The 62,733-nt window shown below is 39.7% G+C and overlaps 1 protein-coding gene across 2 annotated transcripts; it reads left to right on the top strand.

The window, feature by feature from the left end:
• The first annotated feature begins 8,808 nt into the window (after positions 1 to 8,808).
• PPP4R3A (protein phosphatase 4 regulatory subunit 3A) lies at positions 8,809 to 47,478 on the top strand. 2 transcript variants are annotated; one of them, XM_077910383.1, is made up of 15 exons: positions 8,809 to 8,951; positions 21,180 to 21,235; positions 24,546 to 24,644; positions 28,637 to 29,254; positions 32,941 to 33,018; positions 33,102 to 33,218; positions 33,833 to 33,949; positions 35,768 to 35,899; positions 36,000 to 36,102; positions 37,574 to 37,732; positions 42,843 to 43,012; positions 43,817 to 43,959; positions 44,690 to 44,880; positions 45,280 to 45,506; positions 46,626 to 47,478. In XM_077910383.1, the coding sequence occupies exons 1-15, from the start codon at positions 8,810 to 8,812 to the stop codon at positions 46,734 to 46,736; spliced, it is 2,463 nt and encodes an 820-aa protein (XP_077766509.1). In that variant the 5' UTR covers position 8,809; the 3' UTR covers positions 46,737 to 47,478. The 2 variants fall into 2 exon arrangements, with proteins under 2 accessions (XP_077766509.1, XP_077766508.1); XM_077910382.1 differs by having other exon boundaries at positions 33,833 to 33,988.
• Positions 47,479 to 62,733: the final 15,255 nt, after the last annotated feature.

Here is a 62,733-nt window from a genome sequence, read left to right as displayed (position 1 = left end):
CCAGATCTCAATTTAAATAATATTAAATGTGTTATACAAAATTCCATTATTTATTTTATGGATAAAGCTGTGGATAGAGAGCTTTGCTCTCTGTGGATTTAAACTTCTTCATAGCTCAAAAAGGAATTAGCTAATTATACCCGTAATCAGAATCTGGTTGGTATAATACAGATGGTTAAATATATGCCTAAGTAAGTATTCTCACTGACCAAAACATCTTTCCAACCCATTTACAATAGCCATTTCTTAGAATATAAAAAGTTTTTTTCTGATTTTCAGAGGTGGGGGGGGAGTTATTTTTCAGCAGAAAAGCTTCAATCTACCCAATGGGTTTTAGACAAATAGGTATCCTTACCATTATGTATAGTTAGTTATAGGTTTCACCATAGCTGTGTATATATAAAAATGTATTTTAAAAATAACTCTTGATATTTAAAAAGTGAATATTAAGTACTTACATGGTCAATAAAGGTGAAAGCAAGATTTTTGGACTGGATTCCCATGGGTGCAACCCAATGGCCTCACCACAGCTGTGTATCAGGTGCTTCTCCCTTCCTTCCCCAGGGCTTCTCTGGTGCAGCAGCTGGGGGGTCCTGAGAAACTGCCCCACATCCCGTCACACCCAGCCCAGACGTGCAGGGGAAGTAATGCTGTAAGGGGCAAACTTTTGACTGCAGGACATGGGAGCTAGGGATAAATGCTTTCCTCTTCCCCTCCCAGGTTAATGGTCTCGTGGAACAGAGACTAGTTCACATCCGGCAGTGGCATTGGGGGTGAGGAACACTTCTCTCTTTGTATTGGTTGCTCCTCCTTCTCTGCCTCCTACCCCCTCTTCCTTGCTTTTCTCCAGAAGCTCCCATTCCCCAGCCAAGATACTCCTTACCAGGTCTTCGTCTCAGGCTCTGCTTTCTCGGATACGCCTGAGCTTCAACCATGCTTCCATTCTCTCTCTCCTTTCTCACACCCATCTTGCAAGCCCACCATCCTGGTTTCAATCGGTCCTGCATAGAACCTGAGAAAGTTAATGCTGACCTTTCACCGCCTCTTGGAGAAAATACAGTGTTTCCAGCATCACCCATAGAGAGAAGGTCCTACCTCCACTTTTTATCATCCTCTCCCCCTTCCATTGTTTTCTACTTTGATCCAACTTCAGATAGAAATAATAATGTAAGTAAACGTTAAGTTTAATGAAATAAAAATTGCAAGGCCACCTACATGTAAAAAAAGAAAAAAAAAAAAAAAAAGGAACAACAACAAAACACAAAGCTACGGAATTTCAGTATTACAAAATATCCATACAGTTCCTGTAAGGTTGATTTAAGATCTGTTATCTATTTCCCAAATTAAATTTTAGAACCAGAGTCAGCTATTAGAGATCTCAAATGTGCCCAACATTCCACTTTATCTAGTCATTGTATCTAATTAAGAGTTTTCTTTCTTTCTTTCTTTCTTTCTTTCTTTCTTTCTTTCTTTCTTTCTTTCTTTCTTTCTTTCTTTCTTTCTTTCTTTCTTTCTTTCTTTCTTTCTTTCTTCTTTCTTTCTTTCTTTCTTCTTTCCTTTCTTTTTTTCTTTCTTCTGTCCTTCTTTCTTTTTTTAAAGATTTTATTTATTCATGAGAGACACACACACAGTGAGAGGCAGAGACACAGGCAGAGTGAGAAGCAGGCTGCATGGAGGGAGCCTGACATGGGACTTGATTCCGGGACTCCAGGATCACGCCCTGGGCCAAAGGCAGGCACTAAGCCACTGAGCCACCCAGGAATCCTAAGAGTTCTTTCTATGAGAGATAAGGAACCTATCAGAGGAGACTTGTTTAAAATACAAAACTATTTACATCACCATCTATTCCACCCTGGGAAAATGACTACATCTCTTTGAGGTTAGAACAAATGACCCAAGCAAACCTATGTTCTAGTTACTGTTACTATGTGACAAATGACCTCAAAGTTGAGTGGTTTTAAAGTAGCCATTTTACTTTGCTCTCAGTTTTATAAGATCAGGAATTGGGGAATGGCTTGGCTGGGCAGTTCCCATTTGAAGGTTGTCGCACAGTTGCAGTTGGAGGGTTGTGCTGCTGTCCTCCAAGAGTTCCCCTTGTCTACAATGAAACATTTATAGGCTGTGAGCCTTTTCAATATCAACTGTCTATAGGAGCAGCTACATGTGGCCTAATAAGGGTGTTAAGGGTGTTGAGTTTCTTACCTGGCGGCTCAGGAAGCCTTCTAAGAAAACCAGGCTGGGGTGCCTGAGTGGAACAGTTGGTCACGCATCTGATTCTTGGCTTCAGCTCTGGTAATGATCCAACCCCACATCAGAATCTGCACTTAAAGCAGAGTCGGCTGAGATTCCCTCTGCCTCTGCCTCTCCTGCTCATGCTCTTGCTCAATCTCTCTCTCTCTCTCTCTCCAATGAGTAAATAAATCTTAACCAAAACCAAACAAACAGGTAGATGTTGTCTAGCTTCCAGTGTCACTTTTTCTTCATTTTATTGATTACAAACATGTTATCAAGGCCAGCTCAGATTTAAAAGAAAGAGGCAGAGATTCTATTTTTAGTGGGGAAAAATGTCAAAGACCTTGAGAGTAAGTTTTTAAACCATGTTAGATGATGTTTACTCATGGAACTCTAAGGAAAGAGCTTGCATTCATGACGAGTAATACAAGATTAAGTTTCAGAGGCCAAGGTAGGGTATAGATGAAAGGACAACTTCATCTCGCTTTAATTTTTTTTTTTTTTTTTTAGAGAGACGGAGAGAGAGAGAGAGAGAGAGAGAATGGGCAGTGGTCAGAGGGAGAGGGAGAGAGAGAATCTCCAGCAGGCTCCCTGCTAAGCAGAGAGCCCAACTCACCATCCTGAGATCATGACCTGAGCTAAAAGAATTGGAGGTTTAACTGACTGAGCCATCTAGGTGGCCCATGTTCATTTCCCTTCTTACCAGACCTCAGAACCCCAACAGCACTGGTCTGGTTTGGGAGATAACTGGACTCCCAAGAGAATGTTCTGCTATTTTCCCTGATGCAGACATAGTTGCCCACATTGGGGGTGGGGTAGGGCAGCAGGGAGCACCAAGGGTGGGCAGTCCTATACCACACCCTTCCAGCTGTCATGGTCAGGAGGTAAGAACGTTTTCACCCAGTGATAGCCTGAAAAATCCAGGCAACATTTTGATTGTCCTGGCTTATGTCAAGTACTAACTGACCTAACTGCTGTGGCCGAGGGGTAAGGGACAGAATTTTTGCTGTGGCCAAAGGGGTAAGGGACAGAATTTTTGGTTATACTTAAGTATAACTATCTAATTCTCAAATACAAGGTTAGAATATTTGGAATGGCAAAAACAAAGTCACAAGCATTTCATTTCTGATTTAGGTATAGCTAAATAAATTTCATGCTTTCATGTTGATACCATCATCCTTGGCCACATATGCTTTCTGGTTATCAAATTGTGGAAAAACAAATTTTGTTTTTGTTTTGGAATAATGAATGTGTGGATGCATTTTTACATTCAGATTATACTTATTTATTCTATGCCAAAAATTATCTGAAAAAAATTATCTACCACAAAGCACTCCCTACAAATAGGAAACCCTTGTGATCTGGTCACCAAAGATATTACTCAGTCCCTTTGGGGATGAGTAAAGTGTCAGACAGTTAAAAAAAAATCCAGATTTGACATGATTTAAAAGGAATCTGGTCTACTCAGATGAGAGCAGGGAGGATATACATGTTCTTTTCATTCTGAAGTCCTTCTCAAAACTCAGAAAGATATAAATTTGAAAAAAGAATATCTTTTTGTATTGCAAACCTTTCATATTTGAGAGAAATCAGAATTATTAGGAAAAATCTGAGAAAGAACAAAGTGATAGTTGTATAAGAAAAATTGTTCTTATTCTGTAGAACTTTAGGAAACATAAAAATCAAATTCATTAAGAACATACATATTAGCTCTCAGTATATAATTCAGCAGGCCTCAACATAGGGGTAGCTGTAAGTAAATTTTAGTTTTCTCATTTCTAGTTAAAATCTTATATTATGGATAAATCAAGATTTAGCTCTTTTTACATTTGAAGATTTACTGGACCTTAGAGCTGAATTTAGCACTAGTCTGAGCTCTCCAAAGAGCACACACCGAGTTGAGATTAAGCACATAAGGAATTTACTGGAGGAAACCCTTATATAAAAGGAAATAGCCAGAATGATTGGGAGAGGCATGAGTCCAACTCTGAGCGAAGAAAGAGGAAAAGAGGGTTGGGTGAAAGCATCCTAGAATGCAGGGCACTCTAAGGAAGGTTTGACAAAGCTGGTAAAGGGGTTGTTGAGCCAAAGTCAGCCTATAGAAGAGACGCTTCCCAGGACTATCTGCCTTAGGATCCTGCTGCATTGTCCTTGGAGGGGAGCAGCCTATGACAGACAGGTTTCCTTTACAAAAGCAGTGATGCATTTCAGAGTGTAGCAACTCGGGGCTCAGGTGAATTATGCTCCTTGGAAAATGAGGTCTGTAAAGGGGGGCGCCTTGGTGGCTCAGTCAGTTAAGGGTCTGACTTCAGCTCAGGCCAAGATCTCAGGGTCTTGGGATGGAGCCCTATATGGAGCCCTACATCAGTGGGGAGTCTGCTTCTCCTTCTGTCACTCCCCCCACCCATGCCTTCTCTAATAAATAAAATCTTAAACAAAAGTCAGTGAGGCATGTTCTCATGACTGCCACATTTGCCATCCCTTGAATAATATGCAGAGCTAGAGCTACTTGGACACCTAGGGAGATGCTGATGGGGGCTGTGTATTTTAAGTACCCATCCCTGAGGGAAGTACGAAATTGAGAAAGCATGTGTAGGTTGAAATTCCCCATGGATAATTCCAATACCCATCTCCCCTTTCTCTTATTGCTATAATGACTTCCTTTGGCTGGCCTACAGGAACACTTGGTTTTACTTCTGGGTGCATGGGAATTCCTTCATGGGGGGGGTCTTGGGAGACAGGCAGGGGACTCTCTGGGTTCCTCACGGCCCTGCAAACTAACATAAATGCTGATGTTAATGCTGCTATTTTCTGCCAGTGCCTGGTTGTGTTCTTTGCAGGGCTCTGAGCCCTGCCATTTCAGAGTACCAGACTCCAGTTTCTGGAGTCACCTTCTGTAACTGAGTCGGAGAACTTCAGTTACAACAAATCCTAAGATGATGACCAAAGAAATAAAATAGCAGAATCAAATCAGGGGATAGGAAAGAGAAGAAAGTTAGTAGGCCTTGGGGAGGGGCCAAGTACAAAGGTGGGGGCAAAAGTGAAAATGACTCAAATTTTTATCTGAAGTCTTAGAAAATGTCTGTGGACTAGCTTGTCTTGCAGATACCTCATTTCAAATCTTCATTAACCACGTGTGCATGTCAACCAACTAAGCAATCTTTGACACCCATCTCAAAAAAGGGTGAGAGAGGAGACTTGTCAGCTGTGGCAGAGAACAAGGAAAGCATATACTGGCCCAACCTGATTTCCCTCCCCTAGATAGAAAGCAGTCTCAGGAGCTGAGTCTTCTTTTTTTTTTTCTCCCTTCCTTCCTTCCTTCCTTCCTTCCTTCCTTCCTTCCTTCCTTCCTTCCTTCCTTCCTTCCTTCCTTCTTCATTCCTTCCTTCCTTCCAAGATTTTATTTACTTATTCATGAGAGACACAGAGACACAGGCAGAGGGAGAAGCAGGTTTCCGGCAGAGAGTCCAATGTAGGACTTGATTCCCGCACCCGGGATCACACCCTGAGCCAAAGGCAGACAACACGCAACAGCTGAGTCACCCAGGCATCCTCTGGATCTTCTTTTTCAAGACAGAAGTGCAAAGGTGAGTGACAGGCCTTTTTCAAGGAACTGTGATATAGTTCATTCTAGATCTCTTTTTTCAAGTGTGTGGTTGTTCTTACCTGGGAAGTTGGCTTGGCTCTGAAGGAATCCACTCAAGGAGCACACTATACATCAGAGCAGCACCTGCCTCCTGAGTAGACACCAAGTTTCATAGTGCTCCACTCCCCAGGTCCCCTCCTACCAATACCTGCCATCACGGCAAGATCTGATTTTCACTGGTGGCCTCAGAAGGGAGAGTGGCTTTTTTTCTTTCAGTGGCTCAAGTTCTTTCTCTTACTTTGAGTAGGGAAAAAAAGCACCACCAGCTTTATAGAGAGTTTTAGAAGGGAGATAAGAGTGATAGGAGTGAGTCCAGTTGATTTTTTTTCCACAAATTATTTCATGTTTGGTTTGCGGTTCAAGTAAGTAGGAACAATAAATTTAATGATGTCTTACTGGATCAAAAGTGGACAAAATTGCTGTCACCCCCTGATGCTTGACATTACTGTGTTTTATTTTTTAGACAACAGCTTTATTTTTTATAATTTTCCCCTTTTGTTGGCAAAAGAGGAAAGTCTCCGACTGTTCTTTGTAAGCACCTCTTTGTATTTGTCAGTGGGGGAGGACGGTCCCAACTTCTGATTTATCTATTTATTTTTAAATTTTTTTTAAAGATCTTATTTATTTATTCATGAGAGACACACACAGAGACAGAGAGAGGCAGAGACACAGGCAGAGGGGGAGAAGCAGGCTCCACGCAGGGAGCCCGACACGGGACTCCATCCTGGGTCTCCAAGATCAGGCCCTGGGCTGAAGGCGGCGCTAAACCGCTGAGCCACCCGGGCTGCCCCAACTTCTGATTTAAAACAGAAAAATCCCATATCCTGGGCAACCCGTTTCTCAGTACTGGTGTTGCTGTCAGGGCCTCTTCCTGATAGATGCATTTGCAGGTTTGATGGGAGATTCCTGGTGATGTCAAGCACCTGGACCTGCCATAACGGTGGCCACTAGACAGGGGCTTACTGAGCCCTTGAAATGGGGCTAGTGCGAATGAATAAGGAACTGAATTTTAAACTTTTACATTTTAAAAATGGATACTTTTGGAAGAAAATAACTTGAATATGCGAATATCCTTTTCCCACTGTAAGCTTAATACACTCTAAGTACAGATTAGGTTATTTGCAAAGGAGATTTAGCTTCCAAGGAGAAGCTAAGGGGGAAAACGCCGAGGGGCAAAACACACATCGCGTCTTGAACTCAGGTACGAAGGAAAAAAAAAAAAAAAAAAAAAAAAGGAATGGAAAAAAATCATTGACGTCATACTGAGGATTAAAACTTTGAAGATACCGCATCCAATAAAATACATTATGAAGATACATTTCAGCGGCTTCTTTGTACTTTCTCGGAGAGCGGCTACTGTAAAATTCTGAATTACACGTGGCTCGTGTCACGTCTAGTGGACACAAGGAAAGCCCCCAAACGGCGGCTCTTGCTTGCACGAGGGTGAGAATCTGGGGGGGGGTTCGATTCCTTTGTGAGGATCTTCAGGCCCTCACAGCTCCCGTTGAGAACTGCTCAGCGCGGCTGCACAGCATCGCACGGCGACCGGGCTTCGTGCGTCCCTCGGGTCTTGCTTTCCTTTTGCAACACGGAGGAGCGGGAGAGCGCGCCGGCGGTCGGCGGGCGCGGCGGGGCGGGTGTAGCCGCGCCCCCGGGCCTGCGGCCGTCCGTCCGTCCGTCCGTCCGTCCGCTCTGCAGACGCGCCCCACGGCGGCTCCCGGGCGGGCGGCCGCCCTCGCCGCGCAAACCCGGGGCCGTCCCCGGAAGCCTTTCCGTTTCTCCCCGAGGAAGGCGCCTGACATCGCCTGGGCTCCGGCGCCTCCCCGACGGTGCGCTCCCGGCGCGCGGCACAGGACGCCGGTGGAGGGGGAGGCGGGGGGGCCCGGCGCCCGCAGCCCGACAGGCCGAGGCCGCGGCGGCCCCCGCACCCCGAGACGCCGGGCGCGCGGCCGGCGGGCGCGCCGAGGCCGGACGCGGGCTCCACGCCCCTTCCGAGTCCCCGAGCGGGGCTGATGACGAACACAGGGCGCGACGGCGCACACGCCGCCCCGCGCTCGCACGACAGTGCGTGCAGGGAGCGCGAGGGAGCCCCGGGCCGTCAGCGGCGCGACCAGCGTTCCGCCTCCTCCGCTCCCTGCGCTCCCGCCACCTCGGCAGCTCGGCGCCCGCCTCCCGCCTCCGTCCGAGGCCTCCGCCGCAGCGAGGCTCCCGGCCTCGCTCCTGTCTCTTTAAATGGTGGGGCCAACGGGCCGCCCCTGCAGCTGCTGCCTGGGTGGCCCCGCGCGCCGCTATTGAGGGGCGAACCAAGATGGCGGCGGCTTTGGCTCCGTGAGGAAGACGGAAGAGGCGGCGGCAGCGGCGAGGGGAAAGGGACTTCCAGGAGGCAGGAGCGCTCGCGCGCCGGGGGGGCTCTCGCAGGCTCCGGCGCAGCGGTAGCAGTTGCAGCAGGAGGAGGTGCCCCTCGGCTTGGGACGTTTGAAGCCGGGGAGCGGAGCGCGGAGCCGCTGGCGGCCGCGGCAGGGCCAGGTAGAAGGAAGGAAAACATGGCGGCGGCGGCCTGAGGAGGCGGCGGCGGCGCGGGAAGCGGCTTCGCGGAGATCATGGCGGAGGCGGCGGCGGGGCAGTGAGCGGCGCCCCGAGGTCCTACCGCATCGGCCCGGGAGGCTGCGAAGCGCTGCGCGCCCCTCTCGGGGCGGCCGGGCTCCCCGCGCGCGGACAATAGCGCCCAGAAGTGGGAGTCGGAGGCGAGGAGCACCGGGGCCCAGAGCTCGGGCCGGGGAGCGGGCCATGCGGGCGGCCCCGCGGCCCCGCGGCGGCCAGCGGCGGCAGTGAGCCCGGGAGCGCCCCGCCTGCAGGCGTCCTCCCGCCGGCGCCGGCCCCCGTTCCTGGGCGACTGCAGCGGGGCCTGTGCCCCGGCCCGCGGGCGGCACGATGACCGACACCCGGCGGCGGGTGAAGGTCTACACGCTCAACGAGGACCGGCAGTGGGACGACCGGGGCACCGGGCATGTGTCGTCCGGCTACGTGGAGCGGCTGAAGGGCATGTCCCTGCTTGTCAGGGCCGAGAGCGACGGTAAGCGAGGCCCCTGGCGGCGGGACCCTCGCCGGCGCCGGCGGCCCCGGGCCACATCGCTGGGTGTTGGGGGCCAGAGGCTTCCCTGCGAGGTCGGAGGGGGCGGCCGCCGCCCCGGGGGAGGGCGGACCGCCGGCGCCCGGGTCCTCCCGGAGCTCGCTGCAGCGCCACCGCCACCGCCACCGCCACCGCCAGCGCTCGGAGGGTCTCGTTTTCTTCCCCGCGCCCGGTAGCGTTTGGGCGACGAGGGGAGCCCGGCTCGTTGGAGCGGAGCCCCCCGGGCGTGTGCCGAGGGCGGGGGCCTAGATCGGCGGCCTGGACGGTGCTGTTCTGTTGCACCAGAGTGACCTTGAGAAAGGCACTGATTAATCCGATCTTCTGCCTTAGTTCACTCATCTGTGAAGCAGGCGTGAAACTTTCTGGGAGCGAAGAAAGTTCTTAGGTGTCACTCTTTGGAGAACGTTGTGCTTGCTGTGCCGCCACCCCCCCTTCCCCCGCACTCCCCCCTTTAAACTATTTTTCTGCTGTATCTCTTTGATCCTGTTGCAGCAGGTTGGCAACTCCGGTTCATGGATGGCAGAGAAATGCTTCTTTGCCTCGAGAAAGAAGATGGATTTGTGTTACCTGGTGTTGTCTCCCCCCCCCCCCCCAGTAATGCAGAATTCTGTGTATAGTTTGTGTAGGCGTCTTGCAAGGGTGGAACCATTTTATTCGCGGGTTTTTTTTTTTTTTTTTTTGGACCGCTTAAATGTGTGATCACAATTTGGTTCAGTTAACAGGTGGGGAGAAGTTGGCAGATAAGTTTGAAACCTTTGGTATCTGCCATAGTGCTTGTGGTTCCCATTATTTTGAAACGGCCCTCGAGTTTCAGAGACCTAGTTTGAAAATGAGTGTTGCACATTTTTCAAGGTTCAGTGTTTGCCGCCTCCCTCTGTGACGTATTTCGGAGTTTCGCTTAAAATGTCCACATCAGGTGAAAGTATTTCCAAATTGTTACTTTTGAAGTGGAAAACCTGTCTTGTTACATTAGTCTGTAATTTCACTTTAGGCGCTTCAGTTTATTAGGATTGTAGTTGTTCTGTATCTGAATTATTGCAGCGGGTCTCAAGGAATTTTAATTGGACTTTCAACCCAGAACTCTCCGTTCCATGAAAAACAAACAAGACTCACCCCTCTGTGATTAAAGACTCTAGGGACATTGATTTTCAATTTGAATTGAAAAATTGTACTTTAGAGCTATATTGCCCACAGGTTAACTTCATAAGGCTGCTGAAAATAACTTAGAAAATATTTCGTTTAGAGGCGTTTAAAGGATTTTGAATACCTTGAGTTTATTTTTCTGAGGCCTATTTATTTGCCTCTTAAAAATACAAGTTTGAATGTGTTAGTGTGCTTTTGTGTCTCTCACATAGTCACCAGTTACTCTCACATATCCTCTTTTCCTTTGCCTGTTTGGAAAACTTTTTACATAATGAGTTGAAAAGCGTGGGCTTTGTAGGTTCAGTTAACTTCCAGATGAAAGTGTGTGTAGATGTGAGACCAATTCTTTGAAATTTCCTAACTTCAAAGAACATGTATAACTGTCACATCACATATTTAATTGGACTCATTCTATGAATGGATCCTTTGTTTAAAAAGTATTTTTAAGCATTACGTTTCAATGTCATACTATCCTGGGGAATCCTTGTCCACCTACTTGTGTTGGGATCTGTTTTTTTTCCCCATTTTTATTGTTACCACTTTGGAAAATAGCCCCTAAACTCGTTTCCTCCCTTGGGAATTTTTGGGAACCTGCAATGAAACAGGTTGAATGGCAAAAACAAAAAGGCCGTAAGTTTTATCTATTTTATTTATTTTTATTTTATTTATTTTTTATTGATAGAGAAAGAAAGCTGAAATAAACGTAACTGATTTGTCCTTGTTAATTTAAGATGTAAGGAAAACTAAATCAAAGGAGTGGGCTTAGAAGATTGCAGCATACTTACGAAATATTGTCAGAAATAATCTCGTTTGATGATTAGTACTGTCTTCTGACAGGAAAACTCTAAATAGGAATAATAAAAATTTATCCAGTCCCTACTATGTGCCAGAGACTCTACTTGTTATCTGCTGGTATAGGTACTATTATTAGCCATATTTTGCAGATGGGGAAACTGAGGCTCAGACAGCCTTTGACTTGAGACTATTATTATCATTAACTGTTTATAGCGTAAACTCCCTTACTGCTGTCTACTTGTGTTTGCTACTTTATACTTAAAAGCTCAAAGTTTATTTCAAAGAACATGAAAAGAATTTTTAGCCTAAAGATATTTAAAACTATAGTTTATCTCCAAGCTACATGGGAGTTTTTGTACAGATTGCTAGTTTCGGTCATCCATTATTGTATGCTTTTCCCATTCTCCATTATGGGATAATTGAGAATTTTCTTTTTATTGTGGTGAGCAAAGTGGAAAGTATTTCTGATTTTCCATAAAATGAGTCATTTATCTTGTTAGAGGTGCTTATACACTAAACTGAAAATCAGGAAGGCAATTTCTGATTTCTGAATGGAAGTACTTGTGGCCTCCTTGTTAACAGGGCACAACTTTCTGAGTAAGTATGCCTTTCCCTTCTGAACTGAATGATTTGGCAAATCTGTAGGAGAGAGAGGTCCTGCCAAGCTACTGAGCCCGCTCTCTAGGTTTTATCCTTGTTCAGTAGGTTCCTACTGGCAAAGGGTATTGTGGGAACATAGCCTTTTCTCCAATGAAGATAGATTACCGCATTTCTAAGGTTTTTGTCATAGCCAGGTACCAACAAAGTTCCATCTAACAAACAAACAAAAACTTTACTTTTTTTCTTCTTTCAGTTTATGCTATACCTTTTAAGTTGCATTAAGGGTAATAATGTAATCCCTAACTTGCCCTCTCACTTTATATTTAAATCAGTCTACTGCATTATGGTTTTTACTATTTCCACCTTCTAATTTTAGAATTGATAAAGACTTTGGAATTTCTCCACACACTGAAGGATGTCTATTTAACATGAAAAATCATATCCATGCTCTTTATTCTGGATTACTTGCCAAGCATCAAGAATAGTGTTCTTATATTTTGATTTTTACCTTAAGTTGAATAAAGTAATTTTTATATTTCAAAATAGTTTTATCTATTATCTGAGTTACCTTTTTCGGAGTTTAAAAGGTTAAATTTTCAGTGTCATTTGAGGCACGAAGAAAATGAGACACGGGGAAATGTTTTTGTTCAAGTTAGCACTAGTAGCTAATGGTAAAAACCAGAATCTTGTACCTCTCTGCCTGTTGTAGAACTTGGTTGTAAGTAGTGCCTCACCTCCACTATAATTAGAAAAGGAGGTCAGAACACTTAAGGTGGAAAGCCTTTTTTGTTTTGTTTGGGCTGTTGTGGTGAAAGAAATGAACAGAGATAAGTATCAGCAAATTTTTTTTCTCATAAATTAGTAAGCGTTGTAGAATATTGCATACAGTAAGCATTCCAGATTTAGCTACTGAGAAGAGCTCAGTGTCAGTACTGCAAGAAATCCTTCACTTTGAACAATTCATTTAAACTCTTTTTTTTTTCTTCTCATGTAGACCTATTTTGTAAAAAATTATTAGGCCTTACTAGGTAAGCAAACCCTGTTTGTCACTTTGTGTGTGGTAACTTCTCACAGTTTGAAGTCCATCAGCCACTCTGGGTATAGGTAGTAGGGCCAGAGTGTAGTAAAGGCCTGATGCAGGTATTGGACCTTTTAATATAAGGCTACCCTTTCCTCCTCCTCCACTGAACCTTCATTTGTTTTTATTTATTTTTTATTTTTTTTAAAGATTTTATTTATTCATGACAGACACACACACACACACACACACACACACACACACACAGGCAGAGAGGCAGAGGGAGAAAGCAGGCTCCATGCAGGGAGCCCGAAATGGGACTCGATCCCGGGTTTCCAGAATCACACCCTAGGCCAAAGGCAGCGCTAAACCGCTGAGTCCCCCCGGCTGCCCCATTTCAGTTTTTAAATGCTGTATGTAATCTTGAGCCACAATCAGGAGAAAGGGACTGGGAACACACACTAGGTTTAAAGCCTACACTGGTGTCCTGTCCAGATGATATTTTGAACTTCCATTAATTTCATTTTTGATGATGTTTTCTTCCTACTAATGAAGCATAGTACCTAAGCTCCTGCCCTTAGTTTTGAGCATTGATACGGAGTATATGCCAGCAATGCTTTAGATGTTAAATTGCTTACTGTGGAGTGACAGAACTGGACTTAGTAGTTCTGAAATCCATAAGTTTTTATCCAAATCTAAACTAAGACCAGGACCTATGTTTCTTTACCTACCTGAATCTGATTGGTTGGTTGATACTGAAAATAAAACCATAAAAGTTACAGAAACTCTATATCTCATTTCTCCAGTGAAAGGAAATGATATCTTCTGAACAAGTGAAATTTCTCACTGGGTAACACTGTATCAAAATCTTAGCAGTTTTCTTGGAATGTTTCCTAAATATTGTATGCTAAAATGTTTTTCTTTTTCTTTTTTTTTCTAAAATGTTTTTCTTAAGCAGTGTAATAAACCTGTTTAAGCTTTTGTTATATAATGTTTCTGGATCATTGTTGTCATTACTAATTTTTGTATTTTTCAACAGCACAATGATGCCTGTGAAATGGTATTTTGTCTACGCTCTAAGAAAAAATAATGAATGCTGATTTTGTAGTAGATGTCTGGATAGCCACTTTAATATGAATTTTTAGTTAATACAGTATCCCTATGGGGTATTATTTTTTTTTCTAAACCTAAGTCTTCCTGATTGATTATTTGATTGGACAGTTTAGTTTTGTGATCCTTTTTTCTAGCACTCAGCCAGAAATCTAGATTTTTAAAAATGTACAGTCTTGCCATTTAAAAATACTTGCATGAATTCATCATATGAGTGTGTGTGTTAGACTACGACTCAAGCTGTCTGCTGGCTAGATCCAGGCTGCAGGCCCTAGTTGTAGTTGTCTGATTTAAACACTACTGGAATGATACTTCACTCTCTACGCTACCAGCTACTTATCACCCTGCTCCCTGGAGGTGTTTGTTTTGATAGAGGTGTTGGGGATTGGCAACAGAATACAAGAAAAGCTCTCACATTTCATTTTACATGGAAGAACAAAGATGTGGTGAAGCAGAGAGGGAATATTTTTAATGACCTAAAATCATGTATACTTGTACTAAATCTTTTATTGTCCATCTTTCTTGCTTATCTATGTTTGACAGCTTCTACTTGCAATTGTCTTGGTGATGTCTTGGTGATGTTCTGAGTGGCATTTTCCCTCCAATACTATTGCTCGCCCATTTCCTGACTGTACAGACTTCCTTTTTGTCTGTATACTTGGGGCATCTATTTATGTCAGGATACACAGATGTGTCATCTAAGAGTAGCACAGTATTTTACTGTATATATTCACATAGTACACTGGTGGCATTAGAGTAGCATTTCTGAAACTTTCCTCAGGATATCTTTATACTCTTACAATTGGGGATTCCCAAAAGCTTTTGTTCATATGAGTTGTATCTACTGGTATTTGCCACATTACAATTTAAAACTAAGCCTTCAAAAAGCTTTTGATAAGTCAGGATTTAGTGAGAAGGGTGTCACTGTTTTACAATTTTACAAATCTCTTTAATGTTGGGTTTAATTTTTTAAAAAGGATTCTTAATCTTATGCATTCAAAATTTTGCAGTAACAGTGTAGACACTGAAAAAATAAGGGTGAAAAAGGCAAACAGCTTCTTAGTAGTAATACTATGAAAACAGTTTTGATTTTCCAGACTCCCTGAGGTCCCATACATTAACAGCTGCCATAGAGATTGTTTCTAGATTTTTACCATTACAAACAGTGCTAGTAACTTACTTGTTCATATCCTTGGCACTGTGTGAAGATGTAGTCTAATTTCCTAGAACTGTTGGATCAAAGAGGGCAAAACAATGTTTTGTTTTATTTTTTTAAGATTTTACTTATTCATGAGAGACCCAGAGAGAGAGAGAGGCAGAGACACAGGCAGAAGGAGAAGCAGGCTCCATGCAGGGAGCCTGACATGGGACTTGATCCTGAGACTCCAGGATCACACCTTGGGCTGAAGGCGGTGCTAAACCGCTGAGCCACCCGGGCTGCCCAGAGGCCTATGTTTTGTTTTTTTATTTTTATTTTTTTAAAGATTTTATTTATTTATTAGAGAGAGAGGCAGAGACATAGGCAGAAAGGAGGAGCAGGCTCCATGCAGGGAACCTGATGTGGGACTCGATCCCGTGACTCAGGATCACGCCCTGGGCCAAAGGGAGATGCTCAACCACTGAGCCACCCAGGCGTCCCTGAGGCCTATGTTTTAAAAGCTTGATAGATAAAGATAAAATGACCCTCCTCAAAAGTTGTGGTGATTGTAGTCTTGTTATTAGTAAACAAAAGCCTCTTTATTTTTTGAAAAATACCTGTGCAAATATGGACTTGTAGGCCTATCAATCAGAACTTCTGTGGAACAGACTTACATGCACTTGTGCAGGAATACTTTTTAGTTCATCTGAAGATGGTTGATTTTGCTAGTGGTCTGATTGAATAGATTCTGCAGTGACCAAGTGAATTACATGTATTGATCATTCCCTTTAGTTTGATCAGTGTCTTGATATTTCTTTGTGTCTCTTATTTCCTATCCAAGTGTTTAGGTTGAAAGTGGGAAGGCCTTTCTCAAGTGTTGATATTGGGGTTTACTGTGTAGGCTTGTCTCTTTGGTCTGTGTGATAGAGTGTCTTTGTCAGTTGGTGAAGAGGAGGTGTCATGGAGAGGGTGAGAGTGAATTGTTCCTGGGGGATGTTTTATTGGAGAGGATGGGTATGTTTCTTAAATAAGTTTGGGTGGGGGCTGTTGTGTACCTGTACTTCAGGTATTAAGATAAACTGCAGGTATTAAGATAAACTGAACCTGTCCCATATCTAAAGCATGTGTTCTCCTTAATGAGAACCATCTCTACCTTCCATGATGTTGGGTAAGGTCTGCTACTAAGGATCATCTTCCTCATTTCTCCCCTGTTGTCTCTGTTACCATGATAAATGCCTCTCACCTACAGTTGAACTCTACATCCCCAGATACCCATATATTACTAGAATGGAATTGTTGTTCCTAGTACTGTAGCTATAGCAACTGATACAAGTAAACTTGTTGGGAGAAAGGATTGTGTTAATGCATGATAAAACTTGACTGGGTAATGTCTTAAACCAAAGCCATGGGATATGGCTGCGATGTGTTTCAGCAGAGATACTTCACTTTAACATCTTGAATGGTCCAGTAAAGAAAAAGTTGCCAATACCAGAAGCATTCAGTTCTATACTTCTTCTCTTTTAGCTAGGGCTTTGGGAGGGATCACTTCAAGCTTTCAGTTTATGACTTTTTCCTTTCTAATTACCCTGACCCTGTAACTTTATGGACAGTTTTGAAGCAAATGCAAATTTTCATTTTGTTTTAGTAACAGCCAAGTCAAGTGTGTTTTTTCTTTCCTTTTTTTCTTTTTCTTTTCTTTTCTTTTTTTTTAAGTGCCCAACACCCCGTGTGGAGCCCAACCTGGGGCTAGAACTCATGACCCTGAAATTAAGACCTGAGCTGAGATCAAGTCAGATGCTTAACGGACTGAGCCACCTAGATGCCTTGTCCTTTTTCCTTTTTTTAATTATAATTGACAGTGTTACAGCTGTGTTTCTTGGAAGCACAATTTGAAATGATAACTCCACCGCTCTGTGCCATATGTTTAACCCCTACTCTTAAACTTTTTTTAAAAAACTTTTGAAGTGTAATGGGTCAAAAAGTTACACAAATGGTAATTATTCATCTTGGTGAATTTTCACAAAATAACCAACACTCTAGAACCCTGCTTCATGTCCCTTCACAGTCACTATCTCTCCCTGCCTACTAGCACCATAGATTAGTTTTTGCTACTTTTTGACTTTATGTAAGTAGAATTATATGGTATATATTTTTCTCTGAGGTTTCTTTCATTCATGTTTGTAAGATTCGTATATGTTGCATTCACATATTTGGTTCATTAACATTTCTATGTGGTATTTGCCTCTATGAATACTTAACACCTTTTTTTTTTTTTTTTTAAAGATTTTATTTATTTATTCATGAGAGACACGGGGGTAGGGGGGAGAGAGAGAGAGGCAGAGATACAGGCAGAGGGAGAAGCAGGTTCCATGCAGGGAGCCCGATGTGAGTCTGGATCCAGGGACTCCACGATCATGCCCTGGGCTGAAGGCAGGCTCTTAACCGCTGAGCTACCCAGGGATCCCCTATTTACACCTTTTTAAACAGGGTTTACATGCAGTATAATTCACCCATTCAAAGCATATAGTTCTTTTTTTTTTTTTTTAAGCATATTCACAGGATCTTGCAACTCACCACATTTTTTTTTTTTTAATTTTTAAAGTAATCTCTACATCCAACGTGGGGCTTGAACTTAACAACCCGAAGGTCAAGAGTTGCATGGTCTACTGCCTGAGCTAGCCAGGCACCCCACCACAATCTAATTTTAGAATATTTTGTTCTCTCTGAAAGGAATCATGTACCTGTTAACAATTACTACCCCATTCACTGCCCTTCCTCCCTAAACCACCACTAATCTACACATCTTTCTCTAATTTGCACACTGTACATTTCATATAAAGTCAGTCATATATAGACTTCTTGTGACTGGCTTCTTTCACATGAAATGTTTTCAAGGTTCACCCATGTTATAGCATGTATTTTTCTCTGTGTAGTTGAATAGTATTTTATTCATTAGGTTTTGGACATTTGGATTATTTGTATTTTTTTGCTATTATGAAATAGGCTGCTAAGGACATGTACGTACATATGTCTCCCATCCAAGTACTAACCAGGCCCGACCCTGCTTAGCTTCCGAGATCAGATGAGATCGGGCGCGTTCAGGGTGGTATGGCCGTAGACTCTGTACGTACATATGTTTGAATGAACATGTTTTCATTTCTCTTGGGTATAAACCTAGGTTTGGAATTGCTAGAATTACTAGCAATTGAGTAACTGCCAAACTTTTACAAAGTGAATGCCTTTTTACCTACAAGCAAAATGTATGAGGATTCCAGTTTCTCCATGTGGTTACCAACACTGTAATTGGCAACACTGTCTTTGATTATAGGCATCTCAGTAGGTGTATTAAATGGTATCTTATGTGGGTTTTTTTTTTTTTTTAAGATTTTATTTATTCATGAGAGAGAGACAGAGACACAGGCAGAGGGAGAAGTAGGCTCCACTCAGGGAGCCTGATGTAGGACTTGATCTTGGGACTCCAGGGTCACAACCTGAGCCGAAGGCAAAACGCTCAACCACTAAGCCACCTGGGTGCGTGCCCCTTATTTGTGGTTTTGATTTGCATTTCCTTAAGGGCTAATGATGTTGAACATCTTTTCATATGTTTGTTGTCCATTTGTATATCTTCTTTGGAGAAATACCTATTCAGATCTATTGCTCGTTTTTATTTTATTTTTATTTTTATTTTTATTTTTATTTATTTTATTTTTTAAAGTTATTTATTTATTTATTTATTCATGATGGGGGGGGCCAGAGACACAAGCAGAGGGAGAAGTAGGCTCCATGCCGGAGCCCGACGCGGGACTCGATCCCGGGACTCCAGGATCATGCCCTGGGCCAAAGGCAGGCGCTAAACTGCTGAGCCACCCAGGGATCCCCACCCATTTTTTTTTTTTTTTAATTTATCTACGATAGTCATACAGAGAGAGAGAGAGAGAGGCAGAGACACAGGCAGAGGGAGAAGCAGGCTCCATGCACCGGGAGCCCAACGTGGGATTCGATCCCGGGTCTCCAGGATCGCGCCCCGGGCCAAAGGCAGGCGCCAAACCGCTGCGCCACCCAGGGATCCCCCCCCCAGCCCATTTTTAAATACAGATTCCTGTATATAAATTCCTTATCAGATAAATGATTTATAAATATTTTCTTCCATTTTCATGGATTGTCTTTTTACATTCTTTTTAAAGATTTTATTTATTTATTCATGAGAGACATACACAGAGAGAGAGAGGCATAGACACAGGCACAGAAGCAGGTCACACGCAGGGAGCTTGATGCAGGACTCAGTCCCAGGACTCCAGGATTATGCCCCGGGCTGAAGGCAGATGCTAAACTGCTAAGGCACCCAGGGATCCCCCTCTTTTTTTTTTTTAAGATTTTATTTATTCTTTTAAAAAATATTTCATTTATTCAGGAGAGAGAGGAGAGACGTGGGCAGAAAGAGAAGCAGGCTGCATGTAGGGAGCCTGATGTGGGACTCGATCCTGGGACTCCAGGATCACACCCTTTAGTTATAGGACATTAGACCTCTTACATCTTCTGAATGTTACAAAGTAATTCAGTTTCATTCTATTATGTAGTTTTCTAGAAATCGATGGTTTTTTAGGATATATATTTCAAAGTAGATTTTTTTGGAATGTATTTTCTCCTAGAAACCACATTTTGAGTATAATTATATGCCACAAAAAGTAAATTTGATCCATAATGTTCCTGACATACTCTCATTTCATTGAGAAATGATAGTTTGTGATTTTTGTTCTTATATTTACAAGAAACAATGGAAGAATATTTATTTTTTAAGATTTTATTATTTATTTATTTGTTTGTTTGTTTATTTATTTATTTATTATTTGTTCTTAGAGACACAGGCAGAGGGAGAAGCAGGCTCCATGTAGGGAGCCTGACGTGGGACTCGATCCCGGGTCTCCAGGATCACACCCTGGGCTGCAGGCGGTGCTAAATTGCTGCACCACCAGGGTTGCCCCTGGAAGAATATTTATAAAGATAGTTGGAGACTTTTAGTACTTTTGAGAGACTCTCAACATCAAGTTCATTTGCTTGCTGCTTTTTCTTGTTATGAATGCATCACTAAACAACTCTTAATAATTACCAAAATAAAAAATCCAGTAATTGCACATAAAGAAAATTGAAGTACTAGAAATTTATTTTAATTAATAATATGACAAAAGTAGGGAGAAGAGGAGGAAGATTAAAACAGATTTCCTCTAGAATCTGAGAATACTTGTCTGAACCTCAGTGAGCCAGAAATCGAAATAAATAAGAGAACCTAAAGAAATAGGGTGTTGGGTACAGGTGGGAAAAATATGGAGACTGTTTAGTTATTTTCAGTACAGAAAGAATAAGAAATACATTTGGAGTTAACTTCACCTGTACTGGACACAGTAGGAAGATTCGAGTGAAGCAGGAGGCTGTTTGTGTGTACAGGGTGTTCGCAAATTAACTCATCACATCTTGGTAAATGCTGGTATTTTACCGTATTCAGTATCACTTAGCACTGTTCTGAGCACAGACAAGTGAACAGTCAGTAAATCACTAAATGGGGCAGTATCATAAGATTAGTAGATGAATTTTAACATAGAAGCAAACTAATTAAACCTGGAAATGTTAAAAAGGACCCTTTTCTCAGCTGCCTAGCCACTATTTGGAATTGGAAGTAATGGTTAAACGTAATAGGAGAAGAAATGAAAATTTCAGATGGACTGCTGCTTAAGCATTTTGGGCCAGAATTTGCCTTTAGATAGTATATAGGGGATAAACTGGAACTTACGGAGGGGAGAGGCATATAGGTGGTCTTAAAATTTGCTCTTTGCTATAAAGTAATAGTTAATTTTGTAGTATGATGAGCCTTATATGGCCAGGGAAAAAATGAAAATTAGTTTACTATAAGAAAAATTGATCATTTGAAGATGAAATATGATAATTCTGAAGTAAGACTTTCTGAGGTGAAGTGTAATGTGGGGATGTACTGGGGCAATGGATTAGATCTAAGTCATAATGTATGTCAGAGATTGAAACCCAGATCATTGGGCTTCATGCTGTGCTGTTTCAATACTTTATGCTGCTCATAAGTTGTTAGGTTTCTATTCCTATCCAGCCCTTTACTCTATTCCTATCTAGCCCTTTACTCTTCAGATAATTGTGTCCTTCTTGTTAAAAGTAAATATGCATAAAATAAACATTTCTTGGGTTACAAGTTTTATTATATTTAAACTTGTTTTTAAAATATTTCCTTAACTGAAGTTACATGTGTATCAAGTGTTCAGGAAAGGAAGTGTGTGTGTATGTGATGGAACGTAATTGTGCTGCTTTGCAATGACATAATGGAATGTTTTGTTTTTCTGTTTCCTAGGTTCTCTACTTTTAGAGTCCAAAATAAATCCTAACACTGCATATCAGAAACAACAGGTAAAATTTTGAAAATGTTGTGTTTTACCTTGTATACTATCCTCTCAATTTGGTGATTAAATGAAAATTTACCATCAATCCCTTACAGTGAAAAGTTCAAAACAGGTTACAACATACTTTCCTACCCTAATTCTAAAATATGCTTTCAGCCAATCTCTATAGTGTATAAAGCAATCATTTTAAATTTTAAAAAATCACTCCAAGTTTTGTTCCACATATTCTTACAACAAAGACTTAATTCTCAAAAGTTAAAACTAAATACAGTTTTGTTTCTACCTAGAGGAAAAAAAAAATGACCAGCTGATAAAATAATCAGCTATTAACACAACAGAATGGTAGAAATTACTTCTTTTGCTATTGTAGATGCTTGTGTAGAAGGGGCATTTCTGTCCCTATACAGCAGCCTGGTGTAGGAAAATCTGATTTCTTACCTGGCCTGAATAGGACCTTATAATAACACGATAATAACGATGCACTTTGTTAAGGCAACATTCAGGTTTGGTACACTCTTTCTTTGTACCCTTCGGGTGAATAAGCGATACCTGAGAGTAAATCTTTATCTACCTGCTAGACCTACTAGCACTATCATCAGAAGGTATATTTATTCAGAACACATACACACACAGTTACTGAGTGCTGTACAAGGTCAGTGAAGACAACATCAGATCCCTCAGTGCCCTGAAGGTACAGATATAAAGTAATTTAGAATCAAGAATGCTACCAACACATTCATATGTATATATTACTTTATAAGTATATTACTCTATAAATAAAATTATAACTTCATCATTGACCATTAAACTATTACTAGAAGTTAGTGTCTGCTTTATTTTGTACATTAGACGATCCCTAAAGATTGTGACTTGCTTGAGGTCACACAGTGTATAGGAAAGCTGATAAGAACTTCTAAATCTATTTAATGGTGATTATTTGTCCAAAAAACATTTGGTACAATATGAAATATTTTGATAGTCTAATGGTCTGCTAATACTTTGTTGCATTTAGTGTTCTTAAAAAAACTGTTAGGTTTGATTGGAGTGGCTGGAGACTAGAGTATTTGCCTTTGATATTCTATATGTGAATATATACATTTGTGTTTTGAGGTTTAAGTCAGTGGAAGAGTAAAGACAGAAGAAAAAGAAGATCATCTGTTTTAAAATCCCTGTCTTAAGCTGTAGGTTGTTGGATGATAAATAAGATGATTTGGTGAAAATTAGACTTTTCCAAGGAAACAGAACAGCAATTTCTAAAAATTTTCAAACTTCTAAGTTTGTCAAATGGGCAATTAAGAACATAGGTCTAGTTGTGCCCCATTTTAAGCCTGCAGATGATTCTGAATTTACATTGCACTAAAGTGATTGCTTACAGTTGTATTAAATCTGTCTTGTTACTAATATGATACTGGTTTCAGGCTTGTTTCCGTGGGTCTTTATCACCATTTCTCATAACTATAGGATACCCATTTTAAAGATGAAGACCCTGACTTAGGGAGTCTACACAGCGGACTAATTTGCGGTGTGTTGATCTTACAATGTTAATGTAAATTATTTTGAGTTTGAACAGCTACTTAACTCACTGTGGAACAATGTCTGCCTGGTTTCTATGATCTCTAGAAATTCAAGAAAATAGTAAAGTGTCTTTGAGGTCTTTTTAAAAATCCTGAGTGAAAGTTGTAGATTCATTTTATTAGTAATGCTGTGCAGCCAAATCAAATTATCATTTATTTACTTCTGGCTGCCATCTCTTTAGTTCAGAGAGAGACTACTGGTCCTTGTGATTGACAGTTACAGAATTGACTGAAAAGAATTAATATACAGTTTAGCAGACAAAACCGGGACTGTTTGTGTATAATAAGATTTATCTCTGATAGTGAAAAGTATTAGAAACTGCCTCCAAGTAAACATATCTTTTAAGGTACCTTAAAGATGGTCTAGTCCTGTTTCCTTCTTCATATAGGAACATTTATCATCCCTGTAAATGCTCACCTAGCTTTTGCTTGGCTCCATTCAGTTATTTACTAGATTGAATTATTTTTTCTGTATATTGTACTCATGTCTTTCTCTCACTTCTCCTAATTCTTCTCTTTGGACCAGCCTGAAAAACTGCTACATGATAGCTGTTATGTTAGGCTCCTTTAAAAAAAGAATTATTTATTAGAGAAGGAGTGGGTGCTCATGAGCCAGGAGGGCCAAAGGAAGAGGAATAAGAATCTCTGGCAGACTCTGCACTGAGCCCAGAGCCTGATGAGAGAGGGGCTCAATCTCACCACCCTGAGACCATGTCCTGAGCCAAAACCAAGAGTCAGACACCTAACTGACTGAGCCACCCAGGTGCCCCAGCCTTCTTTTTAAGTGTAACTCTCCCTAGTACCATTCAGTATTTCATATATAAGAAGATTCACAAAGCTCTTACAGTGAGAGGGCTCTTTTTTGAAATGGTTAATGGCTCTGTAATAGTGTATATTTGCTGTAGTGCAGTAAATAGTGCTTATTTACTGTAGTACAGTAAATAGTGTTTATTTACTATAAGTTTGAAAGGATATCTTCGACTATAAATATTTTTACTATATTATATATATTGTAGAATACAGACTTTTATTATACTATGTAGATTATACAATTATACTATTGAGGAATACAGACTATACTATAGGGAATATAAAATGGTGTCAATATTTTAAGTGTAGTGTCTTGCAGAGATGACATCTTAACAAAAACCTGAATTGTTCATTAAACTTACTGTCATTAAACAAAAGTCTGCCTGAATAGGAGTGAAGGGGCTGTGGGTTGTAGGAGCATCTTCTTGAACCACAGCACTTTGGTGAAAGTTTAAAACAAAAATCTATCCAGATAAAATTTCCCATATTACAAATTTAGCCGATAATTTCATGGGCCTCGTGTGTCTCTGGTCAAGATCATCCAATGCTGACAATAGAGATGAGAGAAAGGGTTATTAATTATATTCTCTTGACATCCCCTAGGTATTAAATGCTACTTTCTCTGGGCAATTTGATTAGAGCATAAAATATAACCTAATATGTAAGCAAAAGATTGATATAATGTTTAGTTTGTATCTTTTAGTACATTTAGATTGCTCACTTTGTGGTGCTTTTCATATACTGGTTAACTTCTCCTTAAGGAAAATATTGTTTTCTTTTTATAGATTGAACAGAGCTAGGTGTGAAAAGGCACTGGCAATTACAATATCAGTGTTGCTCAGTACTGTCCTCAGTTCCTTATTGCTTTGTTCATTTGCCTTATACTTTGAAGTAATCAATGGATGTTAATCAGACTTTTTCTTTTCTCTCAAGGACACTTTGATTGTGTGGTCTGAAGCAGAAAATTATGACTTGGCCCTTAGCTTTCAAGAAAAAGCTGGATGTGATGAAATTTGGGAGAAAATATGTCAGGTAATTTTAAAAAACTAGAAATCAACATGCTAAGTATTTTGTTTTTTGCTGAGCTTTTTGCTAATGCCCAAGATTTTAAATAAATGGCATTTTATACTGATCTCTTAAATTCACTGTTGTCTGTAAAAAGCTTGATTTATAGGAAAGTGCAATTTATTGACACCAAACTGTCCAGCCAAGACCTTTGCTAAACTCCATGCTTTATATCCAGCTGCCTATGAGAGCTCCTTCACAAGTGCTCACTGGTATTTCAAATTTAGTAGTCCAGAACCAAACATAATCTCCTCTAGATCTGTTCATTCTCCCATCTCCCTCATCTCAGTAAACGTCATCAGAAACTTGAGGGTTATATTTATCCTTCCTTCATTACTTACATCCATTCACTCCTTTAGTTATAAATCTTTTTTTTTTTTTAGTTATAAATCTTATATTCATTTACATATTGTTGTTTTCACTGCTATCACTGTTAGTTGCCTAACCACCATCATTTCTTGCATGATTTATCGCTTTCATCTTGACTGGTCTTTCCAAATCCCTACCATAGCTAAAATGATCTTTTTAAGAATGCCAACCTGATCATATATACCACTATGTTCAGTAATTTCTTGTGACTCTTGACTATCTCTTCAGACTTATCTTGCATTTTTTCAGTTGATTCTGGAGTTTCCTAGTGACTAGTACCTCAGTCTAGTGACATAATCTCCACATAATCTCCATGTATCTTAGGCGTATACATTTATTATGTATTCTATTTTGCATTTATCATATACTGAAGCCATAGGCTCTTGTTATAGACTCATTTAAACCATGGCATCCTAAGGACAGTTTCTCTATCTCCACATTTACTTTAAAATTTTTTTTATTTTTATTTATTTATGATAGTCACAGAGAGAGAGAGAGAGGCGCAGAGACACAGGCAGAGGGAGAAGCAGGCTCCATGCACCGGGAGCCCGATGTGGGATTCGATCCCGGGTCTCCAGGATCGCGCCCTGGGCCAAAGGCAGGCACCAAACCGCTGCGCCACCCAGGGATCCCCACATTTACTTTAATTAGAGAATAATCTTCCTTTAGTTTTTTTTTTTTTGTCTTTTTTTTTTTTTTTTAAGATTTATTTGAGAGTGAATATGAATGTTAGAGAGATGGGGGAGGGGCGGAGGGAGAGAATTTCAAACCAACTTCTTGCTGAGCTCGGAGTCTGATTCAGGGCCAATCCCACGACCCAAGCTGAAACCCAAGAGTCAGACCCTCAAATGACTGAACTGCCTAGGTGCCCCCTTCAGCAGATTCTTTAATTCATTGGTTTTCAAAGTGTGGTCGTCAGACCAGCAGTGTAACCTGGGAACTGACAAATGCAGATTCTGGGGACTGTATCCCAAATTTACTGAGTCAGAATTTCTTTGAGTAGGTCCCAGTAATTGTATTTGTATTATATTTGAACAAGCCCTCTAGGTCAGATTTTCTCTCTAAAGGGCAAGAATAGTAAATATTGTAGGCCTTGTGGCCCATACAGTTTAACAGCTGTTCATTTTTGCTGTTGTAATAGGAAAGTAGCCGTATGTAACACATAAATAGCCATGGCTCTCTTACAGTAAATTTATACTTATGAAAATTGATGGCAGGCCACGTTTGGCTGTAGTTTGTCAATTTCTGCTTTAGCTGTTTTCATGAACCCTGAAGTTTAAGAGCCACTGCCTTAAAAAGCTACATGTCCTTGGGGCACAGTGTTTCCTTACCCTGTAGAATTTATTTCTGCTAGATAGTCTACTCAGATGTGTTTCTTATATAGTAACCTGTCTATTGAACTGTCCCTTTCCTTCTGCAAGCATGTGAAAGGCTGAAATTTATATCTGAATGCCTCTTTCTTCATACTTGTTCTTTGTTTTCATAGCCTACTTCTAGATTTTGTCCTGTGGAGTTCTCCCATAGAGAGAGGAGATTGAAGAGCTTGGGTATGCTAAAAGCACCAATTGCTCAGATAGATATTGTTCTCCTTCCCTTTTCTGAGTTAACACTCCCACCCTGGACAGAATCTTCTGTTAAGCCAATATTTAACTCAGACCTGGACTCAGTGCATTGCCATCGTGCCTGGCTCTTTTTAGTAAATTGTTGAATCTTTATTATACTTTCACTTAGTCTGTAGTTCTTCATTTACACTTGGGGCATGGGTAGTAGTACTTGTATACTTTCTCTAGAGTAACTCCTCTAGGAAACATTGGCTCTTATTTTCTGATCTTACCCTTCAACTTGTAAGATGTTTTACTAGTCTTTTATGATTCTGTCTGTACATACCAATCTCTGGATCCTGGCTTATTCTAGGGAATTCATTAAATTTTATTCTTTGAGATCTTACATGTCTATTTCTTGAACCCTACTCATTTTTTGATCTAGAAACAACAAAAGGTCTCTCTGTTTTCTAGTATCCTCCTTGATAACAGTTATTAGGTCTGTGTGTATCTATTTTTTCTTCTAGATCTTTCATGGCCTTCACATTCTCATTTTCTTTATATTTGTCCAGACGGACTGCTAAGACTTATCCTTTGTCTTAAGATTCTTCTAGTTTGTTGTACCTTTCTTTTGTTTTCATTCCTAAAACATTGTCAGTCAAATCATTGCATTTCCGCTGTGATTCACTGAACAGATCAGATTGCAAGAAAAATCCTAACCACAGGCCTTTTTATTTTTTTTAAGATTTTATTTATTTATTCATGAGAGACACAGAGAGAGAGAGAGGCAGAGACACAGGCAGAGGGAGAAGCAGGCTCCATGCAGGGAGCCCTACCTATATGGGACTCGATCCCAGGTCTCCAGGATCATGCCCTGGGCCAAAGGCAGGCACCAAACCACTGAGCCACTCAGGCTGCCCAACCACAGGCCTTTTTGATTACCTTCCTCGCCTTCATATTTGCACATAAACCCAAAAAGATAGCATTTTCATTACAATAAGGGCTCTTGTCCCTTTACATTTGGCTTTTTAATCAAATGCTACTACATGTCTGTAGGTAAAGCCATAGTCTGAGTTCCAGGGATCTAAAGCTATATTGAGAGTTTATGTAGTTAACAAATCCAGAGCCAACTTGAGACCAAGCTGGGTACAGTGTGTGAATGTGCCTAGCTGCCTTTCAGTGTTACTGCCCACTGGGTTAAGGTCAAGACGATATCAACTTGCAGCATATTTCAAGACCTATTCCAGGACTTCTTCCCTTCCAGTATCCATTAAAAGTCTCTAACCATGCTAAGCAATTTAAGTTTCTTGGCCATTTCATATAAGGTCTAATTTTTCCATTTCTTTATAAACCATTGAACTTAGCGTATTTTAGTGATGATGTCTCAAATTATAGGGCCAAGATAGCAAAACTCATTTTATTTCGAAATAAGTCCTTTACTTTGGGTAAAAATATTCTTTTATCTCAAAATGTATCCGTAAAAACTTCTAAATTATGTTTTTATCATTAGAGCCTCTATACCGACATAAAGTTGGGGTTTATGACAAACTTTTAGGGTTCCTGGAGGGATCAAGAGTTTGAATAGAAAGGAAAACTTCCATGGTTTGGTTACTTTTAGTAGATAGTCTTGGGATCTAATGTAGTATACTCTGCTACATGTATGTTGCAGTTACTTTTTATATGGCTTCATTTTTGTGTGAGTACACTTGTTTCCCACAGTTTTTCTTATTCATATTTTTGGGCCACCAGCCACCATTCATAGAACATCAGTGACTTTGGTTCAAAGTCAGTTTGTACATGTTATTTGGCCCTTGCTTTCTGGAATTGATGTTAAAAGTTTTTCTTGTCACTTAGAATTATATGTATTTTCTGTGATCACATGATATTTGGTGTTTATTTGAATTTTACTTCAACTTTGAAGGGTTTTGGTGGTGGCTGTCCTAGAATACAGATACTCGGATTCTTATAACATCTCTTGTATTCATCTAAGAATATAATTTGGATTTGCTTGATTATATATTCTATCAGCTATCATAAATTTTGTTACAGGTTCAAGGAAAGGACCCTTCAGTGGACATCACTCAGGACCTTGTAGATGAATCTGAAGAGGAACGTTTTGATGATATGTCATCACCAGGTTTAGAATTGCCATCTTGTGAATTAAGTCGCCTTGAGGAAATTGCAGAACTTGTGGCATCATCTTTACCTTCCCCCCTGCGTCGTGAAAAACTTGCACTAGCACTGGAAAATGAGGGTTATATAAAAAAGCTCTTAGAGCTTTTTCATGTGTGTGAGGATTTGGAAAATATTGAAGGACTTCACCACTTGTATGAAATTATCAAAGGCATCTTCCTCTTGAATCGAACTGCTCTTTTCGAAGTTATGTTCTCTGAGGAATGTATAATGGACGTCATTGGATGCTTAGAATACGATCCTGCTTTATCACAACCACGAAAACACAGGGAATTTCTAACAAAAACAGCTAAGTTTAAAGAAGTGATTCCCATATCAGATCCTGAGCTGAAACAAAAAATTCATCAGACGTACCGAGTTCAGTATATCCAGGATATGGTTCTACCTACTCCCTCGGTCTTTGAAGAAAATATGTTATCAACACTTCACTCCTTTATCTTTTTCAATAAGGTAGAAATTGTTGGTATGTTACAGGTGAGTTAGATCATCTTTTTCCTACTTACAAAGATACCTTCTTGATCCCATTAACTGTTAGCAGTAATCAGTTAATCTGTTAACTGATTTAGCAGAAGGAATTTCTGTTCCTTTTAAATACCTAAATTGAGTTTTGATTTCTGTCTAAGGGTAAGTTTTTGGTTGATATTAGAAGAGATTATAATATATACTACTGTGGGACCAGAAGGTTGTTAGGTTTCCAGCAGGGAACGTAAATGTGATAAAGAAGTCTAGCTTGGAGAAATTAGAGGGAATGAATGTTCTTAACAAATGAATGTAGAATTTTAGGTATATTGATATGTCAATTATGCATAGAGTGGATTCAAAGAGAAAGGTATAATGAGACAAGAAGTATGTCATTAAATACAGAATATAAATCTGTAGAATTGGTAGCACTGTCAGATCATTAATATTAAAGGTTTAGTTTTAGGGTCAAGGGAATACAGCAGATATTGGAAAATTATAGTTGCAGGTCTCCTTACCAAAAGGCATGCTTTTGTACCAGATGAGAGTATGGGGAAGTTGGATGTGAGTAAGGAGCTATGGCTCTTGTTATTTAATAGCTATGTGACTTGGGCAATTTTCTTAACCTTTTAAGAAGCTTTAGCTTCCTGATCTGAAGGATGGTGATATTAGTATCAACCCTGTAAGTCATCTGAAAATTAAAGAAGATCATGCATGAACACAGTGCAAGACTCTTGAGCATTATTTTGGAGCACCCATGTGTGCAAGTGGAGGTGGGGGGAGGAGTAGAGGGGGAGAGAGACACACACACATGCACACTTTTAAGCAGGCTGCACGCTCAGCATGCAACAACCCTGAGATCATGACTTGAGCCCAAATCAAGAGTCAGAGGCTTAACCCAGCTGAACCATCCAGGCACCCCGAGGATTATTTTAAAGTATCTTTTAGTAATTGCTATATTACTGAGCCTGGGTGACTCAGCGACTGAGCATCTTCCTTTAGCTCAGGGCGTGATCCTGGGATCCAGCATTGAGTCCCACATCAGGCTCCTTGTGGGGAGCCTATTTCTCCCTCTGCCTGTGTCTCTGCCTTTCTGTGTCTCATAAATAAATAAATATTAAAGAAAATAAATAATTGCTATATTAAGCTCCAAATTTTCTTTCTACAATATGCCCAGTCTCTCAGGTCTGGTGTTTTTGTTTTTGTTTTTCTTAGATTCATTCATTCATTCATTCATTTATATTTTATTTTATTTATGAATGATAGGCAGAGACACAGGAGGAGGGAGACTCGGGACTCGATCCCGGGACTCCAGGATCGCGCCCTGGGCCAAAGGCAGGCGCCAAACCGCCGAGCCACCCAGGGATCCCCAGGTCTGGTGTTTTAAGGGTGCTTGTATCAGAATTGCCTAGGGTGTAGTTTCCTGGATTCTGCACAAAACACAGCAATCAAAATCTGTGAGAGCTGGCCAGTGATCTGCATTTGTAACATTCCCAAAGTTAGAAAACCTCTCAGTATATTATCCCATAGTGTAGGAATTAGTCTGTTCTAGCTGAAATGGAACTTTGAAGTTTGCATGGTGCAAAGATTTGTGAGTTGCACACCTCACCTCCTCATGTTGTTTATTTCTTGATGCTAATGATATTGGAAGAATAACAGATGATATGACTTGGAAAGACTTAAGACCTTACCTCAGATCTACAAATAAAGTAATTATTTGAAACCTCGATTTAAATAAAAGAGGCAAATAAATGTCAGAGCTGTTTGGTAGGACATGTTATGAATAAAGCAGTGAGTTTAATTTGTGTGGCTGTTCCTTTTTAGAAAATTGCTGTATTTTCAGAGTCCTTGCCTTTGTCATCTTAGAAAAACCATGAATTCAAATAGAAAAATCAGTTTTACCAATACTGTTGTCCTGGAGCTAGGAATAATTCCTGTTCATTTTGACTAATTTGATGTGGTTCCCATTCATTTAAGACTGACATGTAAATAAGTAATATAGGCAATACAGTCTGGTAAGGACAACAGTGATCTCTATACAGTGTATTATGATTGATAATGGAGGAGAGAGGTGATTCTGGTACTTTCTATTCTTTGAGAAGCATCTAGTTTTTACTGGCTACCTAGTAGAGCCTCTGTTCTGGTCCACTTTTGATTCCTGGTTTCCTTGGATAGTCCTGAGTGCATCTGGTCCTTAAGCTCCACGTGGTTCTCATTTTGTTATGCAGAGATTTGTCACTTGTGTGGTTTCTTGGTCATCATACCTGTTATATGCCAGCTTTACTCATTAAATATGAATAATTTCAAGTTGTTAAGTCTTTGTTTCCCCATATTATGCTTTGTGAATCCTGGCTGTCAATACTGTAGTTGTTTCTCTTGATGCAGGTACTTATATCCAAAGTGCTGCTATGAAGGAAAGAGAATTTTATAAATTTGTGACGATGGGTGATTGAGATAGAATTTAAAGCAGACTCTTAGCCCCCTTGTGTACACAGTCATACCCTCCCTTTAGTTTTAACTGCTCTGTATTTAATACTATTAAAAATTCTTTTTTTAAAAAACATTTTTATTCTCTCAACTTCTGTAGCCCCAAATGCAGCAGTTCAGAGACTCTTTTTCAGTCTTTTGATTTCCAGTTGGTGGGATATATTATATCTGGGATCATCTTGAAATTACATGCCATTTGAGGTATGGCTTATTTGTACATTTTAGAAAAAGTAAAAGTAGGAATAACCAATTTAGTATCACAGAAAATATTTGCTAAGTACCTGCAACAGTGAAGATGGAGTTTATAATCTAGTGGGGGATTACATACACACATAAACATACATTTATATATACATATATATATTTAGACTTAGGCATATCTGTAGGGCTGAACTAGTGTTGAATCTATTACTAGCTGAGATAGTATGGTATTAAAGTATAACACAATCTTAAAAATAGTAATGGAAAAAAATTGAACAGATAGGAAGGTGTCTGCCACCTCCTGTAGTTGGTCTTTGGGTAAATGTCTTAACTGTCTCAGTTATAACATTTGAAGTTCTAAGTTCTGTATTGACTTAACCAGATTAGTATCCTAGGAGAGTACCTCTTTAATCTTTTTCAAAATAATGCATATTGTGTGTGTCTGTATGGCATATCTTCAAATAATAAGTGTTTCTTTTAAAGCTCTGCATTTAGCTTTTTAAATAATTGAATCATTTTCTGTGTCTTTAAAATGTGAAAGAAGCTTTATCTTAATTTTTACCGTCTTTTGAGAGGTGGGTAGAACCTTAACCTCTAAAAGTAAGATTTTAAAACTCCTACGAGGGGTTTGCAAACTATGGCTCCTATCTATTTTTATAAAGTTTTATTTGAACATAGTCACACTTATTTGCATATTGTCTGGCTGTTTCCTACTGTAACAACAGAGTTGAATAGTTGTGGTAGAGACCGTATGGTCAAAGCCTAAAATACCCACAATGTAGCCCTTAAATAGGTTTAGGAAAAAGTCTTGGCAAAATACAAAGAATAATCTTGTATAAATCGCCAGTTTATTCTTTAATAGTTTGGTTTTTCCTTCTGTCTTTTAAAAAACACCATTGCCAGTATCATCTTTCCTTTTTCCAGTTTAGTGCAATTTATATCTTCTAAAGTATCTGAAATTATGTTTTAATATATTCTTACCATTAGCATAAAATTATCCTTTGATTTAACAGGAAGATGAAAAATTTCTGACAGATTTGTTTGCACAACTAACAGATGAAGCAACAGATGAGGAAAAAAGACAGGAATTGGTAAGAAATTTGATACTTCTGAAAGGTGCATAGAGCTAAAACGACAGGTCTTTTATATTCATTTGTTCTTTTCCTTATTTTAGGTTAACTTTTTAAAAGAATTTTGTGCGTTTTCCCAAACGCTACAACCTCAAAACAGAGATGCTTTTTTCAAGACTTTGTCAAATATGGGCATATTACCAGCTCTAGAAGTCATCCTTGTAAGTTTGTTTCTCATGATATTTAATTACCATTATATATTATTATTATTATTATTTTAATTTCTTTTTTAAGATTTTATTTAAGAGACAGCAGGAGAGCAGGAGCAGGGGGAGGGGCAGAGGGAGAGAAAGTAGACATCCTGCTGTGCAGGTACTCCACATCATAACCTGAGCCAAAGGCAGATGCTTTACCATATGAGCTGCCCAGGCGCTCCCAATTACCATTATATTTTTAATCCACAAAAATTTATTTTTATGTAACATCCAAGTGTTTGATTATACCCAGTATTTAATATTAGCTGTGTATTACATAAAGTAGAAAAGCTATACAAATTTAGTATTAGAGAGCCCTTACGCTACTGAAAGAATATTCAGATGAATTTTCCATGTTTTTAAAAATAAATTAACTTTGCAGCCTGTTAAAATGTTAAAGAAGAAAAGTAAACAGGAATAAAAGAAAGTAACTTTATCCATAAAACAAGTTTTACATGCCACATTTCCTTGATCTTTCTTGTTGCAGTGTTTTTGTTATAATTTGTTAGATTTTGGATTTACATATCTATAAGGTCCATATTTTTATAACTATGGGAGAAATAAGTGCTTTTTATCTGCAGGGCATGGATGATACACAGGTGCGAAGTGCTGCTACTGATATATTCTCATACTTGGTTGAATATAATCCATCCATGGTACGAGAGTTTGTCATGCAGGAGGCACAACAGAATGATGATGTAAGTAAGAAGTTAACAGAGCAAAAAATAACCAACAAGGTAAATATTATTTGCACTAACAGTAAGTATTAATACATGGGGAGCTATAACTGTATTTATTATTTATTTTTAAAGATTTAAATAGCTGATATTTGGGGAAAGTGTAGCCAGAATGTCGAATGGCTTATTTTTCCCTAAACTGGCTTCTATCTCCGTTTACAGATTGTGTCTTATAGCAGTTGTTAATGCTCAAGTAAAATGTCTTAAGTTTTTGAGATCACATTTCTTAATTCTCTCATTAACTTGATAATGTCTTGTTTTAATCATTTAATAAATTATTCCTCTATATATGTGGAACTATAAGTAACTTCCTTAGGAAAACATTAATTTTGCTAGGGATAGATTCTCAAAATCATGAAGAATGAAGAAATGAAGCACAGTCCCTTGGAAAAGTATTTAGGGTGCTTGCTTTACTGCCTGTAACCATAAGGAACAAGCTGTTGTCTTGTTCACACACACACACACACACACACACATCAGTTTTAAAGTACGTGGGGGTCTCTGTCCTGATAATATGGAGGATGCTCTTGGAGGACATGGCACGTGTCCATGGCAGCCCCAAATGTGTGTGCTCTTCCCTTTCAGTTGTAGAGAATTAAACTAATGATACCATTTTTTTTCCTCCTTCCCCCAAAATCTTACAAGTAACTTTTAAGGATAAACAGATATATTTGCCCTCAAATGCATATTAATAGGGGACAGGGGTGTCCTCTTTGAAAAAAAAAAATTATGCAGAATTCCTATCGTATTTTTACAAAATGAGAAGATAGATCTTCTATCTTGTACAAAAAAAATCTTAATGTGTGTCAGAGTGAAGTGGAATGTCCAGCAACTTCTGTATTTAAGGTTCTTTTTAAATTGTAGTGTAAGGTTAAATGTAGAAAAGTAAAAGTTTGAGCTGTTGAATATTGTGTCACCATTTTCTTTAATAAAGTAGTCTTATCCAGAAAACCAAAATACCTGTATTAATTAAAAATAAAGGCTATTCTTGCTTGGCCTGGAACCCACTAGTTGCACATACATTGATGTACTTCACTCACATGCAGTAGGCCTTTTGATTTCCAGTGTCTGTCTTTATGTCCATCCTACCACTGCATGTACATACAAGAGCAGAGATTTCCCTGCTGCATCCCTTTCTGTTTGTAGTTACTCCCTGGGCCGGGAACACCAGTCATAGAGCCTCAGGAAAACTAGTAATCGATTTTCTGTGACATTTGGAATCTATAGAATACATATGTTCTCTGTGCTCTGTGCTATCTAAGTACCATAATCTTGTTTCTCCCAATTTTCACACATTTGGGTACCAACTAAATTTATTTTAAATGGAAACGCTATCATTTCCATAAATGGAGAACAGATACAGATCTCATTTGCCATAAATAGAAGGAATTCGTAGAAATGCAGCGCAAGTAGAACAATGTTATAAACTCTGGCTATATATTCTCTTAAGCTGAAGGCCCGTTAGCTTTCTTCAGAAGGGAGATTTTGTTATCAAGAAGTACAAAGATCTTTAAGCACCAAACTAACTTTGTTTTTGCTGTAATCAAAGGGACTTAACGATAATAGAGAAAAAAATTCTTTTTTTGTATTAGTGTAAATGAATCTGTACCACACTTTAGGGAAACTCTGCTATATATCCTATGAAAGAAGTTAGTCATTTCATTTTGATTGCAGTTAACAAACCAGCTAGAGCTAGGCATAATGCTGTAACATGTCATAGTGTGCACTTTTCCATTTTCATAATAAGTGATCCTTACTGTGTGTCCTTTTTCTCACCAGGATATTTTGCTCATCAACCTCATTATAGAACATATGATTTGTGACACAGACCCTGAACTTGGAGGGGCAGTCCAGCTTATGGGCCTGCTCCGAACTTTAGTTGACCCAGAGAATATGTTAGCTACTGCCAATGTAAGCCACAGGCCTTTTTCTCTTTTTCATACTACTATGTTGCTTATTGCTGGGAGGAACCAATGCAGTTAAAATTCATGGAAGTATTTTTGATCCTTAGAAAACAGAGAAGACTGAATTTCTGGGTTTCTTTTACAAGCACTGTATGCATGTCCTCACTGCTCCCTTACTGGCAAATACAACAGAAGACAAACCTAGCAAAGGTAAGATAATGCTGGTCAGTAGTGAGGTTCTTTGTTCTTGAATTCTGAAACTCAAAATTGATGTTAAGTAATAGTCTTTAAAATTTAAAAGTTCAAGCCAGGGGTGTCTGGGTGGCCCAGTGGTTGAGTCATGATCTGCCTTCGGCTCAGGTCATGATCCCAGGGTTCTGGGATCAAGTCCTGCATCAGGCTCCCTGCAGGGAGCCTGCTTCTCCCTCTGCCTATGTCTCTGCCTCTCTCTCTCTTTCTCTGTGTGTCTCTCATGAATAAATAAATCTTAAAAAAAAAAAAAAAAAATTCCGAGCCATTCATTTGGTTTACACAGAGGTGTAATATATTTTCAAAAGAGGTGTTCAAAAAAAAAACAAAAACAAAAGAGGTGTTCAAGGTAGAATTTCTTTAAAGTGCTATAATTGGAGATGATAAAATGTAAAAGAGGAGATTGTTGTTTTCAGAATTTAAAAACAATTCTGTTAAAAAGTAATATTTGTATTTACATACATTAAATAGGAAGTAATTGTGAAAAAAATAATTTTAAATTATTTGCACTTCAGATGTGTAGAACAAAGCTGCTTACTATTAAACTTTTTATTTGTGTCGAGGATAGGAATTATTCTTATTTCTGCATTTTATAGCTTTAGCTTACATGTGTGTTTAATTCAGAAAGTAGTTTTAGGGTCTTCAGTGGGTAATCCCTTATTGACATTTCAAGAATATTAGTTTGTCATATGAATTATCAGTATGGTATAACTTAAAACACCACTTAGAAAGTAAATGTTAAATTTATCCTTTTTTGTAATTCTAGAATCAAGTCTTGGAAACATGATATTCATTTTTCCTATCTACTGTATTCATATTAGGTAAAGCTTGAGGCTTCTTTCCAAACACACATATTTAAGTTCTCCAAACATTTATTAAAAACCCATTATATGGGAGGCACTGTGCTATAATCTTTAGGGACTAAATGGGGGAAATGAAAAAAGTAAGTAAAATATTTCCAGAGGCTTGCTGCCTGGGGAGGAAGAAAGGTAAGCCAATAATTATAATCCAGTGTGGGTTCATCCTGTGTAATAAAGGAGCCACAAAACACTGGAATCATAGGAGCAGGGGAGGAATTGCACCAGACCACATGGGATCTTTCCGGATCTCCTGTTGCTATGTGCATATCTTACGAGGGATGTGTTAAGACATGGTAGAGCATTCTTGCACTTTAGAATAGAGCAGATCTAATAGATCGGTGTTCCAGCTCTGCCTTCCTATTCAGACTTGGGTTTTTTGAAACTAATTTCTCATAGAGTCAAGAAAACGTAAAGCGCAGATCTTGGCACACGGAAGGAATTCAGTGCTCTTTCTCTTTTCTTTAACTTTAAAATTTGGGGTTGATAGGATTTTACTTTGTTGGAACCTGGATACTTAGATTTAGAAAGGAGAAGAATATTGGTCATCAAATATAATTGTGTTTTGTTTTTAGATGATTTTCAGACTGCGCAGTTGTTGGCACTTGTACTGGAATTGTTAACATTTTGTGTGGAGCACCATACCTACCATATAAAGAACTACATTATTAATAAGGACATTCTCCGGAGAGTGCTAGTTCTCATGGCCTCAAAGCATGCTTTCTTGGCATTATGTAAGTGTTGCTTCTGGTAGAATTATTTATTATCTATTATCATGTTGTTGGTACCTTTGGGTTTTATTGCCTCAGAAGATCACTGATTTCATCAAGTCAGTTGACCTAGATTCTAACAGGACACCACCAATGATGTAGTTTCACCACATTTGGAGATAATTTTCCTCATTTGCATCTTTCTTCATCTACAATAAAGGGCTTAGCATATGTATCTACAAAATATAAGTATCCTATTCCATTATTAAAATGGCACCTAAGATCATTTTACCTCAGTTATATTTTTAGTACCGCCTTCCTCATTACATTAGGCATTCTTGTGACATTAAATCATGAAGAACATTTTTGTAATTTGGAAAATCTATAACTGATAGATAGCACTGAGTTCCTAAAACATATTCAGAGAAGTTACAGAATGCCCAGCACAAATGTCTATAGGTGGTCCATTCATTAATTGCACACATATTTTTTCCATTTTATTGAGATATATTTGCCATAACACATTTTATCTCACATATTTTAGAGCAAAGGTGCCAAACGTAAGTGTCCAGATCCAGCCTGTGCTCTATTTTTGTACAACCTGCAAGATGAAAAGTGGTTTTTAGTTTTTTTTTTCTTTTTTTTTAAAGAGTTGTTTAAAAACAACAAACTACAGAGGCCATATGTGGCCTATGAAGCCTAAAATGTGTACTTGTAAACCATGTTTAATGGAAAGGTTTGCTCTTAATTTAGAGCAACAGATAGGTCATTCTTGATTATATGTGTTTTTCATATATAATTTATATGTAACTTAAAAATTTATATAATTTTTATATATATTTCATATATAATATTCATATAATTCATATATAATTTAAAAACTGTGTTTTTAAGGCCCTAGTTTGTTGAAGTAAAACATGTTTCAGAATTGGAAATAGGTTATTTAAGAATATTCTTGATCACGTAGCAGCCAGCCTTCTGTGGTAAGTTGACCAAATTTGGGGGGTACCTTAGAGGCTCAGTAAAATAATGTCTGCTGATAACTTCTGCCTTTTGGTTTTTATAGGTAAGTTTGGTTGTTTTTTGGTGGTAGGTTTGAAGGCATCACAGTCATTCACTAATTAGAGGCCTGAACATATATATGTATCCATTTTTGCTATTTTTAAACTCATTTGCAATTTTTTAATTTAATGGATTTTTTAAAATATCCTAAAATTTTAAAAACACTGTTTACAAGGATGTTTCTGATGTTGATTTGCTCTATAATATTTTATCTTTAAAATAGTATTAGAAGTAGTTTTCCTTCTAAAAACATTAAACTTTCTATCAGGTTACAGTTTTAATTGCCTTAGTTTTTTCAGGCTAATGTACATACTGCAGGATGGACTGAGAAAACACGTAGTCATGGTGTATTTTCACTTTCCAACTTTCAGATATTTAGTGCAGTTACTTTCTGTCGATTGTCCAAGAATGTTGATGTTACCTTGGTAATCTTTTTCAGCCAAAGGGTAACAGGTAGCACTTTGTGGCATCAACCTACACTGCTAAGGACAGCAAAAATAAATGGATTATTGATATGCCCTACTAATATATCCATGAACTTAGCACTTGCAAAAGAAGGGGTTTTAAACATCAGTTTTCCTTATATACCTACTTCAGCAAAAATGAGAGCCCCTCGACCAAGTTTAGAGGGTGTTTGTACCAAACATTTCAAACATTTCTTTCGTGTTAACATACAGAAAGTTTTGTTCGAGTGTGGGAAAGGGAGGTTAGGACAGAATGAAAAACTAAGTAAATGAAAAAGTTTTATTTCAAGAAATGTATTAAACACCATATTCTATCAATTCTAAGCTCTGCATTTTAGGCATTTATCATCTCTCAAATCAAGGTGAGTCTTATAGTTGATGACATGTCATTGTGATTGAAAGTTCTGTTTGGTTTCCTTAGTAGAAAAAGTTTTTTGCAATCGGGGGATCTTCTATTTGATGAAGGATGCTGGATACCTGGTACAAGGAAAACACAGAGCAATAAGATCTAAACTCAGCTGTCAAGGGATTCTGAGTTTTGTTAGGAGGAGATAGTCATGTAAAAATGAAAATGTCAAAAGTGCTATATTGCGGTGTTTGGAAGCATAGTGGAAATAGTTTATTCTACATGAATGAATCAGAGCAGGAAAATTTCACAAGAGAGGTAGTAAATTGGGTTGTGGCTTGGTCCTGGGAGAATGTGACCTTCTTGGTTGAAGGTACAGTTGATGTACAAATGTGGGAAAAGTGTAGCATGATAATGGTTTGGTGTAGATAGAACACTAGTCCAGTGGGAGAGTGTCAGGAAAGGAAAAGGCTTTCAGTTCAGTTCATCTCATTATTTGGCTTGCAGTATTCTAAAGAAATTTTCTTAAAATTTAATGAGAACTAGGAAGAGATTTATTAGAAGGAAGGATATATTATAGGAAACTAAGCATGCTAGCAAAATTTTAGTTATGTTTTATTATTGTTAGTTTTAATGATAACTCAGTTTGGAAAATGCTGACTCTTTCTCAAATGATTCACAGTGTGGCTGTCTTCCCAGATTGAGAACATGAGTAGTTTCTGGAAGAAGATGCCAGTCATTAGGAACAAGTACTCTAGGACTGGCTGTAGAGCATACAATAGGAGGTTTTGATCAATGATTTCTAAAAAAGCTAAGTGGGAGATTTAGGATATTTTCAGTCTTCTAAGATTACACTGAGAATATTAGAGAGTTTTATAAGTTAATTTAGATGCCCTATTATAAGGACAACAGATGATGAATGGTTAAATGTAAACAGTTTGGGGACTTAGAGAACATATCAGAATGCTTTTATGCTATTTAAAGACAATCAGATCTGTAGGGGAGACCAGCGATCCTTTCAAAATTTAGGTCTATTTAAGGTTAGATATATACATATACCAGTTTTAACAGTCTTAACTTCCTTGGCCTTTTAGGATTCAGGATTCATGTTGTCTGGTCTTTTGTTAAAAATACAGAAATCTACAACAGGAATGAAATAAAAATTTTTTTATTGTAGATAATTTTATTCAGCTATTGTAAGTTACATATGAGGCAAAAAGTCTCAACTTGTGACATGAAATCTCATGTTGTGTGAGGTAAAGATGAATTACTTGTTTTAGAGATGGTTGAAATGAAGCACCAAAGATTCCTGGCATGTGAAGGTTAGAGATAAGAAGGGAAGCAGAGTGCACTTTACATTGGAAGTCCTAAGGTTCTGCTAATGTGACCTATTCCAAAAGCTTTCTCTTAATTTCCTTTGAGTAACTTGACTTCCTAGAACTCGCTGGTAAATTTTTGAAAGCAACTTTCATTCAACAGCAAGTAGTGGTTGGCTATTTCTGATGCAGGTTTCTTTTGCGGGGAGGGTTTGAGTGGAAATAACCCAGTTCCGGATATAAATAAGTGAGGGCAAATGGAAATGAGGAGTGAAACAAAGACCATTAGAACCACCTTCTGTCTGACACCAGAAGTTTCTGGACAGAACTGCTGTTAAGAGATAGTGGTGCTACTGCATACCTTAGTGAATTCTAGGAAGGGAGTCTCTTCACTATCCAGGAACTGCATGCAGCCCACAGGGTTCAGCTAGTGTGTGTTATGGTAGGACACAAGTCTCTACGAAGCCTGCATAGTTAGGAATACCACCTCTTAAAATAATAGCTCTTGCCTCAATTACTAAAAATTTAACAGGTGGCCTGAGCTCTAAACTATTGATTTTTATTCTTACAAATGGAACTGCCTCCCTAGTTCCTTTGTCAAGTGCCATCACAAAAGAAACAAACTCTGAAATCATTGTTTTGGGACGATAAACCCTTGTTAGGCTTTGACTTAACACACAGGTGCCTCTTAATGTTTAAAATGTCTTATTTCACCATGCTTCTGTATTTGAAAATAACTCAGTAGTTTCAATTTCTAAAAAAATGCAATTATTATTCTATAAATTATTTTGAAATTCCCTGCCCAGAGTGTCCTTTTAGAAAGAGACACTCTTAAATAAGTTGCATTGTTAAGGCAGTTTATAGCCAACTGTACCTAATTGGGCATTCACTTGTGGACCTCTTTTCTGCCAACTAAAGAAACATTGAGCTGCTTTACTCCTCTGCCTTCCCACCCAGAAACCGTGTCAGCATGGTTGCCTGGCTACCTGCTCATGAAGGACTTGATTAATAACCAATTGGCAATTTAACGAGCCACTTCCATGATCTCCAAAGAAACCAAAATACAAACACAATATTTAATCTTGCCAACCGAAGACGATGTGACTGCATGAAGTGAGTATGCTTTTTTGAACTGTTTACAATAAGTGGGGCATTAACTTACTGACAAACTCCATGTAGGTAAAGAGGGCTTTGTCTAGCTGTTTGAGTATATTTGGATCTTGACGAATGGTGACTTAAGTAACTCCCCATACCTCAAGATGTAAATATACCTTTTTAATCTGTAAGTTAAAGCCTAATTAATTGTAAAAAGGAAAACCAGGAAAAAAAATTAAAAAGCATACTCGCTGCAATAAGCATAGAGGACCACATTTTAAACGCAACATCCTCTAAATTTATTTCTAAACCATGGGAAGGCAAGTTTTGGGTCATGCAGTTTTGTGGGTTTTTATAGTAGTTCTCCCAAAACATCCTCAAACCAACTGGCATAAACCCAGAACTCTAATGCAAAATAGTTAAGAGTGTCCAAAAATAACGATCAAATTATACAGTGGATTGCCCTAATAAACAGTGGTTTTTCTATTGTTTTTAAGGTGTGTGTAAAAGGATCTATTTAGACTTTCCTCATCTTCAGTAGTATGAAGTTAAATTCATTGGTTAGCCCTAGTTTAGCTCTTACTTTAGATGTAAAGTACATTTTGGTCATTAGTAAATTCCAGAATTTTTCTGGCTCTCCAAGACTTGTGTTCTATAATGACATACGCTACTTCTAGGATACATTTTTCTGACAATGCTTTGCAATCCTTATCTTTAGGTTCATACTTCTGGAAGCAGTAACATATCACTGCACGAAGAATTGTATTTATTAAGCAGGTTTATTTTTTTAATAAGTCTGAAATATGGAAGTGTGGTGTGTAATTTGAACAATAAATGCCTCTGTGTTTCAGGTGCTCTTCGTTTTAAGAGAAAGATTATTGGATTAAAAGATGAGTTTTACAACCGCTACATAATGAAAAGTTTTTTGTTTGAACCGGTAGTCAAAGCATTTCTCAACAATGGATCCCGCTACAATCTGATGAACTCTGCCATTATAGAGATGTTTGAATTTATTAGAGTGGTAGGTTCTGTATTTGTTAGAGTGTTGGTTTTAACTGAGAATACTGAATGTGTTATTGGTATTTTTTGGCTTGATTACGTTTGAAAAAAATTTTAAAAGCAGCTTGTGGGAAATTAAGTTCAAAGTAATGAAAACCAAAACAGTCTTCTCTTGGCAGCTGTGAATCCCTCGTAGGATGGCTTGAAAGAAAACTGATCTAATCCTGTCATGGTACTTTAACTCATTATAAGAAAGTAGAATGACAGCTGACAGAGTATTATTTTAACTTTGAGGTTTTCTGACTTTGGACTTTGCCCTCTTTATTTTTAAAGAACAATTACATAACAGACTCGATTCTTTACTAATAGTAGTAGGCTTGTGGTTCTCCCACCAGTGTGTATCAGAATTACGCTTTTCTTAAATTATGGTAAAATATTTATCCTGTAAATTTGCCTTTTTAAGTGTACAATTCGTCGGCATTAAGGACATCCACACTGTTGTGCAACTCTCACCACTGTCCATCTAGCACTTACTGTGGTGTGCTGGTCCCACCCCCACACTCACCCTCACCTGAGTAAGAATTATCTGGGGTGGGACCTGGGCATTTATTTTAGGAAGGCCCATGGTTAACTCTGGGATACATCAAAAATTGGAGACTGCTGAGTAGCTAGTTATGCCTGTTTTCATTGTTTTATCTCTAAGATAGGCTAATAATAAAAGTTAAACTACTTTGGGCAGGTTTATGAATTCCCTACAATTAAGCCTCCCATCTTGTTAAAATAACATTTTTCATATTGTATTTTTCATTATAATTCTTTTCTATAGGAAGATATAAAATCATTAACTGCTCATGTAATCGAAAATTACTGGAAAGCACTGGAAGATGTAGATTATGTACAGACATTTAAAGGATTGAAACTGAGATTTGAACAACAAAGAGAAAGGCAAGATAATCCCAAACTTGACAGGTAAATTACCATATTTTTAAACCTATTCAAGTTGTATGGTGGTGCCTCTTTTGCTTGTTTCCTATTATTTGGCTTGGCTGGGGGAGGGGGTGGTTGTAGCTTTCTCTCTGAGCCAATGTGAATGTTTTCCTGAAGGCGCATGTGGTATTAGTAGGATCTTTAGATTCCTCCTCAGGCATATATCAAGCTAGATAAAAGCAAAACCCAACAGGTATGTGGCAGCAGGGCTTCATATATTCAAAGTAAAATAAAAATAGCATTTGCTTTGAATCATGTGACTTCATATACTTAGGGGATATATGTATTTTTTTTTCCTTAGGGGATATTTTAAAGTCCATGAATTAGGACTTGTTTCTAATGTTAATAAGTTGAATAACTGCTCCATAACAGTACTGTTTCCATAATAGTTTGATTCTACTAGTTAACATGAAATATAATGGAGTGTTTTTTTTAGTTCTGTGAAAAGTCTGTTTTTTCATTCTCCTCTCTGTATATAAATCTGTAATCTCCTTGATCTATTTAATTTGGAGCACCACTTGAAGACCATCTTTGGACAAAATCTATTTAAGATTTTATTTGAGAGAGAGAAGCAGACTCCCTGCTGAGCAGAGAGCCATGCAGGGCTCAAGCCTACGACTCTGAGATCATGACCTGAGCTGAAGGCAGATGCTTAACTGACTGAGCCACGTGGGTGCCCCAGGTCTATTTACTTTCTTCTCTTTATTCCTAGTATGCGTTCCATTTTGAGGAATCATAGATATCGAAGAGATGCCAGAACACTAGAAGATGAAGAGGAAATGTGGTTTAACACAGATGAAGATGACATGGAAGATGGAGAAGCTGTCGTGTCTCCATCTGACAAAACTAAAAATGATGATGATATTATGGATCCAATAAGTAAATTCATGGAAAGGAAGAAATGTATGTTGAAAGCTGGGCAAGGAAAAAATGGTGGCTTTCTCACTCGAGGCTTATTCTGTGTTTCTTGACAAAATGAGGAGTATCTACTTTGACATGACATAGATGTTAGAGACTTTGCTGCTTTCTAGAATGTGAATTAATAGCTGTGGGTGAAAATATGGACCAAATTTTCTTAACCTGACTTGACTCAGGAGAAATACGTTATTTCAGGAAGGGGAAGGACACTGAATACTGAAGGTTTTGTTCCTTCTCAGTTCTGTACTGAGCTTGTGCTTTTCTCCAGAGCAAAGGAGTAAGCTAGTCCATTGTGTTTTAGTGCCACTTCATGGTGGGGTGGGGGTGGGGGATTTACAAAAGAGCAGGATGGGTGATAACTATTGACACTATTCTTCGTTTTAGTAAAAGAAAGTGAGGAAAAAGAGGTGCTTCTGAAAACGAATCTTTCTGGTCGGCAGAGCCCAAGTTTCAAGCTTTCCCTCTCTAGTGGAACCAAGACTTCTCTCACCAGCCAGTCACCTTCAACCAATCTGCCTGGTTCGCCAGGCTCCCCGGGATCCCCAGGATCTCCAGGCTCTCCTGGCTCTGTCCCTAAAAGTACATCTCAGACGGCAGCTATTACTACCAAGGTACAGTCTGACTTCTGGGCCTATCACATTTAACCAGGTCCCAACAGTAATTGTGACTGAGATTTCCTTTGGTTACGGTCTCTTGGAACTGATCTAACCTTTGTGAATGAGAGAGAATAATTCTCCCCCTACTTACCTGAATGTCTGGAAAACCGAAGCAATTTTTGAAAGGTTTTTATGACCAACACAAAAAGCTGAATGAATGATTTTGGTTATTTGCATTTTAGAACTCAGGTTCAGATTTGTGTCAGAACATTTACAGAAATTTTAAAGTTATTCCTTACCAACTTTCCTAATTAAAGCCCATCTAAAGACTTGTGTAGGGGAAAACCTCAATATCTGGACACTCCTAACACTATTTTGCCAAGGAGGAGTTATAAAACAGAATTAACCATCCTCTATCATTACCATTTCATATAAGAAAGGATCATAGTTTTAACACCAAAAATGTGGATAAGACAATCTCGGAATAAAAACCAATTCTTTTGGCCATGTCCTGCTTGCTGCCTTTGGACTAGCAGTTAACAGGCTGGCATTTGGGATTGGTTGCTCTAGACCAGGAATATACTGCCGCACACACAGTTCCTTTTACTTTGACATGGGCACGAAACCTCTGAAGGCCAAGAAGTGAATATAAGAAATGCTACAACGAAGGGGCAGGCTGAGGGCAGAGGGGGGTGGTGAGTTTTTGCAGAGCCACACGCACAGAAGAGCTGCAGTGGTTTCTGGCGAAGGCAGAGGTCTGCAAGGGTGCCAGGAGGCAAGGCCGAATCACCTTCCTAACTTCTAACAGCCAGTCGGCCCTCATTTCTAGTGGCCTGCTTATCTGCTGTAGTTTTCAAGATTTTGCTAATGCATGAGGTCTTACAAACAGTAATTACTAAATTGAAAAAGTTTTATCTCCTGGCTCATTTGCTAAATTTATAAACTCAAAATTTTATTTTTTTAAATTTTATTATGGAATATACAGGAAAAATACAGGGACTCTCGCATATAATCTCACCATCCGGAAATAACCATACTTAGTATATCGGGGTTGGGGGATCTGTATCCTTTATCTAGATTTTAAATATGTGTTAAAAATACAGTTTTTGAGAAATTAACCTTCTTTCTGAACAGGGAGGCCTCGTGGGTCTGGTAGATTATCCCGATGACGACGAAGATGATGACGAGGATGAAGACAAGGAAGACACGCTACCATTGTCAAAGAAAGCAAAGTTTGAGTCCTAATAGTGGCAACGGCCTGTGATCAGTACCTGTTGAGAAAACTGGTTCTCCACCCCTCCCCCCTACAAAATCCACAACAAAGCAGTGGTCTCTTGTGAAGGACTGATCCAGATCAGCCTCGCACACTTGACTTCTGCTCATCAAGTGCCAATTCAAAGGAGCAGGAGGAGGGGATACTATACATTTAGGGGAAAGACTTAAGCCTTTGAGCTCTCCAGCCTGGACCACACATTGCCCTTTTCTCAGGGAAGGAAATGGAAACAAAAAGCCAACAGGGCAGGGGTTTTGTAAGTGGAACTCTGGATTGACTGGTCAGTTGCTACAATCAGAATATGCTTTCTCGGACCATGTTTGAGACTCAGAAGAATAGGCTTTCGTGCCATAATTCTTCACTAGTTAAGAATGCCAGCAGTTTCTTTGTATAAAGAGACCTGCCTTTAAAATCATACATTCTGAACATTTTAGTCAAGCTACAACAGGTTTGGAAAACCTCTTTGGGGGAGGGGCGAATATAAAGTTTCCTCTTTTTTATCTGTTCCCTTTGCCCTTCAAACTGCAGATTTTTTTTTTAAAGTGGGGATCTGTCCCTACTTGATTAAAGATTGAGTGGAATTCTAGATGTGGTCATTTGTGTCATAATTTTTTTTGTTTCATTTTGTTTTTGATTTTTTTCTCCCCTGAGTGTATGCTTAGTTGTTGAGTATATATATTTGGGACCATTAAAACTTTTTTTGATGTAATATAACCTAACGTTGTGCTGGTACCTGTTTTACCATGTGTAATTTTTGTTCTACATCACAGTTCTTAATTTGTTTAGAGTTTTATGAAAGATGGTATAGTTTTTATTGACAAAAACAAAGTAATCTTACAACTATGTGCATACAAAAGCAATACTATTTTGTGACTAAATATTTTATATTAAAATTTACATCAGCAACTGTCTCGAGAATTCAGGGAAATAGAGTGGAATTTAAAATTTCAACAGTTTTGTTAAAACTAGAAACGTGAAATTAGTATTCCAAAGAGATTCTGAAATTTCATATCTTGGGAAAATGACGGTACATTAAATCAAAATTGAGGCTGGATGATTTAAAAATAACATTTGACTTTTGAATAATAAAAAGAAAAGTGAAGAGTAAGAGAAATTGTATTAGTTGTATGTTTCCTTTTTTTTTTTTTTTTAACTATTCCCTTTGGAATACCAGCTGGAGTTGTAAGTGGTGGTTCCTAAATAAATACTTGGCCAAAGGACCATCAGCTATTCCCTTGTTACAACAGTACTTTTAAATAGGTTCTTTTTATTGTCTTAGGTGTGCTAAAATTCTTTTAGGGAAATGAAAACAAATACTTTAATGTCACACACCCTCACTTTTTTTTTTTTTTAATAAGCTTTTGGAACTTAACTGAAGAATGTGTTTGCAAATGTGAATTTAAAAATCCATCCCCAGGAAAGGATACTATTTTAAGTATCATCTACTTTAACTGAGTGTCTAACAAGCACTATGTGCCTGCTTCTCTCTTGCTTAGTCCTCCATAAATTCTAACTTGTGGTACCAAAAACAAGGTTATATTGAATAGCTGGAGAAAACCAGAAAGTGAAAACTTGCTATAGTCATGAAACAAGTTTTATTGTTGGCTAATTATTTTTTTAACAGAAATTTAAGGTGCATAATTAACTATGAGAGTTTAAGTGTATTTCACTACAGTATAGAGCTACTTGTGAGTCCCAAATTCTGGCTATTAATAATTGAGGTTAATCAAATTATCTTGCAAATAAAGAGAAGAAAGATCTTAAATTTAATTATATTACGTCTTCCTTTGTGCCTTAAACCATACAGTTTGGTTTTTCTGGCTAGGTTCTTAGACTACTTGTCTTGGTATCCTGAGGGTTCTTAAGTACAGGGGAGAAGCATTCTGTACTTTTGTAAATCCTGGTCCAGTATTTAAAAAAAAAAAAAACTATTGGCCCTCGATATGTAAGAGATGACCCTTCACTGATGGACAGTTGCATTTTCATAGTGATTACAGTTACTGAAGCAGAAAATTAACACAAGTTTGCTATAACAGAAACTAGGTCTAAAACAGCTTGTCATTTCACAGAGAGAACACTTAGCAGTAAACTGCTAGGAAGATGACAACATTGGAATTGACAGGTCCTCCTGACTCAGTCTGCTGTTGAACAGATCCTGTCTTGATAGCGAATGTGAATACCATGATGTGAATAGTTAGCAATTGTTATTTTCCATTAATGATACCTATTGGTTCTTTTGCTTATTTTGCAATGTTGGAAATGAAAAAAATTTCTGATGTGATTACCCAACAACTTATGAAAAAGACAGACTTACAATTAACTGCAGGAAACACCTTGATGTCCTGTCTTGTCCAGAAATGCTACCCTGGTGTGTTTTTGATAGAATTGAAGCCGGTTTTTTTCCCCCCTGACTGCACTCAAATGCTGCAAATAATTTTCTCTGGAAGCTAATTTTTGTGAATTTGGAAATGAAGGAGAGGTATGGGATGGAACATTCCTATTTTCTTAATTGATACAAAGCAGTAGTCTTTGTAAAGTTTACAAGATTAGAACAGTAAGCAGTTTAAACTAGAAGATATTTTTAAGTGGGAAACTTCAGTTTCTCAACAGAGTTCTAGTATTTACTGTAAATAACTGTTGAAACTGCACTGTTAAAAATCACTTTGGGAAGAAAATTCAGGACCTTCAAAATTCTCAATATCCAAGATTATGTTTTTTGGCTGTTAACATCTTTTTTTTTTTTTTTTTTTTTAAGATTTTATTTATTCATAGAGACAGAGGGAGAGAGGGGCAGAGACACAGGCAGAGGGAGAAGCAGGCTCCATACAGGAAGCCCGATGTGGGATTCCATCCCAGGTCTCCAGGGTCACACCTGGCTGCAGGCGGCACTAAACTGCTGCACCACCAGGGCTGCCCTGTTAACATCCATTTTGAACAAGAAAATTATAAAAACCTTTTATGGGAAGGGACATGGGTAGAACATGAGGAAGTGGGGTGATAGTATCCTGTGATACCCAGTGTAAATCAGTTTGATTCCTCCCTCTGGTTTTAATTCTTCATCTTGGTTCTTGAGAATGGTAATTCCAAAAGGAAGCTACACATAGAACGGCTCTCTTGAGAGAGAATTGTCTACTGGAGTCAGATGTCTTGGTCCTTAAAATAGCTCTGGTTGGAGAGACACATTTCCTTGACCTTTTCAGTGTCCTGGGTGAAGTCTCCTGTGGACTCCAGGGAGTACAGATTTCTCAACATGATGCTAAATGGGTTTTGGTTTAACTTCCACTCCCACTGCTGTAAAGAGACTGTTCTGGTCTATCACATTCTACATACTGGTGAATCTTCTTCCATCCTCTTATTTCTTGACACTTGGATAAGAAATCTTCAAGCACATAGTGTCTCAGGCCAAAGTGTGAGAGGATAGTGAGTGTTACCCACCCACAAATTGTGTCTTTGTAGCCTTCAGTGGCTCCCTTCTTTATCATTTACACTGGTATTCTTCACTGCCTCACTTGGGTGCGGGTGTCCTCAACTCCACCCCAGGCACCCTATGACGTCCGGACCTATGGTGCTGTGCCCTAAAAGACTGCCTTCACCTGTTACGTGGCCCTTTGGGTGTCCTGCCCCCTCCCACCTGGCCTGCTCATAACCTCTATTCATCATCCAGCATTCAGATGTGTGCCCCTGACGCTCTTCCTTCCTTGAGGAAGGGGTTATGTCCTTTAAAACTTTGTTTCCACAGAATTTCGCATGACACCGAGCTCACAGATGGCTCCAAAATATCTGCTGGGTGAACATAGGAAGAGACTGAGAAATGTGCACACGATACACAGACTGGGAATGGCTTCTTGCAGGTGCCCTGGCCAGACTCAAGAGTTTGACTCATTCTTGACCACAAGATTCCCTCTTTGTGGATGTGAAGGGAGGGTCTGAGACTCTGTCCTGTCTTGTACCTTAGGTTACTAGTACCAACGAGGGGCAATTCTAAGTTCACAGAATTATCCTATAATTGAGTCATTTCAGCAACTCCTAAAATTCTATTTATGCTTTCCTGGTCTCTTCTCTGGCTCTACTACCTTTAACTCATTAACCATGTCTCTTACTGGGTCTTTAGATCCTAGATCTTCACCTGTAAGTTCACACAGATGCCTGCCTTTCATCATTGCACCTAGCCATGAGCTACAGATTCCACAGAACACTCATCTTTTGGGCTCAGACGTTTATTAAATCTAATTCTCTTATTAGACTTTTACATCTCAGTATATCTCCTGGAATGTGAGGTCCTAGGAGGCAGGTCCAGATTTACGTGATTCTCCTTGTGTAGCTCTTAGTATAACAGTACAGACGAGAGGTAGATAACGTAGGTAGATAGTAAACAGGTTGGGCAGAGGGATTTCCTACATAGAATCAATTGATACTTTTCTCAGGAATGATAAAGAGAAGAGCCTGAAAAATGTAATTAGTTGGAAATTATAGCACTTCATTTTAGTATTAAAAATCTTTCTATAGGAATATGTTTGTTGCCTTACAGAAAAGAGATTAATTTTATTTTAATGTTACCATAATTCATAAATTGCTACATCAGGTTTTCTCATCCTAAATTGTAAAGCATTAGTCAAGAGGAAGATAAGGAAATAACACAGTTCATTAACCAACCTCCGAGATGGTTCTGGGGTTTGCACTAGGAGGTGGGAGTCCTGTCAAAAGTCAGTGCCCAGAAAAATGCAGCTCTTAGAATGCCAGGGTGGCTTTCAAAACGTTTAGGTAGAAAATGTAAAGGATTGCTTTCTTTTTCTTTTTTTCTTTTTCTTTTTCTTCCTTTTCCTTTTCCTTCCTTCCTTCCTTCCTTCCTTCCTTCCTTCCTTCCTTCCTTCCTTCCTTCCTTCCCCTCCCTCTCTCTTTTCTTTCTTTCTTTTTCTTTCTTTCGTTCTTTCGTTCTTTTTCTTTCTTTTCTAGATTTTATTTATTTATTCAGAGAGAGAGGCAGAGACGCAGGCAGAGGGGGAAGCAGGCTACATGCAGGGAGCCCAACGCGGGACTCCATCCCCGGTCTCCGTGATCACACCCTGGACTGAAGGCGGCGCTAAACCACTGAGCCACCGGGCTGCCCAAGGATTGCTATTTATGAAAACCTTTCACCCAAATCCACCTTGCCCCAGGTGAAGCCTCTTGAGAACCTATTCTAGAAGGATGGTAGAGGTGGGGTGGGGTGGATAAAATAAACCAAAATGGCTAAAGGAAATTTCACAATCTGCTCCATGTGTGTTAATTGATAATGGATTCTGAGAGTAGATTTCCTGGTAGAAATTGGTAAGAAGTTGAGGACATAGACACAGTATTATAGCAACAGCATGGTCAGAAAGGCCAGGGTCTGAATTCTCATTCTGCTACTAAGGCCTTAGGCAAGTTCCCTGAGCCCATGGCTAACATCATGGTCAATGGTGAAATGCTCAAAGTTTTTCCTCTAAAATCAGGGATAAGGATAGCCTCTTCCCACTATTGTTCAGTGTAGTATGGGAGTCCTGGCCAAAAAAATTAGGCAAAAAGAAATTAAAAAGCATCCACTTAAGTAAAATTCAGTATTTGCAGATGACAGGATATTACATAGAGAAAACTAAAGGCTCTATCCAAAATCTGTTAGAAGTAGTAAACAAATTCAGTAAAGATGCAGGACACAAAAATCAATATATAATCAATATACAAAAACTCTGGGAAAAAAACTGGCATTTCTACACACTAATGACAAACTATCAGGAACTAGAGCTCAGGATCAAGGCAGGGCAGAGCATAAAGAGCTCAGCTCCTTCAGCAGCTGGGGGGGCGGGGGGGGTGGTGGGAAGACCAGGGTCACAGAACAGATCACACCCAATTAAGGAGATTCGAGAAAGTCACATGAAGGATGTAGAGGTACAGACACAGAGGTTCCTCCTGAAGAACCAGGAGGTGGTCTGGGCCCCACTGCTCGGGGACCTGCACCAGGATAGTGAGCCCCCAAGGCACCTAGCTTGAGAACAGAGGGGGTGGCCTGCCCAGGAAGAGCAGTGGGAAGGGAGACTGCTCTCAAAGGCCAACCCACGTGCCATGCCCTCTGGTCCCAGCACAGAGGCAGCAGCTGGCAAAGTGCCCCTGGTTACATGTGAAAGAAATCCATTCAGTAATTTGGGGCGTTGGCAGAGGGGCGGGGATCCATCCGTGGGAGTGTTCCCTGCTAAGGCACGAACCAGTGGGCGTCATTTTCTAGGGATGGTGGTGGGGGCACTGACCTTCCTCCTAGAAGCCCACATTTCTCCATGTCTCCGTCTACTGGGCTAGCACTGCTCCCGCCTCCCTGGTGTTCCCCTGAGGATGTCATCTGCCAACCCACCCTACGGGCCTGGAGCCCCTCCCATGTGGCTTCGGGCTCCCTGCCAGGTGATGGGCAGGCTCAGCCAGCCCTGGAGCCCTTCAAAGTGCCCTTACCCACAGGGCAACACGCCTGCAACAGTGGTGGCTGGGCCTCTCTGCCAGATAAGCCAAGACCATGTTTGCCCCCCAGTGCACCCATGCCGTACTAGCTGCACGGGACCTCACAGTGATCGCTCTGGGTGACAGCCCCACACACCAGTGAGTCTGCACCAACTGTGACCCACCCATAACTGGAGGGTGCTCACAGCCCACACGGTGGACACTTTGAGGGCACCTGGCTTGGACGACCAGGGAGTGCTACTGGGCCCCACAGGACACTTGCATAAAGTTAGTCCTTCAATACCTGGGGAAGTAAATGACCTACCTAATACATAATAGTAAGAGAACATACATAATGAAGAGACAAAGGAATATGTTCAAAGTGAACCAAAAAAAAAAAAAAAAAAACCCAAAAAACCCAAAAACAAAGTGAACAAACAAGACAAAAACCTCAGGAAAAAAATGAAACAGATAAGCAATCCACCTCATAATTAAAAGTAATAATCATAAGGATACACAATCATAAATTAATAGTGATAATAAATCAAAAGGATACTCAAGGAACTTCAGTGAACAACAGGTGAACACAGTGAAAACTTCGACAGAAAATGTAAAATAGAATCAACAGCAGATAAGAGGATATAGAACCGATCAGTGATCTGGAAGACAAGGTAGTGAAAATCATCCCAGCTGAACAACAAAAAGAAAAAAGAATGTTAAAAAAATGAAGATAGGTTAAGGAATCTCTAAGAAAACATCAAGCATACTAACATTCACATTACAGGGGTTCACAAAAAGGAGAGAGAAAGGGGCAGAAAACTTATTTGAAGAAATAATGGCTGGAAACTTCCCTAACCGGGGGAAGAAAGGACATCAGGCCCAGGAAACAGAGAGACCCAAACAAGGCGAGCCCACAGAGGTCTACATAAAACAAATAATCAAAATGTTAAAAATTGAAGATAAAAGAAGCTTAAGAATAGTTAAGAGAAAAAGCAACCAGTTATATGTAAGGGAAACCCCATAAAGCTATCAACTGATTTTTCAGCAGAAACTATGCCAGAAGGGAGCAGTATGATATACTCCAAGAGGACAAAGGGAAAACCAAGAACCAAGCACATTCAACCTGGCAAGGTTATCAGACAGAATTGGAGAAATAAGAGTTCCTCAGACAAACAAAAGGTAAAGAAATTCATCATGACTAAGCCAGCCTTACAAGTAATGTTAAAGGGACTTCTTTAAATGGAAAAGAAAAGGCCACAATGGAAGAAATTTATAAAAGAAAAAAAAAGATCTCATAAAAAGCAAACATGAAGCAAAGGTAGTAGATCAATCAGTTACAAGGCTAGTATAAAGGTTAAAAAGACAAAAGTAGTAAATCAATTAATCTATAAAAATCAGATAAGGATCTACACAGTAAAAAAACAGACAATATGACATCATACACATAAAACAGGGCGTGGAGAGGAGGAAAAGTGTAATGCTTTCAGAATGTGTTGAAATGTAAGTGACCATCAGCTGAAAACAGACAGCTCCGTAGGCAGGATGTTCTGTATGAACCTTATGGTAACCACACATCCAAAACCTCATGTACACAAAAAAACAGATAAAGGAACCCAAGCATAATGCTAAGAAAGTCATTAAATCATAAAAGAAGAGAATGAGAGAAGGAACAAAGCAGTATGACAAAAACAGCTAGAAAACACCACAATGTCAACCAATAATAGACATTGTTACTTTAGTCATTGTTACTTTAAAGGTATGGATAAAACAAACACAAAAACTGTACCCATCTGCATGCTGCCTACTAGAGATTCACTTCAGGCCTAAAGACCAATGCAGACCGAAAGTGAAGGAATGGAAAAATATCCAAGCAAATGGAAGTGGAAAAAAAAAAAAAAAGCCAGGTTAGCAGTACTTACATCAAAAAAAATAGACTCAGGGACTCCTGGGGGGCTGAGCTGGTAAAGCATCTGCCTTCAGCTCAGGTCATGATCCCAGGGTCCTGGGACTGAGTCCTGCATTGGGCAGCTTGCTCCGTGGGGAGCCTGCTTCTCCCTCTTCCTCTGCTGCTCCTCCTGCTTGTGCTCACTCTCTGACAAAATCTTTAACCAAAAAAAAAAAAAAAAAAAAAAAAGAAAAGAAAAGAAAAGAAAAAAATAGGCTGTAAAAAATAAAGACCATCTCGAAAGACAACAGAGTCATTCTGTAATGATAAAGGAATCAATCCAACAATATAGTAAAGATTTCATGCACCCAACACAGGAACGCCTAAATAGATATAGCAAACGTTAACAAACAGAATAAGGGAACTGGACAGTAATGCAAGAAGAGTAGGGACTTTATACCCCACTTACATCAATGAATAGAACGTTCAACAGAAAAATCAATAAGGAAACAGTGGCTTTGAAGGAGCCCTTAGACCAAATAGACTTGAATACCTTTTCAAACACACATGAAACTTTCTCCTGGAGAGGTCACGTGGTAGGCCAACAATTCTCAATAAATGTGAGAAGACTGAAGTTATATTAAGCATAATTTCTGACCATGATGGAATGAAAACAGATACCAATTCAAGGAAAAAAACTGGAAAACACAAACTTGTGAGGCTAAACAGCACGTTAATGGGTCAATGAAGAAATCAAAGAGGAAAAAAAATACCTTGAGACAAATGAAAGCTACCAAAAGAAGAATAAACAAAGTCCAAACCTGTGAAACAGGGATTACAAGGTACAAACTTCCAGTTATAAAATAACTAAGACACAATGTCTGGCACTGAAAATCAAGTGAGCGGTATATAACAACCTCCTATGGTGACAGATGGTAGCAAGATTTATCACGGTGATCACTTTGTTGTGTGTATATATATATATATATATACCTACAGCTAACATAATATTCTGTTTGTATACCTACAGCTAATATTTGTATACCTACAGCTAATATTTGTATACCTACAGCTAACATAATATTCTGTGTCAACTAGAATAAAAAAAAGGAAATGAAGAAAACCATCTCATTCCCACCTGTACCAAAAAGAAAATACCTAGAAATAAATTTAACCAAGAAGGTGAAAAACCTGTACACTAAAAGTTGTAAGACATTGGTGAAAAAGAAATTGAAGACACACAGAAAAGGGAAAGTCCTCTGTACTCATAAATTGGAAGAAATAATTATTAAAATGTCCATACTACCAATCCACAGATTCAACGCAATCCCTATCAAAATGCCAATGGCACTTTTTTGCAGAAACAGAAAAAACAAAGCTAAAATTTGTATGGAAATACAAAAGACCCTGAATACCCAAAGCTATCCTGGGAAAGAAATACAGAGTCGAAGGTATCACATTTCCTGTTTCAAACTGTATTACAGAGCTATGATAATCAGAACAGAAGGATATTGACCTAACAACAGAAACACAGATCAACAGAACAGAGAGCCCATAAATAAACCCACACATACAAGCTCAATTAATTTACAACAGAGGTCAAGAATATGCAGTGAGAAAGGAGAGTCTCTTCAATATGCGGTGCTGGAAAATTTGGGACAGTCATATGCAAAAGAATGAAACTGGACCACTAACTTACAGTATTATACAAAAATTAACTTAAATGGCTTAAAGACTTGAACAAAATACCTGAAACCATGTTTGAAGAAAACATAGGCAGTATGCTCCTTGAGATGAGTTTGATGACTTTTTGTGTCTGACACCAAAAGGAAAGACAACAAAAGCAAAAATAAACAAGTGGGACTACATCACACTAACATGCTTCTGCACAGCAAAGGAAACCACTGATGAAAAGGCAACCTACACCAAGCGGGAGAAAATATTTGCAAATCCCATCCAACCGAGGATTCATATGCAAAATATACAAAGAACTCCTACAACATGATACCAAACAAAGCCCCAAACAATCCAATTAAAAAGCAGACCAAGGATCTGAATAGACACTTTTTCAAAAAAGACGTACTGATTGCCACAAGCCCTTGAAAAAGTGCTCAACATCACTAACCACCTGGAAATGCAAATAAAAACCAAAAGGAGATTCCTACCTCCTGCCTGTTAGAAGAGACATTATCAAAAATTAGTGTTGGTGAGGATGTAGAGAAAAGGGAATCTTTGTACACTGATGGTGTGAATTTAGGTCACCATCGAAAAAAGTATGGAGTTTCCTCAAAAAATTACAAATAGAACTATCATATGATCTAATACTTTCATTTCTGAGTATCTAAAACACCGTACACCCCCCATATCACGGCAGCCCTACCTTACACTAGCCAAGACACAGAAGCTACCTAAGTGTCTATCAGTATAAGGACAGATAAAGAAAATGTGGTACATACAGACAACGGAATATTCAGACATAAAAAAGGGAAATCCTGCCATTTACAATAACATAGATGGGGCATTACACTAAGTGAAACAAGTAAGGAAAAGACAAACCCCACACAACCTCACACGTGGAATCTCCAAACAAACAAACTGAATTCATAGATACAGAGAACACACTGGTGTTTGCCAGAGATGGGGTATGGAGGGGGATGAGAGGAGGTAAAAAGGTACAAACTTCCAGTTATAAGTAAGTGGGAGGCCCGGGTGGCTCAGTGGTTGTGCGTCTGCCTTTGGCTCAGGGCGTGATCCCACGGTCCCAGGAGAGAGTCCTGCATCATCGGGCTCCCCACAGGGAGCCTGCTTCTCCCTCTGCCAATGTTTCTGCCTGTGTCTCTCATGAATAAATAAATAAAATCTTAAAAAAAAAAAAGATAAGTTATGGGGATGTAATGAACAGCATGATGACTAAAGTTAGTAATACTGTCATATAGTATATTTGAAAGTTGCTAAGAGAGTAGATCCTAAAAGTTCTCATCACAAGATTAAAAAATTGGAACTGTGTATGGTGACAAATGTTAACTAGTCTTATTGTGGTGATTTTGCAGGACAAGCATATCCTTATGTTGCACACCTGTAACTAATATGATATTGTAGGTCATCCTATCTCAGTAAAAAAGAACAGACAATTTGAACAGATCCAAATAACTAGTGTAGAGACTGTTAGTGACCAAAAAACTACCCAAAAAGTAAAGCCTAGGTGAAATGGTTTCAGCACTGAATTCTCCAATTTTCACAAATTCTTCCAAAAAATATCAGACGGGTCACTTCCCAACTCATTCTACAAGGCCAGTATCCCGTGATACCAGTTCCAGACAAAGTCATCACAAGAAAAACCACGAAACATTATCGTATGCATATGGTCAAAACATTCTCAATAAAATACTAAGAAATGAACCCAGCAACAAATAAAAAGAATTATACCTCATGACCAAGTGGGGCTTCTCCTAGGAAAGCATGGTTGGTGAAATATCTGAAAATCCATCAGTATAATAACGTGACACATCATGTTGAAATAAGAAAATACAAGACTGCACGAACGCCTTAATACATGCAGAAAGAGCATCTGACAAAACTCAACTCCCCATGTTAAAGACACTCAAACTGTAGAGAGAGGAAACTTCCTCAACCTGGCAAAGGGCATCTACAAAAAAACCTACAGCTAACACTGTACTTAGTGATGCAAGAATAGAGGTTTCCACCTAAGAGCAGATACAAAACCACGTGCTTTTGTTACTTCCATTTAACGCTGTAGTGGAGGTTCTAGCAGGGCAAGAAAACAAAGGCATGTAGATCAGAAAGAAATAAAGTAAAACCATTTTGTATAGGATGTGATACTGCATATGAATACTGAGGCATCTACCACAAAACTGTTAAAACCAATAAATGGGTCCAGCAAAGCTTCAGGATGTAAGGCCAATACACAAAAGTCACTTGTATTTCTATAGACTTGTAAGGAATAGTTCAAAAATGAAAAAAAAAATACAATTGATAACATGTAAAATTAAAAAAGAAATTTAACAAAAGCAGTACCTGAAAACAACCCTGCTAAAAAGAAAGAAGATCTAAACAAAGAGAGAAACATGCCATGCTAATGGATTATTGAAGATGGCAATGCTCTTCGGACTGATTTACAAAAAGTTATTGATGCAATCTCTGTCATAATCCCCAGCTGACTTCTTTGTAGAAGTTGGAAAGCTACTTCTAAAATGTACATGGGTCTAAAAAAAAATGTAAAAAATAAATAAAATGTACATGGGATTTCAAGACCTCTAAATCTTTGAAAAGAAAAATAAAGTAGGATGGGACAGATTTCCAAATTCCAAAGCTTACTAGAGAGCAAGGGTAATGAAGGCGGTGGAGCGCCGGTGTACAGAAGTACAGTCACTGAACTGAGGGTTCAGAAGTAGAACTGTGTATCTACGGCAAGTGATTCTCCACAAGCGTGCTGTTGCTGGCTGCAGGCACCCCTGCAAACTTCCTGTGCTGAAATCTTAACCCCCCGAATCTCAGACTGTGGTGTATTTGGAGGCAGGGTCTTTCAGAGGTAACTCAATTAGCATGAGGTCCACAGGGTGAGCCCTAAGTCAATATGACTAGTGTTCTTTTTTTTTTTTTTTAATATTTTATTTATTTTTTCATGAGAGACACAGAGACAAAGAGAGAGTCAGAGACACAGGCAGAGGGAGAAGCAGGCCCCATGCAGAGAGCCCGATGTGGGACTCGATTCCGGGTCTCCAGGATCAGGCCCTGGGCGGAAGGTGGTGCTAAAGGGCTGAGCCACCTGGGCTGCCCCTAGTGTTCTTTTTTTAAGATTGTATTTATTTAGGGATCCCTGGGTCCCTCAGTGGTTTGGCACCTGCCTTTGGCCCAGGGCGTGATCCTGGGGGCCCGGGATTGAGTCCCACATGGGACTCCCTGCATGGAGCCTGCTTCTCCCTCTGCCTGTGTCTCTGCCTCTCTCTCTCTCTCTGTGTGTCTCTCATGAATAAATAAAATCTTAAAAAAAAAAAAAAGATTGTATTTATTTATCTGAGAGAGAGAGAGTGTGTGTGTGTGCACACGTGCGCACACGTGCGCACACGGACAAGGTCGAGGAGGGCAGAGGCAGAGGGATGCCGGGCTCAACCCCAAAACCCCGGAATCATGACCTGAGCCAGAGGCAGATGTTTAACCCACTGAGCCCCCCAGACGCCCCCAACTAGTGTTCTCATAAGAGGAGGAAATTAGATCAGCTGGAAATTAAATAAAAACCTGAACCAAGAAAAAAAAAAAAAAAAAAAAAAAGCAAGCAAGCAACCAGGACAGAGAAGCACAAGTCAAGACCCAGGAGGACGCCCACCTGCGCCGCCGAGGTCTTGGCCTGCGATTTCTGGCGTGTGGACGCCGCGGCCTGTGGACGCCTGAGCTGGCGCCTGGCAGGCACAGACCACCGGGAAGGAAGAGGATCCTGGAGAGCGGCTCGGGACGTCCGTGAGGGTCCCGGGGGAGCCCAGGGCGCGAGCTGGCGGGTCGAGCTCCGGGTCGAGCCCCGGGCTGGGCCCAGGAGTCGGACACTGACGGAGCCTCCCAGGCGCCCCCGAGCCCCTCAGGCCTGAGCGGAAGCAGCTGCCTCACATCCGGCGCAGGCCAGGCCGCTCTGCGGGAGGCAGCAGCAGTCTCCCTACCGCGGCCCCCTCACCTCAGCGCCTCCCCTCCGCCCCTCAGCTTCTGCGTCTGCACAACCAGACTCGGGTCCCTACAGGCACCGGATACTGAGGTACGAAGTGTGTCTGTGCCCGCGTGTCCGCCACCGACTTCTCCAACAGCCACCGTCGCGGCTCCACACACGGGGCTGGAAACGGGAGCGGGGCCCCTCACGACCACCCCCGTGGCCCACTCGCTTCCTGTCCCCAAGACCTGGTGCTCCGCCAGCCTCTGCCCATCCTAGTTCCAAAGGGAGAAATGCTTTTACCTGGAGACCCAAAGATGACTTTACTAACCTGGAAGTTAAGGCTGCTGCCCAGTTCGCCCCGGACTCCTCACACCCCCGAACAGACGGACAAAAACGGAGTCCTGTGCTGGCGGGGGTGACTGAGCCCGACGACCAAGGGGAAATTGGACACTGCACCACTGTCCACAAGGGACAGAAGCAGAGTGTATCGAGGAGAGGGCATACAGGAGGTCCCTTAGGGCGTCTCTTAGTGTCACCATGGCCTAGGATGAAAGTGGACGGAAAACTATAACCCAGCTCGTGCAGGACTTCCAATGGCCCAGAGCCTCCAGGAGTGGAGGTTTGAACCACACCACCCAACTGAGGAAGGTAAAGAGCCTTCACCACCTGAGGTGCTTGCTGAGAGCAAAGGCAACAGCGGAACAGCCAGTGGAGGGAGGTCATTAGAAATAGCAGCTAGACCTGGTCATCAGTTACTAAAGTGAGGACTGTAATTATGAGTGTATCGTCTTTATTTTGTCATGAATGTGTCTCAAATACCTTTGTTTTCTCTCTGTCACCCCTTATTATATAAGGTAAGATGTCCTGACTTTATATACTTAAGCGCTATTAACTACATCAGAGTATTTCAGTTGTAGGATTTCAAGTACAACAGGTCACATAACACAAGGACCTCACATTGTCTTCGCGTGGGGGCCGGGGGCGGGGGGTTGGGGGGGTTCAGAGCATTTTCAGTTGTATGCAGGATAACTGTTATCTTGTTAGGTGGAACCGTAACCTTGTTATTGTCTTTTTTTCAGAGATCGAGTATGCTTTATGGAGATGTGTTTGGGTATCGAGTTGGTAAGTGGTAGACTTATGAAGGTTAATTTTATGTGCCAACTTAGCTAGGCCACGGGACCCACAGATTTCAAACATCCCAATATCTGTAAAAGCAGTTTTAAATGTGATTAACATTTAAATCACTGGACTTGGAGTAAGGCAGATTGCCTTCCAGAAGGTGGGTGAGCCTCATCCAATCAGTTGAAGACATAGAGAAAATAACTGGTCCCTGGAGGAACAGGAAATTCTGCCATCTCTGGACAAGAACTGCAACATCACCTCATCCCTGGCTCTGGAGCCTGCTGGCCTAACCCTGCAGACCTGGACTTGCCAGCCCCCACAATTTTGTGAGCCAATTCTTTAAACTAAGTCCTCCTCCCACATCCTCTCCCTTTCTTGATACATCAATATATGTGTGTGTATATATGAACATATATATTAAATGTACACATGTATATGATTATAGATTCACACATCTAACTGGTTCTGTTGCACGGGAGAACTGAGTAATACAGACAGATGCCAAGCTAAGATCACTCAACAGTGGGAAAATAGTCTTCAACAAATGGTGCTGAAACAACAGACAGCCACATGCAAAAGAACGAAATTGCATCCTTACCTCATACAAAAATCAGCTCATATTGGCAAAGCCTTAAGTGTAAGAGCTAAAACTATTCAATTCTTAGAAGAAAATATAGGGGTATGTCTTTTTTGATCTTAGATTTGGCAATGAACCAAGAACATGAGCAAAAGAGAAAATTAGGTAAATTAGACTTGACCAAAAATTTAAAATTTTGTACTTCATTTTTTAAAAAGATTTTTTAATTCATTCGAAAGAGACAGCGAGCGAGCAGAGGGAGGGGTAGAGGGAGAGGCAGGCTCCCTG

Source organism: Canis aureus, chromosome 9 (assembly GCF_053574225.1).
Source record: "Canis aureus isolate CA01 chromosome 9, VMU_Caureus_v.1.0, whole genome shotgun sequence".
NCBI classification, from domain to species: domain Eukaryota; kingdom Metazoa; phylum Chordata; class Mammalia; order Carnivora; family Canidae; genus Canis; species Canis aureus.
Note: the sequence above shows the minus strand (reverse complement) of the source record. Positions and strands in the feature narration are given on the sequence as shown.

Coding starts and splice junctions, on each gene's coding strand:
- PPP4R3A (XM_077910382.1), top strand. CDS start 8,810: ATGACCGACACCCGGCGGCGGGTGAAGGTCTACACGCTCAACGAGGAC. Junction 29,255..32,940: donor AAATTGTTGGTATGTTACAG/GTGAGTTAGATC, acceptor TTGATTTAACAG/GAAGATGAAAAATTTCTGAC. Junction 35,900..35,999: donor ATATGTTAGCTACTGCCAAT/GTAAGCCACAGG, acceptor TTTGATCCTTAG/AAAACAGAGAAGACTGAATT.